Raw genomic sequence first — 72,089 nt, 5'->3', positions numbered from 1 at the left:
TGGGGCTGAACTTTGCTCTGTGTGACTTATGGACACACAGAGGTGGCTTGGGAGTGAGCAAGCACAAGTGCCACCATAGCAAGCAGCAAGAGGTCAGCTGCTCAGCACAGGTGCCATTCACAAAATGCTTTGCAATTTCAGAATGGCGTCCGCGCTTGTGTTCAGAACACAGCAGGACAGCCATTTGGTATGGGACCCATAAGTTTAGAAACTAGAAGAGATCATGGGCAGCACAGTGGTGTAGTAGTTGGCATTTTGCCTAGCAGCACTAGGGTCATCGTTTCAAAGCCCAACCATGACACTACCTGCCTGGAGTTTGCATGTTCTCCCTGTGCCTGCATGGGTTTCCTATGGGTATTCCGGTTTACTTTCATGCTCCAAAAACATGCTGGGAGGTTAATTGGCTCCTGTCTAAAAAAAAAAAATGGCCCTTGAATGTCAGTTAGGGACCTTAGATTGCAAGCTCCTTGAGGGCAGGGACTGATGTGAATGTACAATATATATGCAAAGCGATGCGTAAATTGACGATGCTATATAATTACTTGTATAGAATAAAATAAACAAATCAGGGGAGTAGCGGTGTTTACTTCCAATAGTGACATAAACAGAAGTAAAAACAGAGGCACTAACCTTTTCTCCGCTGTATATGAAATAGATTTAAACATTTGGGTGGAGCTGGGCTTTTTAAAGTAAATTCTAGTAAGAATAAGGCTCGGTTCACACCTAAACCGTCCGTGGATCGCACAGCGATGCTGTCCGTCCCTGTTCTTCGTTTCAGGGACGAATCAGGGCCGAATCTTTTGCCCCGTACACACGGTCGCATTTTCCGATGGAAAATGTCCGATCGGAGCGTGTTGTCGGAAATTCCGACCGTGTGTGGGCTCCATCGGACATTTTCCATCGGATTTTCTGACACACAAAGTTTGAGAGCAGGCTATAAAATTTTCCGACAACAAAATCCGATTGCGTCAATTCCGACCGTGTGTGGCCAGTTCCGACGCACAAAGTGCCACGCATGCTCAGAAGAAATTCCGAGACAGAACCGCTCGGTCTGGTAAAATTAGCGTTCGCAATGGATACAGCACTTTTGTCACGCTGCAATGTCAAAAATTGTTTAATACAACGCACTCTCTTCTTCTTTATAATGTGAGAAGAATGAAGTAGTTTTGCTGCTCATATTCACACAGACTTCTCACAAACGTATTTCTTTATTATTTATTGGGATTCCCTCAATATATTTAGATTTGTCACATCTGACCAAATTAGTTTTTGGTTGTTTGTAATTTTTTTTGGTTTTCTTCCTGGCTGGTTTTTGTATTTTTTGGGGGTTTGTTTTTTTTTCAAGGCTGTGTTTTTATTGTCGTTTTTGTTGTGTTTTACTCTATAATATTTTTGTGTGTGTTTTGTGTGTCAAGTTACCACAACGCCATTGATATCTTGTCTTATTTATAATCTGTAGGAGATTGCTTGGTGTTGGTGTCCCTTGTTAATTTCACATTGTATTTTGAAATGTACCTGCCTTCTCACAAACAAACTGTCCTTTTTGAATGTAAACACACATAGGAGAGTATAATTGAACAAAAATTTCATTTATTAAGGGCTCACAACTAGGGATGAGCTTCGAGTTTGAGTCAAACTCATGTTCGACTCGAACATTGGCTGTTTGCAAGTTCGCCGAACAGCGAACAATTTGGGGTGTTCGCGGCAAATTCTATTGCCGCGGAACACCCTTTAAAAGTCTATGGGAGAAATCAAAAGTGCTAATTTTAAAGGCTTATATGCAAATTATTGTCATAAAAAGTGTTTGGGGACCTGGGTCCTGCCCCAGGGGACATGGATCAATGCAAAAAAAGTTTTAAAAACAGCTGTTTTTTCAGGAGCAGTGATTTTAATAATGCTTAAAGTCAAACAATAAAAGTGTAATATCCCTTTAAATTTCATAGCTGGGGGGTGTCTATAGTATGCCTGTAAAGGGGCGCATGTTTCCCGTGTTTAGAACAGTCTGACAGCGAAATGACATTTCGAAGGAAAAAACCCATTTAAAACTACTCGCGGCTATTGCATTGCCGACAATACACATAGAAGTTCATTGATAAAAACGGCATAGGAATTCCCCATAGGGGAACCCCAAGCCAAAATAAAAAAAAAAAAATGACGTGGGAGTCCCCCTAAATTCCATACCAGGCCCTTCAGGGTCTGGTATGGAATTTAGGGGGAACCCCACGTCATTTTTTTTTTTACATTTTGGCCAGGGTTCCCCTTAATATCCATACCAGACCTGATGGGCCTGGTATGGAATTTAGGGGGACTCCCACATCATTTTTTTTTAAAATTTTTGTTCGGGGTTCCCCTGTGGGGAATTCCCATGCCGTTTTTATCAATGAACTTCTATGTGCATTGTCGGCAATGCAATAGCCGCGAGTAGTTTTAAATGGGTTTTTTCCTTCGAAATGTCATTTCGCTGTCAGACTGTTCTAAACACGGGAAACATGCGCCCCTTTACAGGCATACTATAGACACCCCCCAGCTACGAAATTTAAAGGGATATTACACTTTTATTGTTTGACTTTTTAGCATTATTAAAATCACTGCTCCTGAAAAAACGGCCGTTTTTAAAACTTTTTTTTGCATTGATCTATGTCCCCTGGGGCAGGACCCAGGTCCCCAAACACTTTTTATGACAATAACTTGCATATAAGCCTTTAAAATGAGCACTTTTGATTATTCATGTTCGTGTCCTATAGACTTTAACGGTGTTTGCGTGTTCGAACGAACTTTTTTCCTGTTTGCATGTTCTGGTGCGAACCGAACAGGGGGTGTTCGGCTCATCCCTACTCACAACTAAACAAAGAGGGAGGCAACGCTGGAGAAATAGCAGGAATGGGTGAAGCCTTTGGCCCCCAGGACACACATCCACTATTTTCAAGCAAAATTGGAGTCCATATATAAGGGAGTGCAGTCTGGTCCAGAAGTCCCAGAGATCTGGAAAGCAGCAGATGACATCTGTGTCCCCAGGCTGTGGTCATACAAGAGCCTGCATCTTTTGTCAGACCAGACTGAACCCAGGCCAATCACTCTCTGGTCTTCCTTCCACGCTTACTTCCACGCTGTGGCTCTGGTGGAGGAGTTGTGGCAGGAGGAGGAGGAGGAGGGGCCAACTCACTCAGGTGGGTATTGGGTGTTAGTTCACCATTCACCCCCTTACTTAGGACTTTATAAAGAAGGTCCTCACATAGTTTGCGTTGACCCTCCTGCATGCCCTGCAGTTTTGTGGCAGCCATGCAGGCAAAGGCCTCTTCAGGAGTGGGTAAGGCTCTGAAGGACGCAGAAGCCTCCTGAATGAGCCTGAGCGCTGAATCCTGCATGTGAGTCGCCTTCCTCGCTCTTTTGTATGGAAGGCAGAGGGGAGGAACCTGCGATTCGGTCAGGCTTCGACTTGTCCCAGGCTTCTCCTGGCTGACACTTAGCCCCGCCTCCTCCTGGCTGCAACTTAGCCCTGCCTCCTCCTGGCTGCCACATTCCACAGCCTCCTCCTGGCTGAGGTCTTCCTGTGTACGAAAAAGGGACATAGTTTTAGTTTTTTATTCATCAATCACACACAATTTTCACCTCCTGACTGTTGCAAATTGAGTGTTAACAAATATAACAGACTATCCTTCTGAGCCCAGCATTTTTCATTCTTGTCCCAATTTTTGGTGCCCACTACTGTCTATTGATATGTCAAACACTTTTTTCAATCAGCAATTAGTGATCAATAATGACATCTTGTAAACATCATTTCTTTATTGACCAGAAATCTGTAGAAGAATGCTATACCTGGCTCAAGCTGGGTTCCTTCACTTCTTCCTGCCTGGAAGTCCCAGGTTGGACATCGGAAGCCTCAGCTGGGGTGGAAGGAAGAGTGGAAGGAAGGGTTGAGAGGGATTCCCTGACTTCAGTCTGGTCTGACAGAAATCGCAGTCTCTCATAGTACCACAGCCTGGGGACATAAACGTCATCTGCTCCAGCTCCAGATCTCTGGGAATCCGTGACCTTCTTGCGCTCCCTAAGATAAGTGCTCCTCAGGCCACCAATTTTGTTTTTTAAATAGGGATGGTTGCCGTGGGGACCACCAACGTCACCAAATCCAGCAGTTTCTCCAGCGCTGTCTGCCTCTTTTGTTTATTGTTGTAATGGGGGTGTCTCACCTGCCACAAACAGGGCAGCTCCCTGTATTTGTCTATGAACAGGGGGAGGAAATTGTGGTCATTGAAGCCATCCATTTTCTCTGCAAGACACAACACAAGACAAATCCTAATGTCAGGCCAAACTCTCCTAATCTTGGTACAATATAGGCTTCAATTTAGAAGCAGTAAAGTCCCAAGTTTAGATCTTACCTTCATTCGCACGATCGGCGCCTCTGATGCTCCTTCCTCCGCTCACAGATCATACGTACTACGCACGCGTGTTACGATTTATACACACTGAGCATGCGTGTAACTCCACCCACCCCTGACGTTCTTTCTAGTTTATTCCCCACCCCTTTTCGTTCGGCGCAGTGGGGGAAGAGCACATGGCGGAGACACAGCAGGTGCGTGCTAATTATACCAACGAGGAGGAGTTAAGCCCAGATCCGGAAACGTCTGGATCCAGAAGGAGAAGATTTAAAGCCTCAAATATGTCCTTTGGGGAGATGTTGGAGATGGTCGACATCCTGAAGAAGGCAGACTATGATGGGAAGTATGGACCTTACCCCAACCCCAATGTCCGAAAGGCCAAGATCATGGCGAAAGTGGTCAAAAGTCTGGACCGGAATTTCGGGGTACGTCGATCGAAAGATCAGCTCAGGAAACGGCGGTCGGACCTGAAATTACGAGAACATGAGCAGTACAGAAAGATCCGGAGAGTGTTGCAAAAAAGTAAGTAGTTGTGCTGTGTTCCTATTCTTTTTGTCTTTATTGCGCTCGTGCTGCTCCATGTGCTTTTCTTAAGTGTTGTACAGTTTAAAATGGCAACTTTCATGTTCAAGGGTACGTTATTCGTTCGTATCAAACATTTTTCTTTCGGCCTATAAAACACCATTGTTTTGGCCATATGCTTTTGCCCACATTTTTTAGGGCCTACTTGTATGAAAATAATTTGGTTGTGTAGATGGGTTTGTTACTAGAATGAAATGCAAACTAGATTCTGTGTAAGGAGAGGACACTCAGCAGCTGTTTACACATCTGGACACTGGAGCACTAGTGTGGGACACAAGAACACCCTTTTTATTAGGGGGCCCACACAGGTGCTCCAGTGTATACTATAGGGGTGTCTCCATCTGTGAAGCTTGTACCAAACAGGTAAAGTATTGAAGCTTGACAAAGGACACTCAAAATTCTACATCTTGGAACTCTGGCAAAACAGACAATTGTACCCCACTTCCAAGCAATGTTTCATATTTATAGTTCTGCCATCAAATATCTGTGTGCTAAGTATACCTTTTTTTTGTTCACATAGGGGAGAAAAGACTCAGAGGACACCCCTCATCCGAGGAGACCAGAGACCCCCCACCTCGGGAAGAAGAGGAAATACCCCCAACACAAGAAGAGCAGGAGGAGGAAGACGTGGTGGAACTAGTCACCACAACAGGTGAGTGTCTGCGACCACAGGCTCAGGTAAGAGATGGATGCCGGCATATTTATAATACATTTTTTGGGGGTTTCTATCTTTTTAGGTGATCGTGATGTTGTGGATCTAGGGCATTTCACCTTGGAAAGTGCACAGATCCTGATCGGGGGTGTAATTTAGCATTGGAAAACCTCAAGAAAACATCAATGATGTTATTCAAAAAAATAATAACATCATTGATGTTTTGGGGAGAGTTTAAAACCCCTCCAAATCCCTTTGTTTTTTTGTGTGCTACAATGTTAAAAATGTTTTAGCGATTTTGAGAAAAGCCAAATTTTGAGGATGCACACAGTGTGTCAATATGTGCTATCTGCCATCTTGGGAGATCAATGGACGCGTTTTGGGGGTGCAACCCCTTCCTCAATAATAAAGTAGCTGAGAGGAAGGGGTTGCTCCCCCAAAACATGTCCCATGATCCCCCGTGATGGCAGCTAGCAAATGTTGACATTCGTAAATTGGTGTGCATCTTCAAAATTTGGCTTTTCCTGGGGTGACTTCACCCCATCTGAACGCAATATCAAACACAGTTTCTAAATATTCATGTCTGATATTGCCTTCAAGTTCTACCTGATGTGAACTTTGTAAGTTTAAGATTTGTGTCTTTCTTGTTGTTTTGAAACATGCCTGTTTTATCTTAAATGGACATTTCTATTTTTGATAATGCCACCACAAAAATTGTTATACAACAAACATGTTGGTTTGTTTTAGAAAACCTTTTCTAAATGCACATGTGATTGTGCAGGTATTAAAAAGATTGTTAATCAAGAATGTGTGGATTATTGTCTCAACACTACAACACTTTTGTGGTGATGTAATTGCTGCTTTCTGTGACAATGGGTGTTATTTCCTAAGGGCAAATCCACTTTGCACTACAAGTGCAGTTTCAGTGCATTTTCAAGTGCACTTGTAGTGCAAAGTGTCTTTGCCTTTAGTAAATAACACCCAACAGTGCTTTGTATAAGGTTACACAATCACGCCATTTTCAGGACTCACCACATTTCTGTCAGGGTCAGCTAAAACAAACACAAGCAGTAAATGTCGCCAAAGATTTGCTTTCACAAATTGTCTGGCATATTGATGGCCCCCTACCCGCAAAGAACTCAAGGTATCTTAGCCGGACATCACGGGCACTCAGGGAGGGCAAGCCAGGACGGCCACTTTCAAGCGCTGTCAGGGTTATTTCATTTATAATTCCGGCCTCAGGCCCAACTGAGCCAGCATAGTTGGCAGAATGTTGCCGTAAAAAGTTATGTAGAACACAGCACGCCAGGATTATATGATTCAGTTTATACTCCGCCATATGGATGTGGCATGTACAAATGTGTTCTCCACCACTCTTCTGGCTCTGGCCAGCCGGTAATTAACAACCCTCTGGTCCAGGGTGAGGGTCCTCACCGGGAATGGCCGCATAAGGTGGTCCCCCAGCGCAAAGGCTTCATCCGCAACGAAGACGAATGGGAGTCCTTCCACATTGTCTTCTGGAGGTGGCAAGTCCAAGCTGCCATTCTGGAGACGCCTGTAAAACTCCGTCTGGGCGATGACTCCACCATCGGACATCCGGCCATTCTTCCCCACGTCCACATACAGGAACTCATAATTAGCCGACACCACCGCCAACATCACAATACTATTGAACCCTTTAAAATTATAATAGTATGACCCCGAGTTGGGTGGTGGGACGATGTGGACGTGTTTCCCATCAATTGCCCCTCCGCAGTTAGGAAAGTCCCACCGCTGGGCAGTGGGAGGCCACAGTCTGCCATTCCTGTGGCGTGGAAGGAAACTGTGGAGGAAACAAAAAAAATAGTCTTTTTGCACATTAAAACATGGAAAGCAGATTAGACACAAACATTCTTGGCCAACATCAAGATAACATTTATTAATGGGAATTTTTAAAGACCAAAGTATAAGGTACACCTATAAGATTCTCCCTCCCCCACCCCCTCTCATGGGCCATTTCTAACATTATAGGGGGGAACTCTTGGACAGGTAACACTCTCCACTTCATTGAGAGATGAATGCCTAAATAATGGGTATTACTTTGAACAGCCCCTCCTTAGTTACACTATTGGCAGCCCACTGAACAGGTAAGAAGTGTCATAATACAAAGATATAAATACACACTGTACACATTTGAGCACATTTGGAAATTCTGCTATTACCTATCAAGATAATAATAGGATACAAAAACTTTAAACAGTACCATTTAAAAGTATACAGGCAGGCCCTTGCACTACATGCTTTGGGGAATTCATCCATAAATCTGACCAACAAAGAGGTGGGTATAGTGTGTATGGGTTTGGCAAAGTCAGCAGATAGATGATTGAGGATAGATAGAGAATTGGTATCAGCTGACTTAGCAGTTGGGGGGATAAAAATCCAGCATGCATGAGGACAAAGGGGACATTCACAGCATATTCCAATCATGGTAATTAGGGACTGAGGAAAGAAATACAATATATTATCAAACAATAAATACAATAAAATGTGATATTAAAGGATAAAAATCTTACCTTAATATACTCCTTCTGCAGGACCTGGATGATGGCAGAACAGGTCTCTGGGATAATGATCCCCAGAGCCTGGGGGGAGATGCCTGTTGAGAACTTGAGGTCCTGCAGGCTTCTCCCCGTCACCAAGTACCTCAGGGTGGCGATGAGCCTCTGCTCCGGAGTGATGGCTTGCCTCATGCAGGTATCCTGCCTGCTAATATAGGGGGTCAGTAAAGCCAACAAATGGTGAAATACGGGGTCCGTCATCCGGAGAAAGTTCCTGAAATCATCAGGATTATTCTCACGGATCTCACGGAGCAAAGGCATATGACAGAACTGGTCACGCTGAAGCAACCAATTCTTGGTCCATGAACTCCTCCCCACCCTGTTCATGGACTGGACTTGTGTCAAGGTCAGGACCCCAACACCAAGCCCTAGAACAGCACGAACACTATGAGGAGTACGTATACGTAACATGGCTAGAAAATGGTCGGCTGTGAAGTAACAGAACGCACTGAAGAACAGCAAGGCCTGTGAAGAGCGACCTGAAAAACAGTAACGAATGAACAAGAACACAATGACTCAAATAAGTCACGCGTAGCTTGCTGCACGCACTGAAGAGCAAGCACAAACTGAACAGCAGAAAACGATCTGAAAACCACGAGTCTGAAAAAGCGCGAATCGTCTCTCACCAAACTTTTACTAACACAAGATTAGCAAAAGGAGCCCAAAGGGTGCCGCGCTTGGTTCTGAACTGGCCTTTTCTAGTCTCGTCATACGTGGTTTACGTCACCGCGTTCTTGGCGATCGGAAATTCCGACAACTTTGTGCGACCATGTGTACGCAAAACAAGTTTGACCCAACATCCGTCGGAAAAAATCCTAGGATTTTGTTGTCGGAATGTCCGATCAATGTCCGACCGTGTGTACGGGGCATTAGACTGAATTCAGCCCTGAAATGGAGGCAAAGACGCACAGCGTTTCTGTGTAATCTGCTCCGCAGCCACCCCGGAGACATGTGAACCGGCAACAAAGAGAGCCGGTCACATTCTCCTGCTATGCAAATTGGATACCTGTATCCAATTCGCATAGGTGTGACCCCAGCCTAAAAGTCACCAGTAAACTTCCATAATATTAGATTATGAGATCATATTGTTTCTTTTTCTGATTCTAAACTCCAGCAAAAGGCAAGTGCTGCAATCGGTGTGTTAAGTCTATTCACATTAGCTGAGAGCAGCTTCCTCTAATCAAAGGAAGTAATGAGGGGAGAATGCTGTGATAGATAAAAGTGCATTAGAAGTAATAACTACTGCGTTGTCAAAAGCGCTCTGTAGTAGGACGTTTTTTGAAAAAGACTTAATTTCTTGCTACAGCTTGACATTTTTATGATATTTTTTTCTAACTAGTGCATCCAAAAACGCATGCAGTCATACAATTTTATTTTTTTTTTACCTTACATATTTGTTACTGGTTTTTTTTGCTTTAATATATAGACTTACCAGAGTGACCGCATGTCTCATGTGTCTGTTACTTCTGCATCGATGTACATTTGACAGACATTTGTTATATAACAAAGAAAGAGATCCTTGAGAATATGTGCACTAAATCAGGTTTGAGATTGAGTGAAGCACAGCGTGTGATAGATGACTCTGGTGAGATGTTCCATTGATGTTGGGTGTAAATCCCTGCAGACACAGATACCACACTGTCCTGACTCTGCCCAAGACTGACATTCGCTGTCTGACTTGCTAAGTGCTTAAAGCTGTCAAAGATTGAAGTGTTTGCCTCAGAGACTTGCAAACTTAAAAAGTGTGCTACATGTCTCGATGAAGCCATAGGCTGTGGGACGCTTTATATAAAACCCTGCTTGTGATTCCATAAATTAGATATTGTATTCTCATTAGCATTTTTTATTGTTAACCACTTCCGCCCCGGAAGGATTTATCCCCTTCCTGACCAGAGCACTTTTTTGCGATGTGGCACTGTGTCGCTTTAACTGACAATTGCGTGGTTGTGCGACATTGCACCCAAACAAAATTAACGTCCTTTTTTTCCTACAAATAGAGCTTTCATTTGGTGATACTTGATCACCTCTGCGTTTTTTTTTTTGCGCTATAAACAAAAAAAGAGAGACAATTTTGAATAAAAAAGCAATATTGTTTACTTTTTGCTATAATAAATATCCCCCAAAAAATATAAAAAACAAATGTCTTCCTCAGTTTAGGCCGATATGCATTCTTCTACATATTTTTGGTAAAAAAATTGCAATAAGTCTATATAGATTGGTTTGCGCAAAAGTTATAGCGTCTACAAAATAGGGGATAGATTATGGCATTTTTATTATAATTTTTCTTTGTATTAGTAACGGCGGCAATCTGCATACACATCGGACACTTTTGACACTTTTGGGACCATTGTCATTTTTACAGCGATCAGTGCTATAAAAATGCACTGATTACTGTGTAAATGTCACTGGCAGGGAAGGGGTTAAACACTAGGGGGTGATCAAGGGGTTAAGTGTGTCCTAGGGAGTGATTCTAACTGTGAGGGGGGATGAGCTACCACTGACATGACAGCGATCACTGCTCGCGATGGCAGGGAGCAGTATATCTCTGTCATGTCACTAGGCAGAACAGGGAAATGCTATGGTTACATAGGCATCTCCCCGTTCTTCCACTCTGTGACACGATCGCGGGCCCCCCCCGGGGACACTGAGTCTGCGGGACACGCGGGCACGGTCATGGAGTACACGCCGGGCGCGCCTCCACAATGCCGAAATTTAAAGGGGACGTACCTGTACGCCCATTTGCCCAGCCATGTCATTGTGCTGACGTACATCGTCGTGCGCTGGTCGGTGTGTAGTTAAAGTGATAATAAAGGATTATTTTTAAATTTTTTTAAAATAACAAACATATCATACTTACCTCCACTGTGTAGCAGGTTTTGCACAGAGTGGCCCTGAACATCCATTTCTGGGGTCCCTCGGTGACTCTTGCGGCTCCTTCCTGCATTAGATAACCCCCTAGGAGAAGCGCTCTCCCAGGGGATTACCTTGCCCCTGAGTCCAGCATTCGGCGTCCATAGAGGCCGAATGCAGGACTCAGCCCCGCGTCATTGGATTTGATTGACAGCAGCGGGAGCCAATGGCTGCGCTGCTATCAATCTATCCAATCAAGAGCCGGGAACCCATGGAGAGAAGGACGGCGGGGACACGCCGACGGATATTCGGGGCTCAGGTAAGTAAAACGGGGGGGTCTAGGGGGCCCATGATTGCAAGGTGTTTTTTCACCTTAATGCATAGGATGCATTAGGGGAAAAAACACAAGCCTTTACAACCCCTTGAAAGTTGCATTTTTACTTACTTGCTGCTTACATTAAATCTTAGGTTTACATATGTGGCAGTGCTTGCTCTGAAAAGTGTTCTGCTGGGCTATGTCTTCTCCCCACCACCTGTATTAACCCTATAAATGCCGCACCATCACTCTACAACCATGTGCATTACGTGCATTTATAAGGGAGGTTGCAGTGCAGTTCCATTCAGTTGAATGGGTCACATAAGACAGTGGTATTGCCCGTTAAATGTGACAGGTAAAATCATTTTTTATCGCAAAGCATTGCAGACATTTGCAGTTAAACACAAAAGAGAGCAGCGCCATCTAAGTGCAGCAATGTTAAAACATTTTAATATAGTAGGAATGTATAAGAGGTATAAGGGGTTGATCCACTCCTGGGAGAAGGCGGTAGGCTCGCAGATGGAGAGGCAGCTGATGTTCCCGGCTGCGCGAGGATGCACACAAATTGGGAGTCAAAATGTGGATTTCCCTCCTGATCCCATGCCTAATGTCAACATGTGCTAGCTCCCATCATGGGGGATAAATGGACATGTTTCGGGGGTACAACATCTTCCTCTCATCTACTTTAGTTTGGAGGAAGGGGTTGCACCCACAAAATGCGTACATTGATATCCCGTGATGGCAGATAGCACATGTTGACACACTGTTTGCATCTTCAAAATTTGGCTTTAAAATTACTTTAGCAAAAATAAAAAATACAATGAGCAACTTTTCAATTTTTGTTGGTTTTAGATTCTGCCTAAAACATCAATGATGTTGTTCATTTTTTTTTTTTTTGGACATCAGTGATATTTTGCTTGACCATCTCTAAATCCCGATTGCACACCATGATCTCACCAATGAGGATCTGTGCACTTGCACTGTTGAAATAAGTTTCTTCTTCCACAACATCCACATCACCTAAAAATAAAAAAAACACATCATGTATTATAAATATGCAGGCATACTTACTTCTATTACCTAAAGCTGTGGTCTCAGACACTGACCTGTTGTGGTCACTATTTCACCCACTTCATGAACCTCTCCCTCCACATCTTCTTCATGGTGTGTGGGGATTTGCCCTTCTTCATTAGTAGTGGGGTTCCTGGTGTCCTCAGTTGTCCCAATTCTTTTCTTCCCTATGCGAATACAAAAAAGGTATACTTAGCACACAAATATTTGAGGCAATAAATAGTAATAAGAAACATTGCTTGATAGTGTCGTACAATTGTCTGTTTTGGCAGAGTTCCAAGCTGAAAACATGTTTTGTTTCCCTTTCCAAAGCTGGAATACTTACCTTTTTGGTTAAAGTTTCCACTGGAGCACCTGCGTGGGACACCCTAAAAAGGTTGTTCTGGTGTCCCACACTAGTGCTCCTGCGTCCACATGTGTAAACAGCTGCTGAGTGTCCTCTCCTTACACTAAATCAAGTTTGCATTTCATTCTAGTTGCAAACCCATCTAGACAACAATGTAGTTAAACTGCATCTGCCAAAAACGTTGTATTAGTGGGCGAACGAACAATGTTTACTACGAATGATTACTGTGCCCACGAACCTGAAACTTGCCATTTTTAAGTGTACAACAGTAAAGAAAAACACATGGAGCAGCACTAAAGTAATAATAATAATAATAGGAACACACGACAAATAATTACTTTTTTGCAGCACTTTCTTGATCCTTCTGTACTGATCATGCTCCCTCAATTTCAGGTCTGACCAGCATTTCCTCAATTGCTCCTTGGATCATCATACCCCAAAATTCCTGTGCAGACCCCAAAATTGACTGTGCAGACAACTTTAGTCATGATCTTTGCCTTTCTCACATTTGGGTTGCTGTACAGTCCATACTTCCCATCATAGCCTTCTTCAAGATGTCCACCATCTCCACCATCTCTACAAAGGACATATTTGAGGCCTTATATCTCCTCCTGGATCAGGGCGTTTCTTGCTCCGGGCTTTCCTCCTCGTTGCTGCTCTTTGCATGCACCTGCTGTCTATTCTCCGCCATGTGCTCTCCCACTGCGCTGAAAGAGAAGGGGAATACACTAGAGAGAATGTCAGGGGCGGAGTTTCATGCATGCGCAGTGTATATAAATAATAACATGCATGCATCGTACGTATGATCTGTGAGCAGAGGACGGAGTAGCGTAAGCCTATACTGCTTATAGATTGAGGCCTATAATGAGACAAGATTAGGAGAGTTTATACTGACATTAGATTTTGTCTTGTGTTGTGTCTAGCAGAGAAAATGGATACATTTACTGACCCTGACTTCCTGCCAAACTTTATAGATAAGTACAGGGAGCTGCCATGTCTCTGGCAAGTAAAACACCCAGAATACTCCAACAAGCTAAAGTGGAAGGCAGAGCTGGAGCAACTGTTGGAGTTAGTGAAGCCGGTGACTCCCACGGCAGACATCCCCTATTTGAAGGCCAAAATTGGTGGCCTGAGGAGCACATATAATAGGGAGCACAAGAAGGTCCAGGATTCTATGAGATCAGGAGCAGCAGCAGATGACATATATGTACCCAGGCTGTAGTATTACGACAGACTTCAGTTTTCGTCAGACCAGAGTGAAACCAGGCCATCACTATCAACACTTCCTTCCACACTTCCTTCCACACTTGCTTCCACACTTCCTTCCACATCAGATGAGACTTCAGAAGTCCAGCCTGGGCCTTCCACCCAGGAAGAAGATGTGGAGGAGCCCAGCTTGAGCCAGGTATAGCATTGTTGAACATATTTCTTGTCAAAAATTGAATGATGTTAATTAGATGCTATTATTAATCACTAATTTCTGATTTAACAAAGTGGTTTACAAATCAATAGACAATAGTAGCCAAAAATGATTGGGACAAGAATGACAAATGCTGGGGTCAGAAGGATAGTCTTTTCTATTTGGTAACATTCAATTTGCAACAGTCATGAGCTCAAAATTGTGTGTGATTGATGACCAAAGAACTAAAACTATGTCCCATTTTCATACACAGGAAAGTCTCAGACAGGAGGAGGCCGTGGAAAGTGGCAGAAAGGAGGTGGCCGTGGAAAGCAGCCTGACCTAATCCCAGGTTCCCCCCTCTGCCTTCCAACAAGAAGGACCAGGAAGGCGAAGAACCTGGAGGAGTCAGCAACTGTTTTGATTTGGCAGGCTACTGCGGTCCTCACAACAACCCCTGGTGGCCCGAGTTGTATGGTTGTCTGACAGCCAGTAAACTGGAACAAATGGAGGGGGGCCAACGTTTCATCTGTGAGGAGGTAATACTTCAGGCTCTAAACAAGGGGATGAGGGGCCAACTCACAACTAAAAGCCACATGTGAGTTGGACCATATTACTCCTCCACCACCTCCAGCAACACCTCCAACAACACAGCCACCCAACCCATGACAGCAGCCCGGAAGGAAGCGTGGAAGGAAGTGTTGAGAGTGATGGCCTGGGTTTGGTGTGGTCTGCCAAAAGACACAGGCTGTTGTAAGACCACAGCCTCGGGACATATATGTCATCTGCTGCTGCTCCCGATCTCTCGGAATCCTGTACCGTATTGTGCTCCCTATTAAATGGACTCCTCAGGTTACCAATTTGGCCTGTCAAATAATTGATGTCTGCCCTGGGGTACAAAGGCTTCAACAATTGCAACTGTTTCTCCAGCGTTGCCTTCCTCTTTATTTTGTTAGGACCCCTAATAAATTTTCAATTTTTGTTTTGACAAATACTTGACTATGTGTTTTAATTCAAACAGGACAGTTTGTTTGTGAGTAGGCAGGTACATTTCAAAAATACAATGTCAAATTAACAAGGTACACTAACACCAACCAACCTATTTGAGGTAAAAAAATACAAGATAATAATGGTGTTGTGGTAACTTGACACACAAAATGACAAAAAATATTATGGGGATCACTATAAAAATAAAAATTATTCTGGAGATCTGGAGAAATTTTAAGGGCTGCCACATACAAGATGGCCATAGACTGGGGATTGCAGCGTCAGAGTCTCCACTCTATCTGCACAGTGGCAAGATGCCACCTACTAAATGAAGTGAGAATTACACCTGCCTACAAGCTCCACATCCCTAAAGCTAGATACTGTACACACTATACAACTTTTGTTGTTTGATTTCCTTTTGGATTTACCGTAAACTATGTAGTGCAAGGGCCTGCCTGATTGCATACAAATTGAAAGTGTTTAGGTTTGACCTCATATTATATGGTTTTGGTATATCTAAAGAAAATTGTATAGTGTGTATCCAGCTTAAGGAGGTATGGACTTTCGGCTATGGAACTGGAGGAAGTATCCATAGATTATGAGTGCAATGAACACCACACTTGTGTTCCATCAATACCTAAATGCCCCTCTGCTGGAGTGGCAGACAGGACTTGTAATTTACCCATTCATAGGTCTCTGTGAATTAATTCAAATGGTGAAAGCAGCTGTTAGGAAGAAGAACCCTTCTGTATCCCAAGGTTCAGTGCTGGAATCCTTACTTTTTAATATCTTTATAAATGATATTGGGTCTGGGATTAAAAGTAACATTTCTGTATTTGCAGATGACACTAAGCTATGTAGTGGAATAATGTCCTTACAGGATGTCTCCAATTTACAAGCCGACCTCAATGCACTGTCTAATTGGGCGACTATGTGGCAGTTGAGGTTTAATGTTGGTAAATGTAAAGTTATGCACTTGGGGGCTTAGAATATGCATGCATCACACATACTAGGGGGAGTACAACTGGGGGAATCCATGGTGGAGAAGGATCTGGGGGTTTTGGTAGATCATAAGCTCAAAAACAGCATGCAATGCCAAGCTGCGGTTTCCAAAGCAAGCAAAGTCCTTTCTTGTATTAGGAGAGGTATGGACTCATTTTGCCCCTGTACAAATCATTAGTAAGACCTCATCTGGAACATGCAGTTCAGTTTTGGGCACCAGTTCTCAAAAAAGATATCGGGGAGCTAGAGAAAGTGCATAGAAGGGCAACCAAACTGATAAGAGGCATGGAGGAGCTCAGCTATGAGGAAAGATTAGAGGAACTGCATTTATTCACTCTTGAGAAGAGGAGATTAAGGGGGGATATGATCACCATGTATAAATATATAAGGGGTCCATATAGTGAACTTGGTGTTGAGTTATTCACTTTACGGTCAACACTGATGACAAGGGGGCACGCTTTACATCTAGAGGATAAGAGATTTCATCTCCAAATACGGAAAGGTTTCTTCACAGTAAGATCTGTGAAAATGTGAAATAGACTCCCTCCAGAGGTGGTTCTGTCCAGCTCCGTACATTGCTTTAAGAAAGGCCTAGATTTATACCTAAATGTACATAATATAACTGGGTACTAACATTTATAGGTAAAGTTGATCCAGGGAAAATCTGATTGCCTCTCTGGGATCGGGAAGGATTTTTTCCCCTGCTGTAGCAAATTGGATCCTGCTTTTCTTTTTTTTTTTTCAACTGTGGGTATAGGATTGGGTATATGGGATTGTATGATATTTTTTATTTTATTTATTTATTTATTTATTTTATGGGTGAACTAGATGGACTTCTGCCTTTTTCAACCTGACTAACTATGTAACCCCCTGGAGTGAGAGGGTAATTTGGGGATGGGGCAACTTGGCACCATGTTACACCCTAATTACTCCCCAAATCAGCAAAAAAGTTACACTTGCAGTGGGTCCCACTCCACAATGAAATGGTTGAATACATTTTTGTCTAGGGGAAGACCCCATTCCTAGGTTCCCTGGCATTTGGCACTCTCCTCCACCCTCCAGTGCTCCCATGATGTGGACAGCCCACAGACTTTGCATGTTAGAATGGATTGGTCGCTGCTTAGGATGTAATATAGCTTAGTAGATTGTGCTTCATATGGTTAGTGGTGCTGTGTTCCGGCAGCAGTATGGAACACTTTCTCTCTGCTACCAGGTATATAGACAGTCGGTTGTACTGCATATCCACCAAAAGTTTGGACCCGAATAACGAACCCCATTAAAGTCAATGGGACCCGAACGTCAAAAATCAAAAGTGCCCATGCTGAAGGCTTATATGAAAGTAATTGGGCATGCAATGGTTATAGGGGTCCAGGTCCTGCCCTGGGGAACATGTATCAATAAAAAAAAAAATTGTGAAAAATTGAATTTTTAAATGAGCAGTGATTTTTTTATTTTTAAAGTGAAAGCATAAAAATGAAAAATTCCTTCTAATATAGTGCCTGAGGGGTCCCCTTAGTCTACCTGTAAAGTGGCAGATCTCTACCATATCTAGAATCTGCTGCAGCAATAATTGCATTTATAAAGCCAAACAAAAATGACATTTTCCCTGCAAGTTGCCTTTATTTTGCTCAGCAACAGCTGGGGAGCCAGTGTGTATGATGAGGCCACAATGTAGTGTACTGGGGACAAGATTAGAGATATTTGGATACATTCTGGTGTCACTTTGACTTTGGATAGAAGTAACAGGTGCGTAAAAATTGGTCTTTGGGTGTCGGTGGCGCTTTCCCACCGTAACCCTATAGAGGTAATCTTGATGAAAGCAAGAATTGTCCTTGCTGTAAAAAATTGCCATGATATGCACCTGTCAAACAGGTGCTGAAAAATGGGTCTTTGGTTGTTAATTGTGCCCATGAAACCTATACCAAAAACATTCCTCCAGATGAAATGATTGAACACCCTCACACATGTATCAATAAAAAAAAAAACAAATTGTGAAAAATTAAATTTTTAAATGAGCAGTGATTTTTTGATTTTTAAAGTGAAAGCATAAAAATGAAAAATTCCTTCCAATATAGTGCCTGGGGGTCCCCTTAGTCTACTTGTAAAGTAGCAGATATGTACCATGTCTAGAATCTGCTGCAGCAATAATTGCATTTATAAAGCCAAAAAAAATGACATTTTCCCTGCAAGTTGCCTTTATTTTGCTCAGCAACAGCTGGAGAGCCAGTGTGTATGATGAGGCCACAATGTAGTGCACTGGGAGCAAGATTAGAGATTTTTTGGATACATTCTGGTGTCACTTTGACTTTGGATAGAAGTAACAGGTGCATAAAAATTGGTCTTTGGGTGTCGGTGGCACCTTCTCAACGTAACCCTATAGAGGTACTCTTGATGAAAGCAAGAATTGTCCTTGCTGTAAAAAATTGCCATGATATGCACCTGTCAAACAGGTGCTGAAAAATGGGTCTTTGGTTGTTAATTGTGCCCATGAAACCTATACCAAAAACATTCCTCCAGATGAAATGATTGAACACCCTCACACATGTATCAATAAAAAAAAAACAAATTGTGAAAAATTAAATTTTTAAATGAGCAGTGATTTTTTGATTTTTAAAGTGAAAGCATAAAAATGAAAAATTCCTTACAATATAGTGCCTGAGGGGTCCCCTTAGTCTACCTATAAAGTGGCAGATCTCTACCATGTCTGGAATCTGTTGCAGCAATAATTGCATTTATAAAGCCAAACAAAAATGACATTTTGACTGCAGGCTGCCTTTATTTTGCTCAGCAACAGCTGGGGAGTCAGTGTGTATGATGAGGCCACAATGTAGTGTACTGGGAACAAGATTAGAGATTTTTGGATACATTCTGGTGTTACTTTGACTTTGGATAGAAGTAACGGTGGGTAAAAATTGCTCTTTGGGTGTCGGTGGCACCTTCCCACCGTAACCCTATAGAGGTAATCTTGATGAAAGCAAGAATTGTCCTTGCTGTAAAAAATTGCCATGATATGCACCTGTCAAACAGGTGCAGAAAAAATACTCTTTGGGTGTCGGGGGTGCCTTCCCACCGCAACCCTATAGAGGTAATCTTGATGAAAGCAAGAATTGTCCTTGCTGTAAAAAATTGCCATGATATGCACCTGTCAAACAGGTGCTGAAAAATGGGTCTTTGGTTGTTAATTGTGCCCATGAAACCTATACCAAAAACATTCCTCCAGATGAAATGATTGAACACCCTCACACATGTATCAATAAAAAAAAAAGTTTGTGAAAAACGTCATTTTTAAATGAACAGTGATTTTTTTGATTTTTAAAGTGAAAGCATAAAAATGAAAAATTCCTTCCAATATAGTGCCTGGGGGGGTCCCCTTAGTCTACTTGTAAAGTAGCAGATATGTACCATGTCTAGAATCTGCTGCAGCAATAATTGCATTTATAAAGCCAAAAAAAAATGACATTTTCCCTGCAAGTTGCCTTTATTTTGCTCAGCAGCAGCTGGAGAGCCAGTGTGTATAATGAGGCCACAATGTAGTGCACTGGGAGCAAGATTAGAGATTTTTTGGATACATTCTGGTGTCACTTTGACTTTGGATAGAAGTAACAGGTGCATAAAAATTGGTCTTTGGGTGTCGGTGGCACCTTCTCAACGTAACCCTATAGAGGTACTCTTGATGAAAGCAAGAATTGGCCTTGCTGTAAAAAATTGCAATGATATGCACCTGTCAAACAGGTGCAGAAAAATTATTCTTTGGGTGTCGGGGGTGCCTTTCCACCGTAACCATATAGAGGTACTCTTGATGAAAGCAAGAATTGGCCTTGCTGTAAAAAATTGCAATGATATGCACCTGTCAAACAGGTGAAGAAAAATTGGTCTTTGGGTGTCGGTGGCACCTTCCCACCGTAACCCTATAGAGGTACTTTTGATAAAAGCAAGAATTGGCCTTGCTGTAAAAAATTGCAATTATTTGCACCTGTCAAACAGGTGCTGAAAAACTGGTCTTTGGGTGTTAATTGTGCCCATGAAACCTATACCAAAAGCATTCTTCCAGATTAAATGATTGAACACCCTCAAAGCTAGGCAGCCTCAAAGTCCTGCAGAGATTCCACATCCCAAAAAGGCTTAATCAGTGACATCGGCATCAGGGGCTTCATAGCTGGTAATCCAGGACTGATATATTTTTAAAAAATGTTCTATGATCAATCAGTAACAAAACCTCCTGCAGCACTGAATGCCCGTTCTGAAAGCACGCTGGATGCAGGGCAGCCCAACAACTCAATAGCATACTGGGCAAGTTATGGCCAGTGGTCTATTCTCATGATCCTGTAAGTCAGTGGATCGTCAGATGGAAAACTCCATCTCTGTTTTGGCCCCAAGGTAATCGTCCACCATGTGATGCAGACGCTGTCGATGGGATGTGGAAGTTGACAGCCCTGGGCAGTGAGAACTAAAAAAATTCCAAAATGCCTACTTAGGCGGAAGCCTTCTCCAACCCTCCTCTCTTGACCAACAGAAGACTCAAAACTACATTTTCCACGACGGTGTAACCTACTGGAGTCAGGAAAAACTTTCAATAAAAGCCTCTTTAACATGTCAAGAGATTTTAACTTCTGTACTCTGTGGGGACGGGATGAGTTCTGTGACCTTCCCCTTATAATGGTGGTCAAGGAGGGTTGCCAACCAGTAATAATCCTTCTCCGTTATGCCATGTATTCTTTCGTCCTTTCGCAGGCTTTGAAGCATGAGGTTACCCATGCACTTTAAATTTGCAGAGGCATGAGAAGCATACTCCTTCGGGGTCACTCAGGATTACAGCATCTGGAACTTCCTCCTCCCAGCCATGTACTACTCCCAAGGGTCCTGGGGTTGCAAAGCCATCGCTTACAGATTGACGCATGCCTTCCTCGTCTTCAAAGCCTATGAAAGTGCCAGAATCCTCTCCCTCATCCTCCTCCCCTCTCTCCTCCTGTGTGTGTTCTGTGACATAGGAATGATGGTGTCTGGATAAAGTGGGCCTTGAGAGGAAAGGAAGGAAGTTCTCCTCTTCCTCTTGCTGCTCTGCCTCCAGTGCCCTGTCCATAATTCCATGCAGAGTCTGCTCCAGCAGGAACACAACAGGGATTGTGTCACTGATGCATGCACTGTTACTGCTCACCATCCTTGTGGCCGCCTCAAATGGTGACAACACAGTGCATGCATCGTTAATGATCAGCCATTGGCGTGGGGGAAAAAAAGCCAAGGCGGCCTGAGCCTGTTGTCATGCCGTACTGGCACAGGTACTTGTTGACGGCCCTCTGCTGCATGTATAGCCGCTGCAGCACTCCCAAAGTTGAGTTCCACCTGGTGGGCATGTCACAAATCAGGCGGTTGATGGGCAGGTGGAATTCCCGCTGAATTTCAGCCAACCGAGCACTGGCTGTGTATGACCGCCTGAAATGGCTACAGACTCTTCTGGCCTGCTTTAGTACATCTTGCAACCCTGGGTACGTACTTAGGAAATGCTGCACCACCAAATTGAGGACATGTGCCAGACATGGCACATGTGTCAACTTTTGTTGTCTAAGGGCGGACAGGGGGTTTGAGCCATTATCGGACACCACCATTCCTGGCTCCAGCTTGTGTGGTGTGAACCACCTCTGGGCCTGTCCCTGCACAGCTGCAAGAATCTCTGCTCCAGTGTGGTTCCTGTCCCCTAAACACACCAGCTGAAACACTGCATGGCACCTTTTAACCTGACTCTGGGAATAGTCCTTTGAACACTTAGGGGGTACTTGATGTTCATAGGACAATTCTGCAGAGGAGGACATGGAGGTGGCAGGGGAGGAGGAGGAGGGGGGGTAGAGCTCACAGGTCTGGCATCACCACCACCAGCTGTTTGGAGATGTGGGGGCACAACAAACTGCAGTACCGAGCCCTGTCCTGCATCCTTTCCAGTTGCAAGCAGCGTTACCCAGTGTGCTGTGAACTAAATATATCATCCCTGCCCATGCTTGCTGAACCACGTGTCAGCAGTAAGGTGGATTTTACGGCTGACTGCCTTGTCCAACGATGCCAGAACATTCCCTTCCACGTGATGGTAGAGAGATGGAATGGCCTTACATGAAAAGTAGTGGCGACTAGGAACCTGCCATTGTGATACAGCACATAGTGCGAATTCATGGAAGGGGGCAGAATCCACCTGGCTGAAAGGCAGAGGTTGGGGAGCCAACTGTTTTGACAAGCTTGCATCCAGATGCTGGGCATGTGGGTGGCAGGGACTGTATTTTTTTTCAATATTGATTGGACCCTGGGAAAACATTTTCTCGATCTGACTCTATTTTGCGAACATACAGTATAAATTATGATATTTGTTAAATTCCATGCTTAGGTGTAAGTTTAGGCTGCTGCCTCCCCCAAGGGGCTCCAACCGGAGTACCAATAGTAAAAGTGTATAAGAATAGGGGTGGGTGGCACCTGAAGAGTGCTGTCAGTCTATTCTGCGTCCAATCTGGCCCCCTGAGTCACTTCATCGTCCAAAGTATGGGGAAGTGATTTACAAAAGGGTAATCTGTGGTTTACTATGGAGGAGGCAACTACTGTAACCTATTCTTTCAGGATTGGTTTATCCCTGGAGGAGTACAAGGATCTGGATATTCTATTATGTGTGGAGCTAAGGAGGAGGTGAATGCCCCGAGGACTGCCACTACACTCACTGCATGCGATTTACCCCTGCAGGGGTGCAGGGATCTGGTGAGTGGGGAACTGAAGGGGAGCACGAAAGTCACCTAAGCTGTTACATAGGCACGAGTCACTTTTGGACAAGCACAAGTCACTTCAAATTTTTGCAGTTTTTGCACTACTGAAAGACTGAACCTATATCAACTACCATTTTTATATGTTGTTTTTTACGTTGTTTTCTATTGAGAAATTCTTTATAATAGAATTTTGATGCTAATTGGTGAGAAAAATTGTTGAAAATCAAAATTGCTGACCGGGCGGGAACACCCAATATTACACTAAGCACATTCACTTCATATTGCAGACTGACACGTCAACTTGCAATCAGTATCACGATTAGGGATTTTCTTATTTGCATTTTATTAATTATTTTTTGTATAAAACTGCTTTAAAACACAGTGGGATCACCGGTCAAACGGTTTTCTTGTGTGGGCACAACCACACTACTCAGCACCCATCACTTAAAAAAATGATTCATTGTGGAGGTTTACCCTCGGGTGACGGCAGTATTTTTTCACTTGTGTTTTTTTTCACTTATTGCACATTCACCTGGGAAGAGTGACCCATTGGAGGAGTACTCTTCAGGTGACAGGCAGCGCCACCCACACCTATTCTTATACACTTATACAACATAGCTTGTTTTGGAGACTGCATTCCAGTATGTCCAACTGCTGAGATTTTGGGGGCCTCAACTGCAGCCCCTGACACACAAAAGGGTTGTGCATATTATTAGTGCTAGACTTAGTACAGGAGGTGATAAGAGACTGCAGACATAGTACAGGAGATAGTCAGGGACTGCATACATACTACAGGAGATGATCAGAGACTGCAGACATAGTACAGGAGATGGTCAGAGACTGCACATAGTATACAGGAGCAGGGGCGGACTGACAACTCATGGGGCCCCCGGGCAATAGGAGATTATGGGGCCCCCAGGCAATCAGAGATTATGGAGCCACATAGTATACACACACACAGTATACACATATATGTACACACAGTGTACACAGACATGTTTCTATTGGCTGTCCCAGGTCCATACTGTCTATTGGCTGTCCCTGGTCCATACTGTCCCTGGTTTTACTGAGGCTGGCAACCCTGATGGGGCCCCCTAGTGGCCCAGGGCCCTCGGGCAGTGCCCGAGTGGCTCAATGGTCAGTCCGCCCCTGTACAGGAGATTATCTAATATATGTCAATAATGTCAGCAATCTGGAGGCACTTTCATACCCATATAATTAAAATGTCCCTTATATGGAAACCATTTTGACAAATACATTCAGCTCTGCAACAACTCCCAGGAACAACATAGTAGCCATTTTTAAAATTCTACCTTTCTGCAATTTACAGCTTCTAAAAAGCAAACTCAAATGTTCTTCAGGTGCAGTACTTATTGCTAGGTAAACAATAAAGCACAGGGAACAGTCTTGTTCCCCGCCTGTTCCGATCCAGCCCACTTCAGCCTCCTTTTCTGAGTCACAAGTGGGGGTCTGGGGAAGGGGGGTGGGTTACAGTATAGTGCCGAATGATTGGCTGAGAGGTGGCGCGGGGCAGAGTAATCGTCACTGTTACAGACCGCAGTGTCAAACAATCCCCTCCACTTCCTACTCAGCTGGGTGCTGTGTGAAGCGGTGGATACCTGCCGCTGAGCTTCCCGCTGTCGGTCTCCCTCCACACTAACCGCCTTCCATACCACATGTTAGGCAAACTAGGTGGCCGCGAGGCCCCCGTGAGTGTGTGGCCCAAGGCGGCTGCCTAATTTGCCTAATTAAGAGCTGACTCTGGTACTGAGATAGGTCAGTATAGAAGGACAGGTTCATGCAAGGTTGAGGGTAGTCAGCGGAGTTTCTTGTGGCCCGCGTCAACCTCCCTTTTATGTGGACAAAATAAATGTGGACTTTAGTGTCTCTTGGTGTCGTTTCTGGGAGGTGTGAAGGTTTAGGTAAGCAATGGATGCAGTCGATGACTAGATCCGCTGACGGTATGTCAGAGATGAAGGCTGTCATTAGTTGTGTAAAGTATTCTTTTAAGGCTGGTTGCTGTATAGACTCTGGGATACCTCTGATTTTCATGTTGTTCCTACTGGAATTATCCTCTAAGTCTGCCAACTTAGCGTTCATCAATTCAAACTCATCCTCTCTTTCACCATGAGCATCAACCAGGTCATTGAAGGATGTGGTGCATTCACTCATCTTGGACTCTATATTTGATACTATGTCTCCCAGATAAGAGATTTCAGATTTAAAGTAGTGTACTAGACTGAGAATGTCTGAGTGAATGGAGCTCTGCAGGGATAATAGCATGTCCCTCAGCGCCGGTTGATTTGTTGTTGGAAATGCTGCTATGGAATTCTGTAGTGCTGTACTGTCAGTATTAGGTATTGGAGAAGGGCTCACCTCTAAGTCCTGGCCGTCTGCCTGTGTCAGCTCAGGCTTTGATTTTGCGGGGCTGGTGGAGGGAGAGAAGGCTGCAGAGCTGCTCCCTGGCTGATGGGATGCCTGGATTTATTCTCTGTAGCTGTATGCCCTCTCGCCTGTGTCAGCTGGCCCATCGTGTGGAGAGGCTGTATGTCTGCCGGCGCCATCTTGGTAGGATGGCCTGGGCGGCGGCAGGTAGAACTCCGTCAGACATCATACAGCTCTTTTGAGTAAAGCAGATTGCGTAACATGGGAGTATGAGGTGAACCCTCGAAGTAGAATCTATGTGCAGGTCTAGTGTGAGGTTAAAGTCCCCGCATATTAAGAGATGTCCATACTTTGCAGTTCTGATACGTTTGAGGAGCCTGCTGAGAAATCGAAGTTGATGTGAATTTGGAGCATAGAGCGCCACTAGAGTGTACAGTTGGGAGTTTATATCGCAGGTGATTATGATATATCACCCCTCATCATCTAGGATGGAGTCCCAGGGGTGGAAGGCCAGTGTGTCACGTATAGCAAGTAGTACTCCTGTCTTCTCAGAGGCGTTTGACAAAAATTAACGTGGGGATAGTTTTTGTGTAAACAAAAAGACTGGATAGACTGGATTTTTGGAAGTGAGTTTCTTGGACACTCACGATATCAGCTCAGGCTTTATTTGCCTCTTTCCATAATGAAAATCTTTTTACTGGATGGTTTAGTCCTTTAGCATTAAGAGATAGGCACTTAATTGGTAAAGTTAAGGCAAGGTGTGATGTAGGTTTTAGGCACTTACTGCGAAAGGAGCGGGGTAACATATCCAGTGGTGGGGTGGCAAGTAACTATATTCCATCTGTGCAGCAGTGCATGCCTAGATAGGTCAGGGAGGAGTTGTAAAGAAGCATATTGTTCTGGGCGTTGTGTGGACCTCCTAAACTCCTCTAGAAGGAATTATTTATTGCAATAGAAATGTAGCCTTAGAAGGAATCTCTAGGAACTTCTTCTGCTAGAAAAGAAGGGTTTGGTACCCTGTGAATCCTATCTACAGTGAGCCCCAACATTGACAGTGAGGGCGCTAAAGCAGAGAATAGTCCATGAACATATTGTGGGAGCTGAGATGTGAGCACAGTTTCAGGGACGCCCCTGATTTTTAGGTTGTTCCATCTGTACCAATCCTCTAGATCCGCTAATTTATCGATAAACCACAGAATGTTGTTGCTGTGTGCATTTTGGGCATCTGCCAGGGTGTTGAATGACATGGAGTATTCTACCATGGTGTTTTCCACATGATCTACTCCTTCCCCAAGGGCTTGCACTTCAGCCTGGCACTTCTGCACTGCTTTAACCATATCATTATGTAAGGAAGATCTTAGAAATGTAAGCATGTCCTTTAACATAGTATCTGATATGGGTTCACCCGAGGTTGGGAAGCTGTCAATGGGGTCATGACCTGTATGGGTGTCAGTGGTCTGGGATGTCTGAAGCCCACTCACCTCCATATCAGGGTTCCAAGATTCACTGCTGGGAGAGGCCATGCGCTGTTTGGACCTTGCTGGGCTCCTGGTGGTCGTTGTGGAGGCAGTGGATGAAGATCCGCTGTGCAGGGGTGTTGATGTCGTGTTTTTCTCTGCTTGTGGTGCCCAGACTATGGAGAGGTTGAGGCTGCGGCCTGCCCGTTTGGGCACCGTCGCCATTTTTCTTGGAGCCCACGGGAGACATAGGGGAAGAAGCCTGAGAGCTTCCTCGGCTGTGGCTCTTGCCTTCTCCTCGGCATGGCGGTGTCGTTCCTGTGTCAGATGCTGGTTGTCTGGAGTGGCTGTGTGGTAAGGAGGCTCCGATGCTGTTGAAATTCCACGGTGGCCTGCCAGAGCTCCTGGATTAGGCGGCCATTACGGAGCTCGGTTACCACATCCCTTTCTATTCTATTTTATTTTGTTTTGTTTTACTCTATTCATTTATTTTCTATTCTATCCCTTTTAACCATTATGTTTTTTCTATTTTATTTATTTTTCTATTCTGTTATTTTGTATTCTGTTCTGTTTTACTCTATTATATTGTGTTCTTTTATTTTCTATTCTATTCTTTTCTATTCTAAAATATTCTTTTTTATTGTATTCCTTTATTTTCTATTCTATTTTATTCTATTCAGAACATCGAATTCACTTAGAAAACTATTCAAATTTGATTAAAAACTATTTGAATTCGAATTTCGTACAAAATTGTGATTTGTTATTTACAGATTCATTTAAATTTGTTACTATTGTAAGTCAGAAATTCGGATACATCCGAATTTCCAAATAGCGAAAAAATTGTTCAAATTTTAATTCGGAGCGAAACAAACCGCACACGTCTAGTAGAATTTCAAAAAAGCTTGGATGCCAAACCATAATCCCACTGAAATCAAGAGGTATTGAACCAGTCAAATTAAAAATGCCTATTTGCTGGGCTAATAGACAAGTAGTTTAAAAAAATAATAGCATGGGGTGGGGGGGGGATACCACCCTGGGAACATGTACCTATGCAAACAAAATTTGGTAAAAATAAGTGAAGCTTTATCTACCATATAAAATGTAGAAGTTTTGTTGCTGTAATGCATATTTTACTTGCTAATGTGAGCTGTAAAATGTTCTTATGTCTACCTTGCACAAGGAATGTAACCATGACACGGCCTACAGTATTACTATCTACTAAATATCATCATTCAGATCCAAGGCTGTGTTTGCGCTGCATTGTGGGAATGTTTTCGGTGCTTATTTTATATACTTACAAGAGCAGTGAGCATGCTCTGTGCCAGTAAATGAGATCTTCACACTTTCAGAAATACTCAAGTTTTTTTTCCCCTAGATTATTAAGTCTTTGTACATGTATGAAAAGATGAATACATGACCAGTGTAGTCTAAATGTCCCCTTCATTCTTATCGCTGTTACCCACTTATCTCCAACCCGTACCTTACCCACCTCAAATAATGAGACCACACTTATATTTTATGGAGTAAAATGGCCATAACAGCCTATTTTATTAAAACAAACCAACTAAATAACTCCAAACCACTATATATATATATATTATATATACTGTATATATAAATATAATAAACAATAACATAACCTGTTAACCCCAGTCTGATGGTCTCTGACGGTGACCCACCTTTTAACCACGTATAACCACATACCACACCAATGCACTGTGGGACCTTTTCCAAACTGATAGGCCTCCAGCTGTGACCGCTCGGAGACAACCCCTTCCCACAGTGCAACCATTCCAGTATTCCATCCACCGTTCAGGAATACACCGGAGGGGCACATACAAACGATGAGCCCCCCACCCCTTTTTGATCCCTCCGTTTACTGCCACCGTCAAAGACCACCAGAAGAACACCGCCATAGCCCTGAAGGGCACCTATCCGCTGTCATGACGACCTTCTTCCTTTTCCTGCAATAAATTAAAAACAGAGCAGCAAGTACACACGGACACATTGCACACATATATCTAGGGCGGGAGGGTGGGAAAAACTGCCTCCTCCTGTAAGTTCATCTTCACACTGACCCTTTGCACCGCCCCCTCTATAAATATAACCACTCCCCTTTGGCAAAAACTTCTTTCTTACCTTCCCCTTTCTTGCCACTCCCATTACTCCTTTCCACATTAACCCCATATGTGTCTCCCTTAGACACACTGTCATGCCCGGCCCTACACTATCCCTCCTTGCAGTCCTTTCGTTCCGGGCCTCACTTGACCAGTGTAGTCTAAATGTCCCCTTCATTCTTATCGCTGTTACCCACTTATCTCCAACCCGTACCTTACCCACCTCAAATAATGAGACCACACTTATATTTTATGGAGTAAAATGGCCATAACAGCCTATTTTATTAAAACAAACCAACTAAATAACTCCAAACCACTATATATATATATATTATATATACTGTATATATAAATATAATAAACAATAACATAACCTGTTAACCCCAGTCTGATGGTCTCTGACGGTGACCCACCTTTTAACCACGTATAACCACATACCACACCAATGCACTGTGGGACCTTTTCCAAACTGATAGGCCTCCAGCTGTGACCGCTCGGAGACAACCCCTTCCCACAGTGCAACCATTCCAGTATTCCATCCACCGTTCAGGAATACACCGGAGGGGCACATACAAACGATGAGCCCCCCACCCCTTTTTGATCCCTCCGTTTACTGCCACCGTCAAAGACCACCAGAAGAACACCGCCATAGCCCTGAAGGGCACCTATCCGCTGTCATGACGACCTTCTTCCTTTTCCTGCAATAAATTAAAAACAGAGCAGCAAGTACACACGGACACATTGCACACATATATCTAGGGCGGGAGGGTGGGAAAAACTGCCTCCTCCTGTAAGTTCATCTTCACACTGACCCTTTGCACCGCCCCCTCTATAAATATAACCACTCCCCTTTGGCAAAAACTTCTTTCTTACCTTCCCCTTTCTTGCCACTCCCATTACTCCTTTCCACATTAACCCCATATGTGTCTCCCTTAGACACACTGTCATGCCCGGCCCTACACTATCCCTCCTTGCAGTCCTTTCGTTCCGGGCCTCACTTGACCAGTGTAGTCTAAATGTCCCCTTCATTCTTATCGCTGTTACCCACTTATCTCCAACCCGTACCTTACCCACCTCAAATAATGAGACCACACTTATATTTTATGGAGTAAAATGGCCATAACAGCCTATTTTATTAAAACAAACCAACTAAATAACTCCAAACCACTATATATATATATATTATATATACTGTATATATAAATATAATAAACAATAACATAACCTGTTAACCCCAGTCTGATGGTCTCTGACGGTGACCCACCTTTTAACCACGTATAACCACATACCACACCAATGCACTGTGGGACCTTTTCCAAACTGATAGGCCTCCAGCTGTGACCGCTCGGAGACAACCCCTTCCCACAGTGCAACCATTCCAGTATTCCATCCACCGTTCAGGAATACACCGGAGGGGCACATACAAACGATGAGCCCCCCACCCCTTTTTGATCCCTCCGTTTACTGCCACCGTCAAAGACCACCAGAAGAACACCGCCACAGCCCGAATGGGTGACAACCTTACCCTTGAGGGCACCTCCACACCCTCAGGGCCCGTTCTATCCCTTCCTCTAAACCCATAGCCATAAGTCAATCCCCACTTCAGAGAGACGAACTCCATCACTCCTCAAGTAGAGCCCCACATTTTTTCCAAGCTCTCTGTGCCTAATCACAATACCCCCATTCTGTGCCACGAACCTACCCACTACTTTGTTGATACGAGTCTTACTGATGCTCACCACAGATCTAGCCCAACGCCATGTCGTTCTAGCCACAATGTCAGACCACAGCAAAAAGGGGTACCCGGGAATTTAGTGCGCAAGTGCGTGAAATCGGATTTAATATCCGCGATCAGGTCCCTGACTGTCCGGATCCCCAAATCATTCCTCATGTATCATTAACACGTCAGGTGGTCTATCCAGCCTTACGTACCTCTCCACCTCCACCATCACTCTACCCCACCTCATCCCGGGTATCCCCAACCATCTCCGATAAGCCTCCCTCCTGGAAAATACCCAATTGCCTGCCATCCGGTCTTACGTCTCCTCTCCTGGCCCCCCAACACACCTAGGAGTGCCCTATGATCCAGACAAGGCGTACTGAACCTCCATCTGAAACGACAAACAAATAACATAAAGGCAGCAACACACCTGTCAACTTAACACAACCATATCACAACATGCGAATCCCACATGCACCCTCCTTTTCCTGTAAACATCCAAGATAGTTTTTTTTGTTTTTGTTTTTTTTTTTTTTTTATATCTATTCCACGGCCAAATGAGGCCTAATATAAGACCGAAATCTCACAAATCCCATCTTCCAATTCTGCGCACAGCCGCCTCATCCAACCCACATCTGGCAGCTTCTGTAGCCGCCCCTATGCGGAAGGAGTGTGAAGCGTACCCTGCCCCGTCCAACCCAGCTGCTTTACGACATTTCCTAAAAATTGTTATGAACTGAAACTTTGACAAGTAGTACCCATCCTCATGCCTCAGGAATGGCCCTGCCCCATCTGTTCTAATCTTCGGAAATTCACGCACTGCCTCAACAGGGCACACCCTAGACCCAGGTAATGCGAACAGCGACACATCCACACCCTTACCCTGGTGATCAGTTTTTGACCTGCGCAGCCGCAAACACACTCTATCCACCTCCACCTGCACATCTTGCTCCCAACAGGCCCACTGCCAAACACTTCGATGGGCTAACCAACTCCCCTGTCCGAAAACCCCCAAAAATGCTAGTGAGAACACTGCTGTAAACAGCAACGCTTCATACCGCGATTTACATATTGAACCCAACATCGCACATACGGACCCCAGGTTCGCAAAAGTGACAGGCCGTCTCACATCCTTCCACATATGCTGTTTTCGATAACCCTTTATGGCCTGCTTCACCCAAAATCTTTTTTCCAGTCCTCCCCTCCCATTAATTTGAAAAGAAACGATAAGCCCGCCATTTTTTTATCGATGGAAGAGACAGAAAAAACATTTTTCAATGTTCCTAGCTACAAAATACAATACCAGTAACCGCCCGTCAGACCCCATTTTCCCAGCCCCTGCCTCCTGTACCAACCCTGACCATTCTTTCCATACCTTCGCGTAGGCTGACCAAGTGGACTCACTTAGACTGCCGAATCCATCCCGCGGTGACTCCAAGGGCAGCTCCCAAATCCAGTCCGGGCAAGGAACTCCTTCTTTTTGTGCACCCGGAGCCAGCTCCCTGAACTTGTTCCATTGAAATCGAGACAAGGAGTCAGCTAGCAAATTGTCGACACCCGGGATGTGCACCGCATAAATAAAATATTTAATCTCAAACACCTCAACACCAGTTTCCGCAAAACCCGTATAACTGGTTGTGGTGACGCAGACATGCGATTGACCACCTGCACTACTCCCATGTTGTCACAATTTATTCTCAACTTTAGAATCTGGCATGCCTCCCCCCACAGTTCCAAAGCCAGCACCACTGGAAAAGTTCCAGTCGCACTAAATTCTTAAGGAACTCCGCCCTCTCCCAAGACTGCGGCCAGGGTTCCACGCTCCACTGCCCTTGGAAAAATGCACCATAGCCCGTGGAGCCTGCAGCATCTGTAACCAGCTCTACATCGAAATTACTCACCGGGCCAGACATCCACACCGCCCTGCCATTGTATGAGGCTAAAAACTCATACCACACCTTTAAATCCTCCCTGTGTTCCCCGGTCAGGCGAATAAAATGAGTCTGGGCCTTTACCCCCGCAGTGGCTGCCGACAGCCGTCGGCAATACCTGCCCCATGGGGATGATCCTGCAGGCAAAATTCAACTTACCCAGCAACGACTGCAGAGTCCTCAACTGAACTTTCCGCAGTCCGTGGATTTCCCGAATTTCCTTCTGCAAGTCCTCCAACTTACCTCTGGGCAATCGGCACTCCATCGCCATTGAGTCTATTACTATCCCCAAAAGCTAAGTTCAGCCGTTGGGCCTTCCGTTCTTTCTGCGGCCAATGGTATACCAAACCTGCCTGCGATGTGCTGCAACGTGGAAAGTAGAATCGCACACACAGAGGAAGCAGGGGGGCCTATACACAAAAAGTCATCCAAATAATGTATGACTGAACCTAAGCCGGAAACCTCCCTAATCACCCACTCCAAAAACGAGCTGAAAGCCGCGAACATGGCTTTTGGAAAAGATAAGTGGTGTATCACGCGGAACTTGTTCGGTTCCTTCTTGGGCACCACCCCCAATGGTGACACCACCAAATCCTGCCAGGGTTTGTTGGCAAAGGGCCCCCCCATGCGCCCCATGGCCACTTCTCTTCCCAATTTGTCCTCCACCACCCCCGGATGCTGTAAAGCAGATGTCAGATTCCTTGCCTTTGGCAGAACCATCGCCAACGAACACGGGTTCTTAAAACCGTCCTGAAACCCCGAAGCCAATAACTTTGCCGCTTCCCTGTCTGGATACTTACTTAGAAAAGGAAGTATCCTTTCCACCCTCACCGGCGTCGTCCCTCTTTTGAGCAGAGTCGCCGGCACGCTTCCCTCTCTTAAAACACCTGGACAATATATGGGCTCCCCCTCACCCAGAGCACTCATGCTTGAACTTGTATACTGCTCCAAATTTACAGGAGCCCTCATTGCACTGCCAGCATACTCCCCACTTCTTTCCGGCCGGCAGTCCTGAGGAATGTGTACCCCCGGCCTTCCCCTGAAAAAACTGAGGCGGGGCCCTCGCTGAAGACATAAGCCTCATCCAGAGGCTAATATCTTTATGATCCCAATGCAGAGACGGGCGGACTGCTCTGCGCTGTCTGAACTGCTCGTTGTATCTAAGCCAAGCAGTACCACCGTACACCCTATGTGCCTCTCCTATAGCGTCCATGTAACAGAACAAAGCCGAGCAATGCTTGGGGTTCTTCTCACCAATAACGCTCACCATAATGGCAAACGCTTGCAGCCAGTTAACAAATGTACACGGTATAAGCCTGTACCTCCTTCTTTCCTCGTTCTCCTTCTTGGAATCATCAGGCTTCACCCTGTCCAAGTTAATTTTTTCCAATGGCAGTAGCGAAAAATCTCCACATACTCACCCTTGTAAATCTTATCCCGGACTTCCTGTTTTAGATGAGCTCCCAGCAGGCCCTCGAAGTAGAGGTATACCTCGCACTTTGCCGCGTTCGCAGTCCTGACCATATTGGTCCTCTCCGCCTTCTCCGTATCCCCTTTTTCCCCTGCCATCTCGGTGACCACTCCAACCCCTGACTGCACGGGTATCGGAGCTGCCGGGGGCATCTCCACCCCAGATCCCCCAGTTCCTCCAACCACTGCCTCAAATCTACCTAACAACGCCCGCAGGCCCTCCAATAAATCCGTCAGCTGCGTACCGGACCCCGCACTGGCAGGCCTGTGCCCTGCCCCCTGCTGGCCCAGCGTATCCCCCCCTGACTGTATCAAAGGAACTGCTGGCCTAACCGTACCCGCAGCTACCACCCCTAACACATCCTGCAATGCATCAGACAAAGACAAATTAACCATTGACTTACCGGGCTGACCAGGAGCTCCCCCAACAGCCGCCGCGTTGCTCTCCATCGCTGGTACTAGTGGTTCCTCCTCCCCTGATGCTTTCCCTTCTGACCTCTCGTCCTGTTCCAGGATGGGTGGCATAGCAAGCCCCCCGGGAGATGAAATCCCTAAGGCCGTGGTGCTTGGCAGTTGTGGGGCCCGCTTCACCCCCGAAATTCCTCCTTCTCCAGACCGGCGTCACTGACCTGACCTGGCGATGTCCTGGCTGTCATGTGTTGTTCTTCCTCCGCCATCTTGTCCCACCGAGCGCTGTCCCGGTAGGCTCCGCCCCCTCACCGACTTCCCGATCTCCCGCTCCACCACCTCCGTGTCTCTGCTCGGCTTTCCGTCCCTCATCATCTCCCCCCTCTGATCGCTGTGTGCGGATGGGGATGACGCCCTGCTTCCTGACCCACGATGTCCGTGCGGGGAACCGGCGCCATGTTGGCCCGTGGCCCCACCCACCGGATTAGGTAGGCGGCGTGTGGACCACCCAGGGCCTGCTGAAAGCTGTGGCTGATGCTGTTTTGCCGGGGGAAGCGATCGCTCCTCTGTCGGGCTTCTGGGGAGACGAATGGGTCTAGATGCAGGCCCTGGTGAAAAGCACGCTGGAGGCCGCGACCTCCGCGATGGGACACCTCACCTGACGGGGATCCGTCTGCCTCATCCTCCATGAGCTCCGCGCCTGTCTCTGCAGCCACTCTGGTATTGCTTCAATCTCTGCCATCATGGAGGAGCAGTGAGAAAAACTGCCTCCTCCTGTAAGTTCATCTTCACACTGACCCTTTGCACCGCCCCCTCTATAAATATAACCACTCCCCTTTGGCAAAAACTTCTTTCTTACCTTCCCCTTTCTTGCCACTCCCATTACTCCTTTCCACATTAACCCCATATGTGTCTCCCTTAGACACACTGTCATGCCCGGCCCTACACTATCCCTCCTTGCAGTCCTTTCGTTCCGGGCCTCACTGAAGCTAAAACTGTAACATGCTATTTATGTTTTTATATATGAATTGCACCGAGTGCTGTTTTTAGATGCCATTTATATGTATTTATATGTGAATTGTAATGAGTGCTGTTTTACAAGTCTTATAAGTCATATGCTATGTCTATGCTAAGCTTGCTAATATATAGATTCATGCTGTTTTATGGTGAAGAGATGTCTACATTAAAAACTGTAACTTAACAGAAATTCATCTTGAGAAAATGCTAATTTTCTCACTCTTCCTATTATTTCATTAGCCATTTCCCCATAGTCCTCGAAGATAAGTGACAAGTGGGCAAGTACTTGATTACATAGACTTCAAAAGATTTCTACAAAGGGAAGTTGTGAAGTATTTTGAGTGACATCTCACAAAAGAAATCACCCAATTTAGGCAGTTGTAAATTGCAGATTAAAGGGGTCATATAATCCAACCATATTTACAGTATATACATTCTTTTTTGTCAACACCCTAGAACAGACCTGTTGCTAGGAAGCTAACTATGATGGAATATTTTTCTTTTTTCTTTTTTTTTTCCTTTTTCTCTTTTTTAGCCTATCAGAATCAAATGCTGAAGTGTCACAAAATATATGCTTAAATTTTAAAGGTAGTGACAGACAAAAGAGGTTACAGAGTGTGCACGGCAATTAAGAAGCTGTGCAGAGTGACTCGCAGGCTGAGAAATAGAAAAACATTTTTTTCCTATTACAGTGTGCAGCAACAATTAGAATGAGCTTCTAATGCGACAGATCGCCTCAAGCAAGAGAATAAAATGACAGACATTGCAAATTGGTTGCCAGTTCACTCCTAATTAACAGGAAAGACTTATTTTTCATATATTTCCGCTTAGAATCAGTTTAAATTTAGCTGCAGTAGATGGGTCATATTGCATTATGTGTGAAGGAGAGCAGAATTTGTCTTCACATTTTTAAGCAGGAACAAAATGTTTATCCTTAAGAGTAATTCCTTCTATTAGTTTCTGTATTTAACGTAAGTTTGCTGAGAACTGCATAGTGAAGAAAAATAAATACAGTATATTACACACAATATTCATGGTTTGTAATTCAAGGCAATGTAGTAAATATATCACTTTAAGCAGTATTAAACCCAAAAGTGAAAATTTTTTACATTGTGGCTTACCAATTCTTAGACGTAGTGACTGCATTGGTTTTCTTATTTTAGATGTTCTTTCTTTGTGACGGTTAGAGGGTTCCGACAAACCGTTTACCACTGCTACCACTGGGTGCTTACAATGGTCATTTATTTATTTATTTAAGCCTTTATCCCAAAAGAAAATGCTCTAACTGCTTAAAAAGTGTTGGCTTCTATTTGTTAATGTATCTAAATCTGCTAGTGCATCTAATGCCGCGTACACACGAGCGGACTTTTAGACCGGACTGGTCCGACGGACCGAATCTGGCGGACAATCCGACCGTGTGTGGGCTCCATCGGACCTGCAGCAGACTTTTTCGTGTGAAAATCTGATGGACTTTAGATTTGGAACATGTTTCAAATTTGTCCGACGGACTCGAGTCCGGTCGAAAAATCTGCTCGTCTGTATGCTAGTCCGACGGACCAAAACCGACGCTAGGGCAGCTATTGGCTACTGACTATCAACTTCCTTATTTTAGTCCGGTCGTACGTCATCATGTACCAATCCATCGGACTTTGGTGCGATCGTGTGTAGGCAAGTTCATTCAAAAGTCCATCGGAAGTCTGTCAAAAGTCCGTTGAAAATCCATCAGAAAGACTGTCGGACCTTGCTCCTTCATATAGACACAAGACACATTTAATAATTGGTAGGCTTCAATGTGTGAATTTTTTTGTTTTGGGTTTAATACCATTTAAAAGCCTAAGTGTAGCTAACATAAAAAAAAGCAAAAATCAGCGCAGGGGATGAAACTTACAGTCAGTAGAGTGTGTCCCTTGTGCTGAGTCTTCTTCTTTTAGTTTAAATCCTGCCATAATCATCCAGTGCAGCAGGTGTTAATACAACTAAAGGGCTGTCCTGGACTGTCATCAAGGGAGCCTGACTATGCCCGCCCTTTCTGCCTAGCTGCTCCATTCATAGAATTCATATTACAGCTGCTATGAATTAAACAGGATCTATGAATGGAGGGGGTAGGCCTTTCGATCATCCACCCATCCTCCATTCATAGATACTGTTTTCTTCTATGAATGGAGGATCTGGGTAGGAAGGGAAGGCATAGTCAGGCTCTTGATGAGAGCCTGTAGCAGCCCCTTAGTTTATTATCTCCCAATGCACTGGAAGATTACCCCCCCCCCCCCGCTGGGGGTTCACTTCCAACCTCCATGCCATCCTGATGCTTAGGCAGGGTGGGAGGGTGTTCGGCTAGCTGGGAGATTTTGGTAACTGTGCGTGGCCTACTGAACTGGAGAGGCAAAGGAGCACCTTTTCAGAAAGCTGAGCAGTGGTATGTAATGAGCTGGGGATGCTAGAATGAATAAAAGGAGCGGGAAGGGGGAGGTTGGAAATGTACAGGAAAAGTAAACTCATTTTTTAAAGGAGCGCGATGGGCTACCTGAATATTTTAATATTATGAATGAATAGCTACCTGAATATTGTAAAAGAATTAAATAATATAGGTGCCAAGAAGCAGAGGGATGCTAGAAGGGGAAGCAGGAACCAGGGGTTGTTGCATTGTCTACTTTATGATAAAAAGATATGTGTCATTTTTGTAAAACCTAATCTTAAATGTTCTTAACCTGATTTTAATAAATTGTTTGATGGAGGTGAGCACTATGTCTGTTTGCTTAATATTTCCTTGAGGAGAGAGCTACATTCATAGTTTACTATGGAGGAATGGTTTTGGAGCCAGGGGGAAATGAGTGATTATAATCAGACCTCTGTCGTGCTGATGAGGCTGATATTGACCACTTATAACCTAGAGGTTCAACATACAGCGGGGACGGAAAGTATTCAGACCCCCTTAAATTTTTCACTCTTTGTTATATTGCAGCCATTTGCTAAAATCATTTAAGTTCATTTTTTACCTCATTAATGTACACACAGCACCCCATATTGACAGAAAAACACAGAATTGTTGACATTTTTGCAGATTTATTAAAAAAGAAAAACTGAAATATCACATGGTCCTAAGTATTTAGACCCTTTGCTGTGACACTCATATATTTAACTCAGGTGCTGTCCATTTCTTCTGATCATCCTTGAGATGGTTCTACACCTTCATTTGAGTCTAGCTGTGTTTGATTATACTGATTGAACCTTACAGCTCACAGTGCATGTCAGAGCAAATGAGAATCATGAGGTCAAAGGAACTGCCTGAAGAGCTCAGAGACAAAATTGTGGCAAGCCACAGATCTGGCCAAGGTTACAAAAAAATTCTGCTGCACTTAAGGTTTCTAAGAGCACAGGGGCCTCCACAATCCTTAAGTGGAAGAGGTTTGGGACGACCAGAACCCTTCCTAGAGCTGGCCGTCCGGCCAAACTGAGCTATCGGGGGAGAAGAGCCTTGGTGAGGGAGGTAAAGAAGAACCGAAAGATCACTGTGGCTGAGCTCCAGAGATGCAGTCGGGAGATGGGAGAAAGTTGTAGAAAGTCAACCATCACTGCAGCCCTCCAGCAGTCGGGGCTTTATGGCAGAGTGGCCCGACGGAAGCCTCTCGTCAGTGCAAGACACATGAAAGCCCGCATGGAGTTTGCTAAAAACAACTGAAGGACACCAATATGGTGAGAAATAAGATTCTTTGGTCTGATGAGACCAAGATAAAACTTTTTGGCCTTAATTCTAAGCGATATGTGTGGAGAAAACCAGGCACTGCTCATCACCTGTCCAATACAGTCCCAACAGTGAAGCATGGTGGTGGCAGCATCATGCTGTGGGAGTGTTTTACAGCTGCTGGGAAAGGACGACTGGTTGCAATCGAGGGAAAGATGAATGCGGCCAAGTACAGGGATATCCTGGATGAAACCCTTCTCCAGAGTCCTCAGACTGGGCCGAAGATTTACCTTCCAACAAGACAATGACCCTAAGCACACAGCTAAAATAAGGAAGGAGTGGCTTCACAACAACTCCGCGACTGTTCTTGAATGTCCCAGCCAGAGCCCTGACTTAAACCCAATTGAGCATCTCTGGAGAGACCTAAAAATGGCTGTCCACCAAAGTTTACCATCCAACCTGACAGAACTGGAGAGGATCTGCAAGGAGGAATGGTAGAAGATCCCCAAATCCAGTTGTGAAAAACTTGTTGCATCTTTCCCAAAAAGACTCATGGCTGTATTAGATCTGAGCAAATACTGAGCAAAAGGTCTGAATACTTAGGACCATGTGATATTTCAGTTTTTCTTTTTTAAAAAATCTGCAAAAATGTCAACAATTCTGTGTTTTTCTGTCAATGTGGGGTGCTGTGTGTACATTAATGAGGAAAAAAAAATGATGTTTTTCGCAAATGGCTGCAATATAAAAAAGAGTGAAAAATTTAAGGGGGTCTGAATACTTTCCGTCCCCACTGTATCTGCTGAGCTTTGTGTCACACTGGGTATTTGAAGTGGTATACAACATTGATGAAGGAGGAGATTGCGGAAGATTTGCATAAGATTTAGATCTCACTGTGTGGAAACACAATTGCACATTGAAGATTTCAGCGTGTTTTGCGCTAAAGCATTTTGGACTTTTTATTTGTGAATATCACAGACTATATAAGCACATGGGGATAAATGTATTGAGGGTACTCATTTATGATTATTGTGAGGTTTTGAGAAAGGTATTTTTGCATTATTGGAATTGATCTGTGTATTTTGTATGGTACAATATGCCACATTTTTTCCATATATAATTGTTATGTGTAGCACTACCCCCGGTTCTTATCCACACATGGCTGCCAGCCACCCAAGCAACAGTCCATGCACTCCAGCTCCAATAAACAATCTAGGGATTTGTCTTTTTTGTGATTTATTGCTTGCAGAGCGTGTAGCAGGGGAGGGTGGGATACTTTAAAATGGCTAGCAACACCAATGAGATGACAAGTCAGGGTCTGGTTCATTTGCTAGTGGCACTGTGGGTCTCTGGCTGAAAGCTGCAGTTTGCAGTTTCATTGACCACCAGTAGGTGTCTCCCAGAAGCCAGGGGGTTTCAGTGATAAGCTCCACCTGGTTTTATCTGCTAGTTGGCTATATAAGGCTGCTCCCACTAGCACACTGCTTTGGCTGCTCCTGCTTTGTACCTCGTTTTTCGTGCTGCTGCCTGACTCCGTTGCCATTTATTTTTTTCCTTGCCCTGTATCCAGTATCCTGCTGCCTTGTTCCTTTCCCAATTTTGTTTTCCTCCATCCCCCTTCCCATCGGCTTCCTGCTCTCTCCTGCATGGATGTGCCGTGTGCTAGAGGGAGCAGCCTTATATAACCACCTAGCAGCTGAAACCAAATGGAGCTGATCACTGAAATCTGCTGGACTTCTAGGAGACACCTGCTGCTGCTGGTCAATGGAACTACAGCTTTCAGCCCAGAGACCCACAGTGCCACTAGCAGGTGAATCCAGGTCCTGACAGTACAGTGTAAACCCTCATAGCTGGGGACCATAAGGTATCTTTCTGAACAGTCTCAAAGCCTCACATCCCAAAAGCACACAGTCACCAGGAATCAGTACAGGGTCATTAATCACAAGTCCACAGGACACATGCCATCTTCCAGCTTCCTCTGGACTCCTCCCACTGAATGAGAAAAATCCTTCTCAAGATCAGATCCTTTTTGTAAAGTCCTGCAGCCAGGTCCCTTCAGAGACTCCCGCCCCAAGACCTCAGAGAACAGCAGTACAATCCACGTCTTGCCTCAAAGGGGTAACAACCCCTTCTAAGTATGGGACTGTCTCTTTGTTGAGTAAGAAGACAATCTCTTCAGGGCTTCAGACAATTTATCAGCTTCCCATCTGGACACACCTCGCCAGGGATTGACTAGGCCCTGATCTTCAGGCTGGTTATTTGAATTCTCCCTCCCTAGGCTCTAGAAACATCTTCAAGAGGCAGGGGGATGCAACCAAACACCCATTCTGTGAAACCCTGAGCAGACCAGAGCAAACAATCACTGCTTCCTTGACTACAGAAGAAGCCAAAAACTAAATTTACGTATCAAGCTAACTAGGAGGGTGCTACATATACAGTATATGGTTTAGTATTTGGTTTTTAGTAGATAAGCACTGTGTATTATTTTAATTTTATTACTATGAATAGTCAGCACAATCAAGAATCTCCAACAACTATCCCTCCCCCTTTCACTGTGAATATTGCCATTGCTTCTTGTCTGCAGGACAAAACATTTACCACTTAAATCAATGGTGCTGGCACGTGGCTGTGACAGTGGCATCATCATCACCAAGGGTTGGATACCTCTGGTGGCAGGCCTGGATTTTGTAAATTGTGTATAAAGGTACAAACACCAACACTGAATATCACTGTGCAGAAAAAATTAAATGCAGAAAAATGATGACCCCCTCCTTTGTAGATCACACCCATGAATATATATTTCAGCTTTGACATGTGCAGTCTTGAGTATAGAAGTCTTTGAAGAAAGAATTAAAATAAAATGAAATCCCCGAAAATACTCACTTACGTCTTCCAATGATGAGGTAGTTACATCTCTCGCTGGTCCTGTCATCTTCTCCCCATTTTTTCTGGGTTTCGGGTTTTCAATAAGACACGTGGCCACTCAATAAAATTAGAAGAAAAGAGGTTTAACCTTAAACTACGTAGAGGGTTCTTTACTGTAAGAGCGGCAAGGATGTGGAATTCCCTTCCACAGGTAGTGGTATCAGCGAGGAGCATCGATAGTTAAAAAACTATTAGATAAGCACCTGAACGACCACAACATACAGGGATATACAATGTAATACTGACATATAATTTATTTATTATTTTTATTTCAGGTACTTTTATAGCGCCTTCAATTTACGCAGCGCTTTACATATACATTCACACACATAGGTTGGACTTGATGGACTTGTGTCTTTTTTCAACCTTACCTACTATGTAACTAATTATGTAACCTTTTGATGGCTGATGGGCAAAAAATAGCATCCTGCACATGCACACAGTAGTCATATATTCCAACATAGCCAGAGTATGCCAGAAATGTACTCTGAGCTGTGCAGCGTGCATTCAATAGAAGATTTTGAACAGGTATGTAAGTGTTTGGTGTTGCAGAAGAGCCATAGCATGTCTATTCTACAAGAAAAAGCTGCTTGCGCCCAGTTTTTTGACAGTTAACTTTAGTGCCACTTTAGAGGTAGAAGTACCCTATACTGCTATCAAAAGTACCACCTATGGTTTACATACCACTCATTGAGAAACTATAGTAACAATAATCGCTACACCATTTGCTGCTAGTACAGCTGATTCACCTTCTCAAAGATATTATTGTATTTTATTTATGACATGTCTCAACTGTCTGAATGCTACTGACCTAAGGATACACAGCAAGCTATTAAAAGAATGGCAGAACCAATTGGTAAAATAAATATATTTGTTCCTCCATTTGAATACAAGGGAAGTAAATCCGTAGACTTATTTTAATATTTTAAGTATGTTAATGCTGTAAGTCTATTCAGTGTGGTTCAAACATCATTAATCATTCTCCTTTGCTGTAACCTGTACAAGTTTCCAAAGAGGCAGAATTTATGATGTTCCAAATTTTCATTACCCTTAAAATTTACATATAGATGTCCCTTATCTGTTGTGACAATAAATTAAAAACAAGAAAAGACTAAGCTATAAACGGCTCTCCTGCCAGGTCTTCATTTTGTTCTTCCAATGCAGCCGAGTAAATTTATGTTTAAGTATCCCAGGCATTGTGTTGGAGAATGCTCTATCCGCCAGTGTGGGAACTCTCCATGGGGAAAAGCCTTTTTTTGTCTAAAGAAGTTGGAGCAAGCACACAAGAAAGGTCAGATTCCAGCAAAGTAAGCTGAGAGTATTCTTCGGATCTCTTAAAATGCAGTCTAAGCTCAAATTATAAAGGGCATCTTGAACCAATAGTAAATATCTATAGGCGAATCCAGGTGCAGGAATGAAAATAAGAGAATTAGTAGGAGGGTACATTTATTCCTCATGTGAGTTTTCCAACTTTTGTTATGCCTGCACTCAAAGTTGTTGTAGATATTCATTGCAATGTGTATAAAATTCTATAAGTAAGGCAAAAAGGAAAGATTATTGATTCCGTTCTGGCTATAATGGTGTACTATGCAAAAGAGGGATTCAATCAATAATAACTGACAAACCAGGGTCAAGAAGTGTATCTAAAAGTAAGTACAACTATTTTTTATATTGAAGCTTATCAGTACCTATGGTGTCTGTCTGTCATTAGTCTACTTTTTCTGGCTTTTTTTCCCCCCAGGCCAAAATAAGGAGTCCTATTATTATTTCTAATAAGCATCTCCGTTAGAGTTATTGTTTTTACCCTATTCCTGCTGAAGCAATACGCAAAACATGTTGAATGAGACCACACGGAATACCTCCTGGCTAAAGCACCCCTTAATAACCAGAACCAACATTTTGTGATAGAACTTTACTGGTACAAAAGTGACAGACAATTCAGTGAATAAAAAGTTTGTACAAAAGTTTATTATGATTAAAAAAAAGGCCCCACATATGAAGAAGAACTAACAAAGCATATACAGTATACAGTATACTACTCATATGTTGTTAAAACCAAGAAATCAGAGATCGATGCGTTTCCCATAATAAACATTTGTACAAACCTTTTATTCACTGAATTGCCCATCCAATTTGTACCAGTAAAGTCTTATCACAAAACGTTGGTTCTAGTTATTAGAGAGTACATAGATGTGGTACGGTCTTAAGCAGCCAGATTTCTTACAGTTTGGCTAAAGCAGCCCATAGATGATTCAGGAAAGAAAATAACTTGTTTACCCCTCAACACATTCAGTGTTGATGGGGGAATGCCTTTCACAGCAATATTATGTTCTGCCAGTGGTGGGGAACAGGGAGCCTACCCCGCCAGCACATTGGGGTTGATTTACTAAAGGCAAATCCATTGTGCACTACAAGTGCACTTGGAAGTGCAGTCACTGTAGATCTGATGGGGACATGCAAGGAAAATAAAAAACAGCATTTTTGCTTTTAAATGAATAGATGATAAAATCAGCAGAACTTCCTCTCATTTCAGATCTTCCCCTCAGATCTACAGCGACAGCACTCCCAAATGCACTTCCAAGTGCACTTTTAGTGCAAAGTGGATTTGCCTTTAGTAAATCAACCCCGATGATTACTGCTAGCTGCTATAGCCACTAGCAGTAATCGCATGTAAAAATCTGAGTATTGGTAACTGTAAGCGCAAACACAGAAGTCCATATATAACAGGAGATATAAAGGGCTGAGCAACTTAGTCCATAGGGGACAGGCTGAAAGTTCAAGGGTTAAGTGGTAACCGGTAATGCAATAGTTAAAGTAGGCTGGTAGGCTAGGCGGCTGCTGTCCACAGAGAGCTGGCTCTGTGATGTTTTTACCCTATCCTGATGAAGCAGTATGCAAAACATGTTGAATGGGACCACACGGAATACCTCCTGGCTAAAGCACCCCTTAATAACCAGTACCAACATTTTGTGATAGAACTTTACTGGTACAAAAGTGACAGACAATTCAGTGAATAAAAACTTTGTACAAAAGTTTATTATGATTAGTGTTCCCTCTGATCCTGTGGTGGTGACGGTGCAGGGATGCTGGGCTGCAGAAGGTGGATTACCAGCCAGGAGCTCCTTCTGTGGCCATCAGGAAGAGACTAGGGGCCTGCGTGGACCGCACGTGGAGCGTGCCTGATGTCACAGGTGGTCCGTCCGCTTCCGGGTTCGGTATCCAGGGGTGGGATCATCCAGGGAGGAGGGCTTGCAGGGAGGTTGAGAGAAGGCTACGCGCTCGGAGCCCCTGCTCCTTCAATAGGCCTATTGGCCTACTGGCAAATGGCCGCCGTTGAAGTACCCTGGGTTGGGGGCATGCTCACGCCAGCGTCAATGGTGGTCAATGATGAATAAATGTGTTTTTTGGATATCTATTATAGCAAACAGTAAAAAAAATATATATTTTTTTTTTAAATTGTCGGTCTTTGTTTAAAGTGCAAAGAATAAAAACCGCAGAGGTGATCAAGTACCACAAAGAGAAAGCTCTATTTGTTGAAAAAAAGGATGTCAATTTTGTTTGGGTACAGCATTGCACGACCGCGCAATTATCAGTTAAAGCGACGCAGTGCCGTATCACAAAAAATGGCCAGGTCATTAAGGGGGCAAATGCTTCCAGGACTGAAATGGTTAATGTAGATAATACACAGAGGCCACCAGTTTCTACCACACCGCTTCATTTTTCATCCAACTTTGTGATTGAAGTTTTTGAACATAAGGTATACCTACAATTAGCTCCAGCATATTGCAAAGACAGATTTCTTTCACATTTTTTAAACTGTATCCTCAGTTATTAAAAGCAATGGACGTTATCTAAGGATAAAATTATTAATGGAAAATGTATAACTTTTGTACTGACACTGCCATAAATGGGCAGACAACTACTGAATCTTTTGAAAATAAATGTTATTGTGCCTGCAATAAACTTGTATTAAGATCATACAGTATACATGGAGAATTTGATTGATATTACGTCCAAAAAAGTTTGTAGTTCTGTTTAGCCTGTCTAAGGTTTCACAAACCCCTACGACACTAAATAGCCTGGCAGGGGATACCATTATTTGCTACTTCCTATGGAGTCACCCTTGCATACGGAGATTAAGGTTGTGTCTCCCTACACTATGTGCATCAATAGAAACACACAGCCCCCATAGCCTAGGATGGCAAGTTACTCCCCTGCTCCTTCCTCCTCCTCACCCCTCCCTTTTAGAAGCTAACATACTGGATTGTCCAACATTAACTCTTTCTTGTGCAGACAGGAAGTTCAAGGATGCATCACTGAGAGAGTAGGAGCCATCAGCATTATACGTTGTACAACCTAAGCTGCAAATGCTGGGGTAAGAATTTAAAAAAATAGTTTACTGGGGAATATTTATTTAATTGGACTCAATGTGTTAAATAAAAAAAATTGAGGGTTTATACTACTTTATGCATGGGACACACATCTGGTGTGTGATGATTTTGCACTTAATGTTAAGCTCTATCCCCTGGTGTAGGTTATTCATGCCATTCTAGCAGGTAAAATACACTATATTGTCAAAAGTATTGGGACACCTGCCTTTACACGCACATAAATTTTAATGGCATCCCAGTTTTAGTCTGTAGGGTTCAATATTGCGTTGGCCCACCCTGTGCAGCTATAACAACTTCAACTCTTCTGGGAAGGCTGTCCACAAGGTTTAGGAGTGTGTCTATGGGAATGTTTGACCATTCTTCCAGAAGAACATTTGTGGGATCAGGCACTGATGTTGGACGGGAAGACCTGGCTTGCAGTCTCCGCTCTAATTCATCCCAAAGATTTTGAAGCTGTTATAGCTGTAAAGGGTGGGCCAACTCAATATTGAACCCTACGGACTAAGACTGGGATGCCATTAAAGTTCATGTGTGTGTAAAAGCAGGTGTCCCAATACTTTTGACAATATAGTGTACTTTCCACATGATTGCATATAGAGTACAGAATCATCCTGGAGAAATACCATAAAACACAAGCTCTGGACTTTGGAGAGCTCTGTGCCCAAAATCTATAAGTAGGGTCCATTATTGGGTGCTTTAGATTTTTGAGGCCTTTTAAAATTTTCCAAGTTTCTACCTCACTCTCAAGTTGAAGATTTTGCAAGTTGTTAAAGTTCAGTAAATTTTTTTAGCTCATGTCCTGTAGTTGAATTATGAGTCCAGTACCACCAGAGAGTCAGCAAAAGTTCCTCATCCCTAAAGTTTCGATACCCTGATTTTGTTCAGACATGATGAAAAAAAAAACTAAAAAAAAATGATATAGGTAGCCATGTATTACTTTAAAAATAACAAGCAAAACCTGTCCCTGTCATGAACATCTGAAAATTAGATTTATTTTTATTTGAAATGACTGAAAGTGCCATCTTATTTTTTGGTGCATTTAGTTTTGTCTGCATAATATTTAAATAAGTTAGATTACTATTTTTTGCACACCATATATGTCATGTTAGCCATTTTAATAACTTTAACCAATTGTCTACTAAAGTAATTTTTCGCACATATGTTTGAATCTGCATTTTTTGCTGGAAATGTCTTTAAACCCCCAAACACTCATATATTTTCTGAAAGCAGAGGCCCTGTAGAATAATATGATAGTAACTGCAATTTCTAATGTTGCACAATGGTTACCAAACTGTTTCTAAAATAAATAAATAAATAATTTTAGTGCAAATAAACAGAATTAAATATCCACTTTTTTGGTAAATCATAAAAGAAGGGGCTGTGTTCAGTATATAGATATGTCAAGATTAACAAACATATCAAGTCAAAATTGCATGAGCAAAAAACGATGGTATTCAAAATCCTCCATTGGTAAGCTTTAAAAGCCCTTACATGTTATCTAGAATTATTGCTTTCCATCCGACATTCTTGTTGATTAACTAGCGCAATTTACACTTAGCATTGTGGTGTGTGGATGAGAGGGTGCTTTTTAAAAAAATATAATTTTTATGTATTTTTTTACTTTTTTTTACACTTTATTTATTTTTATAACTTTATTTATATCATAAGGGGATTTAAACCCCTGAGGACATCTCATAAGGTGCAACTCTTTGGGTGGAGCTTAGTGTGCTGATGTCACAAGCTGTTGGCTGGGTTAAACATTGTTTTTTATGAGTTAAAAGTGTTGTAAAGGTTCGTTTTTTTTGTTTTTTCTTAAATAACAAACATGTCACACCTACCTCCTCTGTGCAAGGGTCTTCCTCTTCTGGGGTCCCTCAGTGGCACTCCTGGCTCCTCCTCTTCTCGAGCGCCCCCTCGGAGAGCCGTTTTCTAATGGGGCACTCATGCAGGCACGCTCCCGAAGCCTGCTGCTGCGTCCATTGAAACAGGCAGCAGGACTCAGCCCCACCCCCCCGGCTCACGTGTCACTGGATTTTATTGACAGCAGCAGGAGCCAATGGCTCCTACTGCTATCAATCTATCTAATGAGGACCCGAGACAGTGGCTGGAACTGCTCTGCTCATCCCCATCGCTGGAACGATCGGGTTCAGATAAGTAAAAGGGGGGCTCTGGGGGGCAGCTGAACTACAAAACTACACTGTTACACTACAGAAGGTTTTTCACCTTAATACAATGCATTAAGGTGAAAAACCTTGAGGGTTTATAACCCCGTTAATACAACTTTGTATTCAAGTGTATTAAGCTAATGGTTTTAATAAAATGCCATTGCCCTTTCTGAGCTTATTTGTGTTTTATTATAATCTGGAGTCCACAACATCCATTATCTGGAAACAGTTGAAGGATTGAGAATCTAGGATTCTTATGTCCCAGCCATGTGGAAATATTGATTACGTATTGACTTCTTTTATGCCGTGGGCTTGTTTGGTGAGTTTTCACCAGGAATTTCTGGTGGTGTCCTAGCCTTCACATTGACCTTTTGAGCCCTGGTTGCAATATAGCAGAGTTGGAAGTTGCATTATGATCTTCCTGTACTTTATTCAGTAGACAAAAGGTACTGTACCTTTTGCTGTACTTTATTCAGCAGACAAAAGGTCCCTGTCAGGGAAATGGTATGCACAGTCGTACATGAAGACGTGTGCAAAGATGTGCTCCTGCCTGCCTGACCACCCAAGATCCTGCATCCGCCTGCTTGTAAACCTGCATGCTGCCCTTGGTTCTACACCTGCTGCTGTGTCTCTGCTTCAAACCAGCTCACCAATCCGCCTGCTGCTCGGCACCTAATGCAAGGTTCTTCTGGCCAGGATCTCCTACAAGGCACCCATGCCACTCTGTTCCCTGTTATATCCTGTCATCACCTCCAGGAGAAACAGGACAAGAAGTGTAAGGGGAAGCCCTCTCATCAGATGACGCCCTGGAGGGGGGCGATAAGCGTCACTGTACTTCTGGTTCGTGTTAACCAGTGACGCTTTTTCCACCTCCATGGAAAGCACGCCACACAGCTGCGAACGTGGATGTCTTTTTACTGATGCCTGTCTTTGCCAAATATCCTGTAAGTTGCGCATTAAATGTGCTTGATAACTCATCCTAAAACGGTGTTACACTATGGGGGTCATTTACTAAGATGAATGCACTGCGCTGGTTCAGACCATAATTGGTGCGCTGGATAAATCCTTAATCCAGCGTGTGAACCAGGACAAGGGCCTCTTCCCGACAACCCTGGCCGTTGGATGTCGGGGTCTGCAGGCAGGGGGCTTATCGGAATCCGGGAGCCCCCTTTAATAAGGGGGCCCCCCAGATCCTGGCCCCCCACCCTATGTGAATGAGTATGGGGTACATGGTACCCCTACCCATTTACCTAGGGAACAAGGGTCAATAAAAAAACACACTGAACAGGTTTTTAAAGTAATTTATTAGACAGCTCTGGGGGTCTTCTTCCAGCTTCGGGGGTCTTCTTCCGACTTTGTGGGTCTTCTTTCGACTTCGAGGGTCTCTCCGGTTCTTCTCCACTGTCTCCGGCCTTTTCTCCCGTTGTTCGACCTGTTCTCTGTGCTCTCCAGGTCTTCTGCCGGGCTCCTCCGCTATCTTCTGCTCTTTTGCCGCTCTTTTGCTATAGCGGAGGAGCCCGGTCTGCTGCCTTCTGCCTTCTTCCCTCTTCTCTTCTTCCGATGTTGACACGACGCTCTCTCCAGCTGGAATGCTCTCTGGGCGCTCTGCTCTGACTTATATAGGCGGTGACCCCACCCCCTTATGCCGTCACAGTCCCTGGGCATGCTGGGACTGTGATGTTTTAGGGGGCGTGGTCACCAGGTGATGTTGACCACACCCCCTAAAACGTCACAGTCCCAGCATGCCCAGGGACTGTGACGGCATAAGGGGGCGGGGTCACCGCCTATATAAGTCAGAGCGGAGCGCTCAGAGAGCATTCCAGCCCGAGAGACCGTCGTGTCAACATCGGAAGAAAAGAAGAGGGAAGAAGGCAGAAGGCAGCAGACCGGGCTCCTCTGCTAGCAAAAGAGCGGCAAAAGAGCAGAAGATAGCGGAGGAGCCCGGCAGAAGACCCGGAGAGCACGGAGAACAGGTCGAACAACGGGAGAAAAGGCCGGAGACAGTGAAGAAGAACCGGAAGAAGACCCCCAATGCCGGAAGAAGACCCCCGAAGCCGGAAGAAGACCCCCCTCCCTGGAGCTGTCTAATAAATTACTTTAAAAACCTGTGCAGTGTGTTATTTTATTGACACTTTTTCCCTAGGTGAATGGGTAGGGGTACCATGTACCCCATACTCATTCACATAGGGTGGGGGGCCAGGATCGGGGGCCCCCTTATTAAAGGGGGCTCCCGGATTCCGATAAGCCCCCCGCCCGCAGACCCCGACAACCAACGGCCAGGGTTGTTGGGAAGAGGCCCTTGTCTTCATCAACATGGGGACAAGGTGCTTCCATCCCCCCATGTTGAGGGCATGCAGCCTGGTATGGTTCAGGAGGGGGGGGGAGCGCTCGCTCGTCCCCTCCCTTTCCTGACTTGCCGGGCTGTGTGCTCGTATAAGGCTCTGGTATGGATTTTGGGGGGACCCCCACGCTATTTTTTTTTTTAAATTTTGGCATGGGGGTCCCCTCCAAATCCATACTAGACCCAAGGGCCTGGTATGGACCTGGGGGGGGACCCCATGCTGTTTTTTTCAAGATTTTTTTTTAACCGGCATTTTTTTTTACATTGAGCGGGAAGTCAGCTGATGACTCATAGGTTGTTAAGGACGCGGCGGCCGGTTTCCCGGCCCCCTTTTTAGCAACCAGCTATATACAGTGTAAAAAAAAATAAAATAAAAAAAATGCAAAACGCGGTACTTGCGTTTTGGATGCAGGTCCATTAAAATCTTTAACAAGCAAAACGCTGCATTTTGCAGGAAAAAAAGTCCCCGACCCTTTTCAAAAACACAGAGGCACAAAAATGCATTGATGTGAACATGTTCCATAGGAACACATGTTAAAAAATTCCCATGCATTCCTGCAAAATGCATCAAAAAACGCATTAGTGTGAAAAGAGCCTAAGGCCCTTTTCACACTGGGGCGGGGGGGTGTCTGCGGTAAAGCGTCGCTATTTTTAACGTCGCTTTACTGTCGTTTTAGCTGCGTTATTCGTCTGCTAGTGGGGCGGTTTTAACCCCCCACGGGGCGGTTTTAACCCCTCTGCTAGCGGCCGAAAAGGGGTTAAATCCGCCCACAAAACGCCGCTGGATCGGCATTTTGCCTGCGTTATCACAGCGCTGCCCCATTGATTTTAATGGGGAGGAGCGGTGAGTTCACCACTCCAAAGAAGCTACTGGCAGGACTTTTTGTTATGCCCTGCCAGTGCACCGCTCCAGTGTGAAAGCCCTCACTGGAGTGAATGCAGCCACTTCTTTAGGGCGTTTTTCAGGCGTTCTTTTTAGTGCTGTAGCGCCTAAAAACGCCCTAGTGTGATAGGGGCCTAAAAAAAGTCCTGCTAGCAGCATCTTTGGAGCGGTGTATAAACCGCTTCTGCCCATTGAAATCAATGGGACAGCGCAGCTATACCACCAGCAAAACACCGCTGCGGTGGAGTTTTGCGAGCAATTTAACCCCTTTTCGCCGGTAAAGCAGCGCAAAAATTAGCGCAGTTTTAACGCGTGTGAAAGGGGCCTAAGGCTCCCCTCACATGGACGGACCTTTCAGGTCCACCTCAGACCTGAACGGACACTCCATAGACCTCTATGGAGGGTCGGATGTCAGTGGTGACATGTCCGCTGACGTCCGACCCACTCCAATCCTAAAAAGTGTAACGGAGGAAAAACCTATTTTTCCATCCATCTGCGGATCGGATCAGGTGACGACGGATTCTACGGTCCGTCATCATCCGATCCCCCATAGAGGAGAGCGGCACTCTGACAGGTCTGTCCCTGCACAGTGTGCAGAGACAGACCTGTCATCTGCTTGCCCAGCGGGGATCGACGGAGCGATCCCCCGCTGAGCAGAGCGGGCTCTGTAAACGGGGTACAAAGTCCCATCGTGTGTATGAGGCTTAAACACCAGAAATTCAAGTTTTCATATCTTTAAATGTCACCATACACTGGCCAATCAGTTAGATCTTCCATAAATTAGATTCAGTGCAAGAGCCAGTTTGATTTTCTACAATTAGAAGGAATTCTTATGCCCCGTACACACGGTCGGATTTTCTGACGGAAAATGTGTGATAGGACCTTGTTGTCGGAAATTCCGACCGTGTGTAGGCTCCATCACACATTTTCCATCGGATTTTCCGACACACAAAGTTTGAGAGCAGGCTATAAAATTTTCCGACAACAAAATCCGTTGTCGGAAATTCCGATCGTGTGTACACAAATCCGACGGACAAAGTGCCATGCATGCTCAGAATAAATAAAGAGATGAAAGCTATTGGCCACTGCCCCGTTTATAGTCCCGACGTACGTGTTTTACGTCACCGCGTTCAGAATGATCGGATTTTCCGACAACTTTGTGTGACCGTGTGTATGCAAGACAAGTTTGAGCCAACATCCGTCGGAAAAAATCCTAGGATTTTGTTGTCGGAATGTCCGAACAAAGTCCGACCGTGTGTACGGGGCATTACAGTGCATCTTCCCATTACCGCTTTAGCCTAATGCTCTCTTTCCACTATTTCAACACCAAAGTTGCGTGATTTACAATGTACTTTTTCGGCTTGTTTTCCACTATTGCAACTTGTCATGCCACTAGGGACTGAAAAGTTGCATCACAAGTTCTACCCCATGATTTACAATGAGTACCGTTCATATGTCTGCGACTTCAAGTCGCAGCAACTTCAAATTAGTCCCTGCACTACTTTGGTCCCAGTTTGATGTGACTTGAGGTCCATAGACCTCAAAAATACACAGGCATTGCTTCAAGATATGGCAAAAAGTTGGGGGAAACTCGCGGCAAAAAGCACGCAACTTTGGGCTTGCAATAGTGGAAACCGAGCCTTAATGCCGTGTCATGCGACAAATTCAAAACATCCGAGAAAAAGTTGCACTGAAGTTGGAACAAAGTAGTGCAAGAACTTTTTTTGGAGTTGCGCCAATTAGAACGGGGGAACATTGAAATACATGTGTTTTGACTTGTCCTGCAACTTCACATGTGTCAAGTCGCACAACAACTCGCAGTAGTGGAAAGAGAGCTTAAGGCCACTTGGGACTGAAAAGTTGCATCACAAGTTGTACCCCATGATTTACAATGGGTACCATTCATATGTGTACGACTTGCTTACGCACATGCCGTATACACAGCGGGCACACATCTTTATTACAGAAATCCATAGTTGGCATGGAAATTAACCACTTGCTTACTGGGCACTTAAACGCCCCTGCTGTCCTGAGCAATTTTCAGCGCTAATCCATTTTGAATGACAATTGCACGGTCATACTTAGCCAAATGTTTTTTGTTTTTTTTTAAGTTCCAACAAATACAGCATTCTTTGGGTGGTATTTGATCACCTGTGTGGTTTTTTTCTTTTGTTCAAACAAAAGAAAAGACAGATTTTTATAAATAATTTTGTATATTTTTGGATATTTTGATATTAAATTTTGCAAACAGGTAATTTTTCTCCTTCATTGATGTACGCTGATGAGGCGGCACTGATTGGTTACACTGATAGTCAGCAATGCTTGGGATCACTGGTGGGCATTGATAGGTGGCACTGGAAGGTGGTACTGGTGGGCACAGATGAGGCAAGAATTGGCTCTTCGGGACCAATGTCCCTTGCACCTAAGCAGGTGATCAGCTTTTATTTTTATCCTCATGCTGTCAGCGTGAGTAGAAAAAATAAACAAATCGGCCCTTACTTCGATCTGTGATCACCCGAGTCTCAGTGACTACGTCCTATGACAGCCTCCCAGAAATTCAGGTCCACGCTGTGGCCGTCGTTTGGCTATAGCACAGACACCAAGTGGTTAATAGAAAAACAGATGCAGATTTCTAGGACTGGCCAAAAATAATGTTTTTAGAATCAAAGGCAACTGATGACTTTCTATTAAAGGTAAATGGGGCATTAACATCCATCACAATTGAACTTAGGAATGTGTCTTTGCAAAGTTAAACTCATTAAAATGCTTTCTTATTTTTGCTTGGGGATAGACTGCAGAGGGATTATAAGTTTTGGGGGATGTCTACACCCCTGATAGGGTGAAGACACCGACCAAATTTTGCCAATTTCGCATTCAAAATTATTCACTTCCTGTCACATAGCCAAACAGGCAGTGAGGGTAAAACCCTACCAATGTATGTCCTTGGGGACACACAGGTCAATCCAAATAGTTTCCCCATTCGGGAAATTGCACTCTAGCATTTTGCTTTGTACATCCCAAATTATTATGTATCTTGGGGTTTATTTACTAAGGTAAATCCACTTTGCACCACAAGTGCACTTAGAAGTTCAGTTGCTGGAGATCCGAGGGGGACATGCAAGGAAAAGAAAAAAACAGCATCTTTGCCTCTACATGATTGGATGATAAAATCACCAGTGCTACCCTTCTGATTTTCATCAACTACACTTGTATTGCAGAAAGGATTTGCCTTTAATAAACCCCAAAATGCCTAATAATTTGGGGTGTACACAACAAAGTGCTAGAGGGCAATTTGCATAATGGGGGCACTAGTTAGATTGACCTGTGTGTCCCCAAGGAAAAATTTGGGTTTTACTCTCACTTCCTGTTTGGCTATGACAGGAAGTGAAGCCAATTTTAAGAAAAGGGACAAAGCCCAACCTTTAAAAAATAAAAATCTTGATTTCCCCTCAAATGTCCACAATTGGAAAAGGATTGGCTTCAGCTTGATTTTAGTTCAGTGCTCTAAATCAGTGCTTCTCAACCCTGTCCTCAAGTACCCCCCAACAGGCCATGTTTGCAGGTTTTCCTTCATCTTGCACAGGTGCTTTAAATCAAAGTCAATGGCTTTGTATTTTGGACAGCTATTTTAGAGAAGATAACATTTCCTAAACATGTCCTGTCAGGGGGGTACTTGAGGACTGAGGCTGAAAACCACTGCTCAAAAAGAAAATTGAATACTTACCACTCTGAAATGTTACTTTCCTGGTGCCTCCCATGTCAGCATACCCATGGTTGGTTGCTCCACCCCCTACCAACCCACAGTACCATTTTAACTCTATAAAAAAAAAATTCCTCCCTTTAGTCAGTATTCTTTACTTTGTCCTCATGCCAGCAAGATCATTATCAGCCTTACCTCACCGCTTTATGGTGTAACCGTTGCAGGTTCATGCTCTCCTGCAGTATGGAGTCCCATCGCTTGGGCTGCTAAAGGCGCCAGATAAGTATGGGAGGCCGTTTTTTTCTGTGGATCTTTTTTTGGGCCATATTGGAAGATTAACAGGAGCTTAGCCTCTCCTTTATGCTCTTCCCTGATGGTATGTCTCTTATCCGTATGTGAGCATACTGTTACATGCATTGCAGCGTCCCTCCATGGATTATGTCCCCCCCTCCTCCTGTAGCAGTGTGCGGTGCTTCATGCGCGCCGATCGGCTCTGTTTTACTCAGCGGGGGCGGAGTCACGGCGCGACATCATGTGACAGTACGGCGCATGCCCAGTAGTGAACTGAAGCTGTCAGCGGCCATCTTGGTACTCCCAAAGTGCTCTCAGCATAAATGGAGAGCCTGGGATTCATTACAGGGCCAGCTATCGAGGTGAAGACATCTCCCTTAAGTGTCTTCCCTATTTTTTGCAATGGAGCCTGGCCATGGTATTTAGGGGCTTGCAAATGGGTACTTTTGTTTGGGGTTATGTATATGTATTGTGTAGATATATATATGTATATGTATGTATGTATGTATGTATGTATGTATATGGTTAAAAAGGAAAGCAGAAAGAAATCTATCCTTTTTTTTTTTTCTTCTTGCCCAGCTGCCCCTAGTAATGTGATACCGCAACAAAAAGATCCTCATCATACCACTAGGTAAGGGCTGCAACAATAAGGTAAGTTTTAAAGGAAAAAAAAAAGAGCACTACGGGCAAATTAGAACATATTTCTTGTTTCTACAGCCCGCACCGGGGATCATCCCGCAGACCATCTCACTGTAGCTCCTCAGATAGGAGATCCAAAGGACATAGGAGCTCAGGACACTCTCACTCATCCTCAGCTCATGCCTCCCGCAGTGGCCAGAGGTCACCCCGACATACCCCTAGCAGACAAGAATCCCACAGACCAGTGTATCCAAAAGAGAAGACCTGTTGGGTATGTGGAAGACAAGCGCTGCCGGAAAAATTGGTATGCGAGAAGTGTCTACTAGAGGCTACAGGGGATAAAGAGAAAGATAAGCAGCAGTCTCTGGAATCAAATCAATTAAGAGCTTGATCAAGGATTCAATCAGGGAGTTGGCCCTCTCCCAAGACCAAATTAACCCACCCTCGCCTGAAGCAGCAATAAGCGCGTCCACTCCTCATTTGGACGCAGAGGTGGATTCTGAAGACGAGGCGGAAGGGGTGGATAGCAATATTTCAGCTTTTGACTTCGCTCTAGTTGAGCCTTTCATAACCGCGGTCAAGGATGCAATCCAGTGGGAGGAAAATCCGGAGCCACCTTCTAAAACAAAGAAATATTTCCCACATCTGAAAAAGAAGGTATCAACTTTTCACTTGATGGAAGAAATCAAGGAGGTGGTAACAGATGAACGGCAGAAGGCAGACAGAAGACCTGTGGCATATAATCGTTTTCTTAAGTTATATCCACTGGCAGAAGCAGATGCGCAACTTTTTGATGCTGTACCAACGCCTCAGTTATGAGGTTGGCTAGAAACTCGACCTTGCCACTAGAAGACAGAGTCTCCTTTAAAGATGTCCTTGACCGAAGGATTGACTCAGACCTGAAAAAAACATATCAGGCGGTTGAAGGAGCAAGCAAGCCAGCGGTAGCTCTGACTTCGATCTCAAGGGCCACCAGAGTATGGTTAGACAACGTGGAAACGGCCCTCAGACAAGGGGTAGGTTCAGAAGAAATCTTTAAGGCACTGGATGAATTAAAGCTGGCCTCAGATTTCATAGCAGGAGCGGCTATTGACGTTCTAAAATGCTCTTCCAGGGCCATGCTGTATTCCATAATGGCCAGAAGAGCGTTGTGGCTAAAACCATGATCGGCCGACCCAACGTCTAAGCAATCATGGTGTCGTATTCCAAATGATGGGAAAGCCCTGTTTGGGGAAAAAATGGATACGGCAATTACCAGAGTCACAGGGGGGAAAAGTGGGCTAATTCCCCAGGACAGAAGCAGGAGGAAGAGATTTGCAAACCGCCCAGCGGGCCAGTTAAGAGGGAAGGACTCCAGATCCTACCATCCTGGAAGGGAGTACAGAAGGGGCTGGAAAGGTTCACAAGCTACCTTTCTGAGGTCGGCTAAACCAAAAGCCTCTACATCCACAGTTGATGGCCAGAAGTCCTTTTGACGCCCTCTCCACCCAAACCGGTCCGGTAGGAGCCCGTCTAAAGGCGTTTGCCCGGGTTTGGGTGGAAGGTTGCGTAGACCAGTGGGCAGTGTCCACGGTCTGTCAAGGTCATTTCTGGGGATTCAAAAGGCAGCCTCCCCTCTATTCCTTTCAGGCCACCAAGATTCCAACCTCCAGAGAGAAGAAGGAGGCCCTTCTTCAATATGTCAAAATGCTTGTTCTCCAGCAGGCAGTAGTACCAGTTCCAGACTTGGAGAAGCACTTAGGCTTTTATTCCCCAGTTATCTTGGTCCCCAAAAAATCGGGGGGTTGGAAGCCGGTGCTAGACCTGAAGAGGCTGAACAGGTATATCCGGGTGGAACATTTCAAGATGGAGTCCTTAAACACGGTCATTCTATCTGTTCAGCCAGGAGATTGGATGGCATCCATAGACCTTCAGGATGCGTATCTGCACATACCTATCCGCCCTCAGTTTCAACCTTTTCTTCGGTTCAGAATAGGCGACTTACATCTTCAATTCCAATGCCTTCCCTTCGGGATTTCAACAGCGCCCAGAACTTTCACCAAAGTGCTAGTAGCGATCTTGGCTCCTCTTCGAGAGAAGGGGATTCGAGTACTACACTATTTGGATGATATTCTAGTTCTTTCTCAGCACAGGCAGACCTTGGTGATACATGTACAGTTGGTCCTAGACACACTGATAAAGTTTAGTTGGCTAATCAACTACGCCAAAAGTCAACTTACGCCCACACAGGAGATAATTTACCTAGGGGCATTCTTCAACACTCCAGGAAGAGCAGTTTCACTCCCGGCAGAAAAAATCCCTTCAATGATAGGAAAAGTGAAAAGGGCGCTAGCGAGCCATTCTATGGCAGCATCAGACTGTCTGAGCCTACTAGATTCCCTCTCTTCATGCATAACTATGGTGAAATGGGCTAGATGGCATCTACGGACTTTCCAGGTGGGCTTCTTATCACAGTGGAAGAAAGATCGCCTAGAGCAGAGGATATTGATTACACCTACAATAAAATCCAGCCTTTGGTGGTGGACAAGACCATCCAACCTTCTGCTTCACTGTCCCCTTGGCCCCATCCCATGGACTGTTCTGACGACAGACGCAAGTCAGTTAGGATGGGGGGCACATTACCAAGACCAGTTGGTACAGGGCAGATGGCAATTCAATGTGACAGAAGTAGTATCAAACACCTTGGAGCTAAGGGCGGCTTGGTTAGCAATCCTGTCTCTGGCCACCTTCCTCAGGGGAAAATTCATCCTTCTCCAGATGGACAACAAAGCGGCAGTAGCTTATGTTCAGAATCAAGGAGGAACGCACAGCAGGTCCCTTCTGAACGAAGTGACACCCATTCTGACATGGGCCGAGAGGAATTTAGTCAACCTACGGGCCTCATATATCCCAGGGCCAGAGAATCAGTTAGCCGATCAGCTTTCAAGATCTTTCAGCCACAACAACGAGTGGTCTCTGAATCCGAGGGACTTCTCCTGGATATGCCAACAATGGGGCACTCCCCAAATAGACCTATTTGCCTCCCCGCTCAATGCGAAGACACCGCTTTTCTTTTCAAGGTTCCCATCTCCGAAATCAGCAGGGGTGGATGCCCTAACCCAGCCATGGAACTTTCAGATGGCATACGCATACCCACCAACTCCACTGATACTGAGGTTTCTCCAACATCTAACCACAGAAGCGATCACAGTTTTGGCAGTGATTCCATACTGGCCCAAGAGACCGTGGTTCATGTTGCTAATCAAGATGACCTTGTGCAAACCGCTTCACCTTCCACGCATAGACAACCTTCTGTCTCAAGGCAAGTTCTGTCACCCGCACCCGGAGATCCTAGACTTGAGGGTTTGGAAGCTGAGTGGAAAAGGTTGGGCGAGTTAGGATGTTTGCATAATGTCATTCAAACACTACTACAGGCCAGAAAAGCATCTACGAATTCCACATACTATAGAGTTTGGAGAAAGTTTACGGAATTGGCAGAAACGAACCATTTCGATCCTCTAAACCCCGGAATCCAGAACATACTCCTCTTTTTACAGAGTGGATTGGACTTAGGTTTGGGCCTGAATATGCTTAAGGTCCAGGTTTCAGCCCTTTTGGCTCTAACAGACACCCGGTGGGCGCTAGATCCTCTGGTGGAACGTTTCTTGAAAGCAGTTCTAAGATTGAGACTGCCTAGAAAGACGTTATACCCCAAATGGGATTTGACTATCGTGCTTAATATCCTTTCAAAACCTCCGTTTGCTCCCACAGAAGAATGCACCTTGGAGGATATTTCTCTGAAGGCAGTCTTTCTAGTCGCCATCACTTCGGGTCGCAGGGTATCAGAGATCCAAGCATTAGGGTCACAAGAACCCTACACTACCTTCTTCCCGGACAGGGTGGTGTTGCAACCTATTCATCAGTTCATCCCTAAAGTACCTTCAGTCTTCCATCTGAGCCAAGAGTGTGTTCTTCCAGCATTCGGGGAGGATCCAGCCTCCTCAAAACTGCGAGAGTTGGATATAGCCAGATCCCTAAGTCACTACCTAAATTTGATGCAGCAGTTCAGGAAAGATCAACGGCTATTTGTCATCCCCAAGGGTGCCAGGAAGGGAATGGCAGCATCTAAGACGACCTTGGCAAGCTGGATTGTAAGGTTAATCCAAAGAGCATATTGGGCTAGTGGTCTCCCAGTTCCAGATGCGGTCAATGCGCACTCAACGCGTGGAATAGCCTCCTCCTGGGCAGCTTTGGCACGGGTCTCCCCTGAGACAATTTGTCGAGCGGCCAGCTAGTCGTCCTTCAGCATGTTCATGTCCCACCATAGTGTGGACCCAGCAGTCCTTACTTCCCGAGAGTTTGGGGAAAGGACTTTGCAGTCATCTGTACTGTAGCTTTTTTTGTTTAATTAAATTGCTTTATTGCATTACCCTCCCTGTAAGCGAGTTATTTACCATGGGTATGCTGACATGGGAGGCACCAGGAAAATGGAAAATTGAATACTTACCTTTCCGTAATTTTCCTTTCCTGGTGCCTGCCCATGGCAGCATACACCCTCCCTTCAATGATCCTTAGCGTTATGAGATCTAGTTACAAGAATACTGACTAAGGGGAGGAACTCTTTTTTATAGAGTTAAAATGGTCCTGTGGGTTGGTAGGGGGCGGAGCAACCAACCATGGGTATGTTGCCATGGGCAGGCACCAGGAAAGGAAAATTACGGAAAGGTAAGTGTTCAATTTTCCGTTTTCCTGGTCACTATTCATGGAAGCATATGCACAATCCATGCATGTGCTACCATGAAGGCACCAGGAAAGTAACTTAAAACTAAAAAATAAAAAAAATGAAAAAGGGATTTGTCCAAAACATGCCAATCAGCCTAGTTAAGCTGCAGCTGGAAAATCCGATGCATGAAAAGAACACACATAAAACAAAGAATTTAAAACAATTGTATTGGTCAAAAAAAAACAAAAACAAAAAACAAAACCTGGACTTGGAAAAGAAGCAAGGAAAGCAAAATACACACACATGTATGTTAATTTGAGACACTAACAGAATAGGTTTGACCCTTTTGCAGTGTAAATTAACAGGAGTTAAAAGGAGTGCACCCACAAATGGACATCTATTAAGGATTAAAACAACATTAGGCACAACATCTTGAGAAAGAATTAAAAAAAAAAAAAAAGGCAGCACAGACAGTTAAATCAAAGTGAACAACGTAAAAACAACAAAAATTGCCAACATAAAAAAAGATTTCATGGTAAAATAACCACCACCCAAAAAAAAAAACAAAAAACAGCAAACCAAAGTAACAAATAAATTGCATAAAAACACTGTCTGTTTTGCAACAACATAACAAACAAAATACAAATAGAAAATACATGTGTTAGAAACTCGATAAGGACACCCAAATGAACTCTCTTGCTGGCCCCCACACACACAATCTTGGCTCTTTTCAGGGCAAAGTAAAGATTGCTATCTGCAAGCTTTTTATAACATAGGTTTGTGTGCTAATGAGGCAATTGCAAACACATGGACAGTCCATTAAACACACAAAATGCAAGTTCACCCAATGCAGAGACTGAACTTCAAAGTGGGTACACCTGTTAAGGATGTCCTTAAATTACTAACCCAAAAAACACACTCTGAGCATGCCCAGAAACATCCAAGTGCTGTTCACACACAAAAAGCACCACTAAAAAAAAAGCAAAGTCCCTGAGCATGCTCAGAACAACCCAAATGCAGCTAGCACAAAATAAGCCACCCACTGTCCAAAATTATGCACATCAGCCAGCATGCACCAAAATTACAGATGGGACAAAACACCCCCCAGTCCAGGGGGGCAACTAAAGAGCCTAACGTGCAAAAGTTATACAACAAATACCATTGCAGTCTAAGGGAACTGACTTGGCAATTTTACTAGTCCCCACTTGGCTGGCTTATCTTCTAGTTATTGGCCTTAAAATGAGTATGGGGCCCAGGTCCCACCCTAAGGGACATATATCAATGTCACCAATTGGACAACCCCAAAAACAAAACAAGGAGAAATGCCTTTAAATATGCCAAATTGCTTAAGGGCCAGTTCACACCAATGCAGTCCAGTGCATATTTTATGCATCAAAAATGCATGGAAATTCGGTTATATGGTGTGCAATGGCATAGTTCACACCAGTGCTTGCCGTTCCAGTGTGTTCCAGTTCCAGAAGAAAAAGTAGAACATGCTGCATTTTTTCTGCACTGGACTGTGCTGAAAAGCTGTAAAACGCATCAAAAACGCAATGGAATGCACTTGTCCTTATTTAAGGTTAAGAAAAAAGAGGGGTGAAAAAAAGCACTGGACTGCATCACAAATGCACCAAAAATGCACTGGAACGCATCAAAAACGTGCATGCATAAAAGCACCTGGAACTAGCCCTAAAGTCCCTATGGGCAAGATCACACCATAGAAACACAGTCCGGACACGTTCCAGGTGCTTTTCTGCATGCACGTTTTTTATGCGTTCCAGTGTGTTTTTGGTGCATTTTTGATGCAGTCCAGTGCTTCCCCCCCTCTTTTTTCTTAACCTTAAGGCCTGATTCACACCTATGCATTTTTAGTGCTTTTTGCATTTTGCAGATCTGCACTATAGTCCATTTAACATGGTTTCCTATGGAACACGTTCTGTAGTGCAAATCTGCAAAATGCAAAAAGCACTAAAAATGCATAGGTGGGAATCAGGCCTAAATAAGGACAAGTGTGTTGCAGTGCGTTTTATGGTGCATTTAGGTGCGTTCCAGTGCATTTTTGATGCATTTTACAGCGTTCCAGTACAGTCCAGTGCATAAAAAATGCAACAACTTTTTTTGGGGGGAACTGGAAATGCACAGGAACTGCAAGCACTGGTGTGAACTATGCCATTGAAAACCATATAACCAACTTTCCGTGCGTTTTTGATGCAGAAAAAAACGCACTGGACTGCATGTGGTGTGAACTGGCCCTTAAGGAATAAAAGTTATTTAAAACTACTCGCGGCTATAATGCAATGTCAGTCCGGCAATTAGGGATGAGCCGAACACCCCCCTGTTCGGTTTGCATCAGAACTTGTGAACAGGCAAAAAATGTGTTCGAACACACGAACACCGTTAAAGTCTATGGGACAAGAACATGAATAATCAAAAGTGCTAATTTGAAAGGCTTATATGTAGGGATGAGCTTCGAGTTCGAGTCGAACTCATGTTCGACTCGAACATCGGCTGTTCGCAAGTTCGCCAAACAGCGAACAATTTGAGGTGTTCGCGGCAAATTCAAATGCCATGGAACACCCTTTAAAAGTCTATGGGAGAAATCAAAAGTGCTAATTTTAAAGGCTTATATGCATGGTATTGTCATAAAAAGTGTTTGGGGACCTGGGTCCTGCCCCAGGGGACATGTATCAATGCAAAAAAAAGTTTTAAAAAAGGCCGTTTTTTCGGGAGCAGTGATTTTAATAATGCTTAAAGTGAAACAATAAATGTGTAATATCCCTTTAAATTTCGTACCTGGGGGGTGTCTATAGTATGCCTGTAAAGGGGCGCATTTCCTGTGTTTAGAACAGTCTGACAGCAAAATGACATTTCAAAGGTAAAAAAGTCATTTAAAACTACTCGCAGCTATTAATGCATTGCCGGTCCGACAATACACATAAAAGTTCATTGATAAAAACGGCATGGGAATTCCCCACAGGGGAAACCCGAACCAAAATTTTAAAAAAAAAATGACGTGGGGGGTCCCCCTGAATTCCATACCAGGCCCTTCAGGTCTGGTATGGATATTAAGGGGAACCCCAGCCAAAATTAAAAAAAAAAATGACGTGGGGGTCCCCCCAAATTACATACCAGGCCCTTTAGGTCTGATATGGATATTAAGGGGAACCCCGCGCCAACATTAAAAAATATCCATACCAGACCCTTATCCGAGCACACAACCTGGCAGGCCGCAGGAAAAGAGGGGGGGCGAGAGAGCACCCCCCCTGAACCTTACCAGGCCACATGCCCTCAACATTGGGAGGGTGCTTTGGGGTAGCCCCCCAAAACACCTTGCCCCCATGTTGATGAGGACAAGGGCCTCATCCCCACAACCCTGGCCGGTGGTTGTGGGGGTCTGCGGGCAGGGGGCTTATTGGAATCTGGAAGCCCCCTTTAACAAGGGGACCCCCAGATCCCGGCCCTCCCCCCCGTGTGAAATGGTAAGGGAGTACAAAAGTACCCCTACCATTTCACTAAAAAACTGTAAAAAATGTTAAAAATGACAAGAGACAGTTTTTGACAATTCCTTTATTTAAATGCTTCTTCTTTCTTCTTTCTTCTATCTTCTATCTTCCTTCATTTTCTTCCTCCATCTTCTTCTTCTTCTGGTTCTTCTGGTTCTTCTGGCTCTTCTGGTTCTTCCTCCGGTGTTCTCGTCCAGCATCTCCTCCGCGGCGGAAAGAAGAAGCATTTAAATAAAGGAATTGTCAAAAACTGTCTCTTGTCATTTTTTGTCTCTTGTCATTTTTAACATTTTTGACAGTTTTTTAGTGAAATGGTAGGTTACCATTTCACACAGGGGGGAGGGCCGGGATCTGGGGGTCCCCTTGTTAAAGGGGGCTTCCAGATTCCGATAAGCCCCCCACCAGCAGACCCCCACAACCACCAGCCAGGGTTGTGGGGATGAGGCCCTTGTCCTCATCAACATGGGGACAAAGTGTTTTGGGGGGCTACCCCAAAGCACCCTCCCATTATTGAGGGCATGTGGCCTGGTACGGTTCGGGGGGGCGCTCTCTCATCCCCCCTCTCCTGCAGCCTGCCAGGTTGCGTGCTTGGATAAGGGTCTGGTATGGATTTTTGGGGGGACCCCACACCAATTTTTTTTTTAAATTTTGGTGTGGGGTTCCCCTTAAAATCCATACTAGACCTGAAGGGCCTGGTATGGATTTTTGGGGGGACCCCACGTCATTTTTAATTTTTTTTTTGGCGCGGGGTTCCCCTTAATATCCATACCAGACCTGAAGGGCCTGGTATTGAATTTCGGGGGAACCCCACGCATTTTTTTTTCTGAATTGTGTTTGTTTTCTTAATGCTGTTTTTATCAATGAACTTGTATGTGTTTTGCCGGACCGACATTTCATTAGAGCCGCACGAAGTGAACCAGCGTTAAAAAAAAAAAAAAGTCTAGAGGTACGCCCGTTCAACCTATGCAAATGCTTTTACGTTGCCTGACATTTACTAATATTTTGCCGGCGCACTGAACTAAAGTATTTGAACAAGCGCAAATGCCGTTTGAGCATGCGCAGTGTATAAATTCACCTCCCGCAGTTTAAATGTATTTGCAGGCGCTGCCGGCTTATTCCGAGAAAGTCACTTTCTCGTTCTATATTGGCCATATTTGTGACTTGGTCAGTTAGTACAACACTTCCCCACATCACCCCACATCACCCCCATATTATTGGCACTTCCAGCTTGTTTAAATTTGAAGTTAAACATGCCGTGCACCAGGTCTATAGTGGTGTACAGATCACCTCTTCCCGTGCGCCGGGAAGAGAATAGTAAATGGGGGATCGTGCTGTGTTACCGGCGCAAATGCTTTGTAAATACGAAAATGTCATTTGCGCATCAGTGTGCACCGCAAGTCATGGCACAAATGCTTCGTAAATCAGCCCCAATGAGTTCTTTCTCTGTTTTTCCAATGATGGAGTGTGGTATATCCTTCCTGCTGGAGGAGTGTGCTGAGGAACGATCCTGCATATCCATAGATCATTATATCACTGCTTTTTTGATCTCAGACTGCGAAGCTAAGGATCTAATATTTCTGGTGAATGGGGTCACCGAAGGGGGAGCCACCTCACTTGTTCAAAGTTTTTGGATCACTTTGCACTTTTTACAAAAGCACTATGCACTTTTCAGAATTTGTGTTTTTTTATGTCACAATTATACTGATGTATTAAGCACTATTTGTTAGAATGTATACCGTTTGATATAGGCTGCCAGCGCTGTTTTACACTTCATATTGCTTTAAGGTTTTAGCATCTTTGTGCAGCAGCTGCAGTCGCTTTTTTCTATTTGTATTTATTGTGTTTAAACACTTTAGCGCAAGTTTTTGAATTTGATTTATTACTCTCGTCAGATCGTCCTTAACAATGTAATTGACAGTTCCCTTTAAATCTGGTGCATTTTGCAAAAGCCAGTCCTGTGTAAATGCACCTGTCTCTGTGCTTAGCATTCCTGCATTTCCTTTATATCATAATAAAACTGAGAACAATGGGAGACAGTGCCATAAAAATACAATATTCTGTCTCTAAATATAGTGTCTAGTGTAGCTTCACTTGAAGATGTTGTGAAGCAATGAATCAGGTAGAACACAGCCATGCTTATCATCTCATAGAAGTTTGCATCTTTAACAGATGTATATGTACTGCATATTACCAAGCTGGCAGACAGCTCTACATCTCAAGTCTGTCTCTTGTCATACATATTCTCAATTACCTTTACAGCACATCAGAGGAGCTTGAAATGTATCATAATTATCCTTCTCGAGTGCAGACACGAAAGTAATAATTTAAATGGTACAACTCTCAGTCGTAGAATAAAGATGTTGTGCTTACAACAATCAGAGTTCTCAACCAGTGAGTGACAGGTAATAATAATTAGGTGTGCAATGTGCTCTGTAATTTAAACACACTCTCGACAAATTCACCGTCATGTAAAATGTCAGAAACTTGGAGTAAACAGGTATAAAAAAGCGTGAAAAATGCATTTTGAATTTTATAAACGGGTTCATTAATATTTAAACTCTTTGGTTAAATTCCTGCTGAGCTGCTAATAAGTATATAGATGATAAAATTAACATGAAAGTAAATACAAACAGATAAAAATGAACAACAATAAAACTGATCATATTGCAGTAGAATCTAATCTTTTATTAGACTTAGGCTTTACTGCTTTTAAAGGAATGTGATTTTGCCAAGTGATTTGAAATGTTTACTAAGATAAATTATTAATAAAAAAAAAATTAACAAAGTAATAAAAAGAATACATCATAAGGAAAAATACCTGCCTCAGGTATACAATTTTTTGATTAAACTATTTGGTTTTATTCTTGCTAAGCTAAAAATAGACATATATGATAAAAAATGTAAAAATAAATAAAATTAACAAAAATAAATAATTTTACAGCAAAGTGTGCATCTTTTATCGAAGATATGCCTTACTGTTTTTTAAGGAATATGATTTTGACCAGCAATTTGAAACATTTACTAAAATAATTATCTATTACAAAAATTAACAATGAATTGAGTCCATCACAAGGGAAAATACCTGTCTCAGAAACCCTAGATATAAGCTGATATTATCTGTTTTACAGATGGCTTACTAGTCCATGAGCTGTAACATTACATGGAATCTGATTAGTCCGTGGAAGGAAGTATTGAGAGTGATGGCCTGGGTTTGGTGTGGTCTGGCAAAAAACGCAAGATCACAGCCTTGGGACATATATGTCATCTGCTGCTGCTCCCGATCTCTCGGAGTCCTGGACTGCATTGTGCTCCCTATTAAATGGACGCAAAGCAACTTCATTATTATAGCATTATAAAGAAGAAGAGAATGCGCTGCATTGAGAGATTTCATTCCATTACAAATGCTAGTTTTACAAGACCGAGCGCTTCCAGCTCGTACTTGATTCCGAGCATGAGTGAACTTTTGTGCGTGGACTTGTGTACACACGATCGGACTTTCCGACAACAAAGTTTTGCTGGCGGAAAATTTGAGAACCTGCTAGCCAACATTTGTTGGCGGAAAGTCCGACAGCAAATGTTCAATGGAGCATACACACGGTCGGAATTTCAGCCAACAAGCTCACATACAACATTTCCCGTCAGAAAATCCGACCGTGTGTACGTGGCATAAGAGTATTGGATACTGTTCTCCATTCATTTGGAAGGCTAAGGACATCTTGTGGTTAGTGACGAGCAGAACTGCCATTGGTTCTAAAACCTCAAAAATAATAAGGGGAGGCCTCAGGGAAGATTCTGATTCTGGGCAAAAGATACAAATAAGAGAGAACTTTATAATTAGCCTTTATGAAGGTCATATTAAGAACCTCTTTGTGTGTTCTAGAGGTTAATGAATTCCTGTCCTGTTGATCTCCGGGCCTAAGTCGGTTTTCCAAACTAAGCTATGAAGTCGTTTAACAGGAACAGAGAATAGCCAATAAAACACTGAGATGCTACCCTTCTGTATATCTTCCCACATGCAACTGCTTTTAAAAACAGTCCTTGTAGTAATATTGCCTTTTTTACGGTGTTTCAAAAATGAAAGATTTGGCATAATGGGAGGAAGGTTTCAGAGGGAAGCCCGATATTGATGGGTAGTGTTCTGAAACAGTATATGATTTTTGGTAACATAGTCATCTTAATCAAGACAATTTTGTCCATCCACAAAAGAGAATAGGATAATCCATCTCTTCTATTAGTTTAGTGAAATAAGGAGTTTGATTTATATAGCGTAGCTATATTTACAGGTGATTATAGCTGTATTAGGCCTCATGCACACAGGTTTATGAAAATAAGCAGAATTTTTTCTGCCAGAACTTAGCAGAAAAATATGCCTGTAATGTTACAATATGTATGCTTTTGTGCACATGGCACTTGAGTGTAGATGCAAAAATCTGGAGGTTTTCATTTTTCATTTACAGCTTTCAGATTTGGTAAAAGACCCCTAAACCATATATTTACTAAAAGCACATGACCAGAAGAATAAATAGAATAATATTTGCGTAAATGTTGATCAAAATTATATTTTCGCTAAAAATACACAAAAATCATTATTAGCAGATACTAACACAAATTTTACAAAATCCCTACTAAATATAAAAGCTTAACCTGTATTGAGTCATAAAATACCAAATATTTGTCAATTTTAAATTGCGCCTTTTTGCAAAATGGTGAAAATCAAACGTACGCAAACATTTCTGTTTTGGCCACTATTTTACCAACAAATACACTGCAACCACATGCATTGCATGAGGTTGTGGGGCGTTTGTGGTGTTTCCCTGTTGACATGAATGTAGCATTCGGCGGACAGCATTGCTACAAATTGGGTCAACTTTGCTGTGGGCGCGAAGCATCAGAGAATCAGCACCCCGTCCACTGCCTATTGCAGCTTAAGGGGGGCGTTTGGCAGGCGGCCAAACTGAGCAAAGGTGAAGCGGCGGGTGACACGAAACTGAAGCGGAGGCAAAGGGGGGGGTGCCATTTCCACTTAATAGCTCAGCTGCCATTGAGCAGTGCTATCAGTTTGTTTAGCAGTGTCTGCTGAACAATTCTACTATACTGTAGGCTTACCTGTAGGTAAACGTAGTTGTACAAGGTGAACAACCACTTTAAAGCTGAATTCCAGGCACATATATATGACACAAATTAAAATAGTATTCATTAATACATCATTACATTTATTTTTTAAATGAGAGCAGTATTAGTGCCTTAACTTGACTAGGTATCAGCCTCTTGTAGTCCCTGTACAGCAGAGCTGGAGTTGGAGAGGAAGAAGCAGTACAAGCAGCCAGCCATTTCATGCGTTGACAAGCAGCATGCTGATAGGAAGAGAAAGGAGAGTAATGGAGAGAAGAGCTGATCACTATGCTGCTTCCCTTTTCACTCTCCAGTCACAGGGGTGAGTCTCGGACCACCTGGGATCAGAGGAAGTGAAGTGTGGATTTTTGCTTTCTCCAACTCTGTTTTTTGATCAATACACTACCATTCGTCAGATCACCAGTCATCAAGGTGGCAACTATGACATGCATAAGCAAAGCCCTGCCTCTACCAAGAGGTCCATCTTCACACTATTGTTTTGAATAAAATTACCTTTATATACTACACCTTGGGAGCAATTTGTTTGAGTTAGGAACGGAGGAGGAAGGAGGATCCATTTAAAGTATAAAGAGCCCTATCAGCATAATTGAACCCAAAGAGGGGAGAAGGCGGATAGAAGGAATTTGAGCAACTGATGAGGCGGGATTTGATCCCCAGCAGGGGAAGGTGTTTTTAGACTTGGAGACAGATCTAAACTTAAAGCGGTGTTCCACCCACAATTTATTTTTTTTTAATCAGCAGCTACAAACAATGTAGCTGCTGACTTTTAAAAAGGACAGTTACCTGTCCAAGGAGCCCGCGAGGTCAGCCTATCGTCCATTGGATCGGGTGCAGGAGCCGCCATTCTAATTGAGGGAAACAGGCAGTGGAGCCTTGCAGCTTCACTGCCCATTTCCTACTACGCATGCGAGAGTCGCTCGGCACTTTGTGAATGGCCGGCTGTCTTCTGGGATACACACATGTCCCAGAAGACATTGGTGGGGCTTGCAGAAGAAGAGGATATGACGTCCTGCGCCGCGAACCGGATGGATTGGCAGTACAGGCTGTATTTCATAAAAAGGTAAGTTAGAAGAAAAAATACATTTTTAACTAGCCAAAAACGAGGGGTGGAGAGGTGGCCTTTCATTTAAGACCACCTCTCAAAAGTGGATGAAACTCCGCTATTAGGTTCATTAATTATGTCGCTGGATGGTATTGTTTGGATGCATATTGTCGTTGATTATTAAACTTTAAACTTTTTTATTAATTGTCAGTTATGGGAACACAATTATTTATTTGCAGCCTGTTTTTTTTTTTGTTTTTTTTTGTACTTTATAGTTTAGGGAGCGCGGGATAATACACTAGTTTTTGATATTTTCACAGTGCAGAACAAAGCATGTTAAGTCAGTACTGGGGAAAAGGCTATAAGCAACCAAAAAACAATATTTGGAAATGGTCACTTGCTCTTTACTTGACTTGTTTTAGAATGACTTCCACAATACATTCTTTTTTAGGTATCATTCACATTGGCCAACTTATTTGTACACCCTTGCGAAGAGACGTCTTTGCTTACATGAATGCATAGGTGTTCCATGCATCTGCAAGCAGGCATTCCCATTCATGTCTAGGTGAACACAGAGGATGAGCAGGCACAGCCTTTGGTTTCAATTTGACAGCCATGTGGGTGTGGGTGCAATCCCCAAATGTACATTAGCTACTGTATCCCAATAGACAAGAATGGGACTGCCTGCACGCAGATGCATAAAACACCTGTGAATCCTGTGTGGGCAAAGACATCCCTTAGTATAGGTGTATGGATAGGTACACTCATGTGAATAAGGCCTAACAGTGCCTGTTTGTATTTAGATCTTTTTGTTTGTTTTTGTTTCTTACGGTGTGAAAATGACAGACATTTGCATAACCTTAATTTTCGAGCTATAACCTTCATTTTTACTGAATGACAGCTCTTCCAATTCTCTCCCATAAATTAAAATCTAATCAGTTTTTAGCATACCTGTGTTTTGCTTATATTGGAATAGGATATGTTCTATATCCTGTTTTGCCATTTCAGTTCCCATGATAGTGCATGCTTGTTTGTACTCTATATTAGTCTCTGCAGATATTAGCCTAAGCTCTAGCTGGCTTGTACTTTTAATAAATTTCACACAACGGCTTTACCTGAATGACTGGCCATGGGAGATATTGAGACACTCCTGTATGTAAAATGTCTCCTTCTATTCAATTACCTTGCTGTTCTCTTAAAAAAAAATAAAGGACAATTTTACCAATTTTGTGTCAATTTATTTTTATATTTTCACACATTTACAAACAATTATTTTTT

Source organism: Aquarana catesbeiana, linkage group LG03, assembly GCF_042186555.1.
Source record: "Aquarana catesbeiana isolate 2022-GZ linkage group LG03, ASM4218655v1, whole genome shotgun sequence".
NCBI lineage: Eukaryota > Metazoa > Chordata > Amphibia > Anura > Ranidae > Aquarana > Aquarana catesbeiana.
The sequence above is the reverse complement of the archived record's forward strand: the minus strand, read 5'-3'. Positions refer to the sequence as shown.